Source organism: Ruditapes philippinarum, unplaced genomic scaffold (assembly GCF_026571515.1).
Source record: "Ruditapes philippinarum isolate M1 unplaced genomic scaffold, ASM2657151v2 ctg2914_1_1_1_1, whole genome shotgun sequence".
Taxonomy (NCBI): Eukaryota; Metazoa; Mollusca; class Bivalvia; order Venerida; family Veneridae; genus Ruditapes; species Ruditapes philippinarum.
Genome location: NW_026856295.1, coordinates 209,512 through 281,600, shown reverse-complemented (window position 1 = coordinate 281,600; position 72,089 = coordinate 209,512). Strand labels below are relative to the sequence as shown.

The window sequence follows — 72,089 nt, the reverse complement described above, 5'->3', positions numbered from 1 at the left end:
ATGGCAAGCAGACCTAATGCTCTGTCTACTGCTTGATGGTGATATAGGGACCCTGACACCATACAAACAACATGTTCATATTATACTCATGTATTTACATATATTTACATTATTTATAAAATTGTTCAAAAGACATCACGTGTTGCACATCTATCAAAACTCAAAATATCAATCAATCTGGCGCCATCGTTCTTCTTTACTTCAGTGAATACTTTGAAATAGAAAGGTTCATTTGTAATAGTTTCATGATTTAATTGACGAATTATGCATCATTCAATCAATGGAATGTGAAAATATCTTACTACATTTGTATATTGAGATGGCGTTGCCATCGTAACGTAAATCTATATACCTACATTTGTATATATAATATTGTAAAATTTAAACTTTTAAGAAAAAAAGAAAGGAAGTAAAATCTTGTACATGTATAAGTCTCTACAATATTTTTTTTTCTGAAACAATTATTCATATTAGGGTTTGCAGACGACAAAATCAGTAATCCTGATGGAAATATTGTCGTCTGCTGCAGAAATCTTAATTAATGGCCCATACAAAATTTGACTGAAGTTGCTTCAGTTCAGAATCATAAATAAGATATATGTAAATAAATCATGACTTGCACAGGCATTGCGAGACGTTGTTAAAAAAAAAGAAGAAAAAATGCTCGCTATTGTCAAATAATTAGCTTTCGGAGTTGAATTTCATTCTAGGCTTTTACAATTGATTATTGGGGAACGCTTATCATGGTAACAAAAAAAAAACAACATATAATTCTTGCTGCAGACGAAAATATTCTCGGAGGAAATTTTTTATCGTCTGCTGACACAGTTTATAAGGAAAACATTCTCGATATTTCTGTCCAGTCTGGATGATGTATCAATAATTACATATACATTTATATCTACATGTATATTGATTCGGTACAAGTTCCATTCTACAAATCATTTATAAATATCGAGTAAGTACAATAATGAAATGGATATATGGACAGGAAATATATTGGCAGACGATCAAGACCGGAGCGTGACTGGTTCCCTAGATGAACATTATTGGTGTTATAAAACACTGATGTACCAATAGAGAACCCGTCAATATGAAATGTCAGCCAATTTCCTAATTAATATGAGCTAGGCTGTCACAAATGGTAATGGATAGATAGCATTCAGTTCTTTGCGTTTCCCTACAATATTTCGATGCAAAATACAATTGAATGTATATATAGATTGTCGTAAAAGTACCCGGACCGTAAGTTGCAGTAAAACAACTTTGTATAAATATATGTGAAGAATCTGTTTTAACATGAAGGAAATTTCTAAAGTTGAGTTCAATAACATAGTGAATTAAAACGAGAAATAAAAAAAAAACAGAAAGTGAATATTCATGATTTCAATAGCATTTCCAGAAAATGCTCCTTTCTCATGAAATGTGTTCCTGTCGGAAGTTGTGACCGCGAGACTGTTTTTATTTATTCCATCTTTTAAGAAAAAAATGTGATTATGTGACATAAAAAGCATACTAAAAGATGAGTTAGTTGATATTATTTTGAATATCTGAATTTATGACAAATTATTTTTACGACTGCAATGAAATCCAATGATATTTAGCCACATACTTCACTTCCTTCTGTATCTACAGTTCAACTTCTGGCGAAACAAAATAGAAACACCCCAAATAAAATGTTTAACTGCTCTTTTAAAAGGCTCAGTAATGATTTTGGCGAGATATAAAATATTCTGTCTATAAGTGACAGCCCAAAGCAACTTGGTGCAATTTGTGAAAGTTATACACTGCGAACGTTTTTGTTTATTTGATAAATGCAAACCATTTACTTGAGATAATTTATTATGAAATGTTCAAATAGCTCTGATTTCATCAAGTTGAATTTAACTTTTACACATAAGATCTTTTAAATTGAATGATGACACTGCAAAACATGTTCAAGTTTTGTTGTTATACTGTTTTATGGCATCAATCAAAGAATTTTGTTTATTGTGAAGAGCCAATGGTTTCAGTTGTTAAGCTGGTATTTTGGAATTGTGATTGGGTTTTTTTTCTTCAAATTGTTGCGTGTTCTTTATATAAAGTGCCCACTAGATAAATTTAGGTTAGGAAATTTGAAAAAATATCATGATTGACATGATATAACCATTATATCAACATTATGTTTGTAAATATTATTGTATTATAGATGATGTACAATGTACAAATCTTAATAAATTATCTGTTATGTTCTATTCTGTTATATAATGATTATTATTAACCCAATTATCATAATCCAAATTATTTACTAGTATATTTATACGTTCTTTAACAAATAATTTTGCTATTTGGACCAACAAGAAACCTATGCACAGGGAGAGTTTACCACGGTTGTTTTGTCGTCTCATGTAATAACGTCACCATCATAGCTTCAAAAACACCATTTTCTATTGATATAAACATTATTTACGATACATTAGTCGTTAAAAATGTCTTTATATCTGGTGAATGAACTTTACTCCGCGGTTGTATATCGTGTCAATAACCTGTCAAATGGGCAGACGACACTTATATCCCATACCTAGCTACTTTCATTTCATACCCAGTAGCTTGACAACTATTTTCAAAATGTGTAGCAGAAGACATTCTGACAGCAGCTACTACAAAGCTGGCAGAACAAGCGTTTTTCAGCAATAGGGCAGACGAAATCTTGGCAGAAGGTACGAAAATGTAAGGTATAGTAAATGTCAGCATGGTCAGGCGATCTTGGATACTTTCCTCAGAAGACATTACTAGTAGTTTATTTATTTTAGTCCGATTGTGTAGCTTATAGACACACTCTAGTATTGTATCCGTTTTTGGAAACCAACCAGTACCAAACAATAAGTGAAATATTCTTGCTTAACGGAACAACGGCTTGCTCAACAACTTGTCCGTGAAGGTCGGTAAGCCTTATTAAACTACAAGTTAAACGACCACGACGCCGCGGACATGACCTTGAGACATGCCAAGTAAATCAGTATGGAGCAGACGACATTCAAGGAGTAGCAGACGACAAAACATGTAAGTTTCATCTCGAGTCAGACGGCATTCAGGCATCATCCTCCCCCAGACAAAACAGGGTCGAAATGTTACGCTTGATACTCGTTGGGTACCACCTGATTTGATCGGAGTGCGTCACAAGACTTCAAGGTCAAGGTCACATTGACATGGTGTACCACGGCGAGGAAAACGCAACCTGTCAGTTGTTTGCTTAATATATATAGTAACATTCTTGAGTTCGCTGCAATGGTTTAATATATGCATTTAAGGAAGCTAACGTGGCTAGATTCGATTTCAAACTAAGTAGGCGCACCTAATTAAAATGCAAAGTTAAAGCATTTCAACCAAAAATGTGTGACTCACTTTATTTAAAATTCAAGTTTCAGATGTGAAAATGATAAATGAAAGCCCCTGCTGTTTTGTGGCGAACGAAAGCAGGTAAACCAATATGGCGGACCGTCACGCAATCAAGCAATACTCTGTTTTCATCATTCAAACAGTTTATATTGCTACATTTAGTGGCGTATACATGTCAAGGCTAAAACATTTGCGTCTACTTGACTTTTACAGTAAGAAGATGTATCTCGTCAATTATAAAGTATTCGTCTCGATTCATTTATTTCTTTTAAAATCTCATTAGAATTTGAAAGTGACACGTATGTTAACATTAGAATGAATAAAGCAATCTTTAATAAGTATCAATTTACTAGCTCCTCGCCGCTGTGGGTTCAAATCCCGGCACGGACTTTTGAGGAAGCTATGCAACTAGCTTACGGAACGTCGACGGTTCTACTCTGCTCGCTCGTTTGCGCCTGAAATAATGCACAAAGTGGCACCTGAAAGTCGGTACTTTACTGTCCGTGTGACTAATAATAATAATTATTATTATAATGTTGATGATTGATGATGATGATAGTAAAGATAAAAAAAATCATAAGAAAATAAGTTATTCCTTGGAAATTGACTTAAACCCCTTTACCTGGAAAAAAAATATCCGTTACTACTACAGGTACATGTAATATAGAGCCAGGCCAGTCTGCACAACCTTGAAGTCTGACTTGATTCTATGTGCTGTTGCAATCGCAAATTTTGTGCTATGATATTAATATAAAACTCATCTATGAATTTAATGGACTGTTCCTAATTTAAAGACGTGCAAATCCATTAATATTCATCAGGTTACAAGGTAAGGAAATTGTTAATATTTCACGTAATTATTATCCCTATTCATTACAAGAAATTCCACAGTAGTCGTGTTGTTAATCCAGTGTTAAACATTTGCCGTTCTGGCAAGACGTCACAACAAGTCAGAACGACATGGTTAATGACGTCACAATAAGTATCGAACAACATGGAGCATGACGTCAAAATACGTCTGAACGATATTGAAAGGTTTGCCACAATACGCCAGAACGGCACGTAGCTTCACATCACAATACGTTAGAACAAGATCTTCCTATCATCTCATCATACGCAAGAGCTAGAACGACAATGAGCATTATGTCACAATGCACCAGAATGGCGAGGAGCGCAAACGTTACAATACGATCAGAACGACGAAAGGGCGTGTTACAATACGCCCCAGAACGACAAGGGGCACATCATATGTACGCTAGAGCTAGAACGACAAGGAGCGTGACGTCACAATGCGACAGAACGACGAGGAGCGTGACGTTACAATACGACAGAACGACATGGAGCGTGACGTTACAATACGACAGAACGACTAGGAGTACATCATCATACGCTAGAGATTGAACGACAAGGAGCGTGACGTTGCAATACGCACAACGACAAGGAACATGACGTCACAATATGCGAGAACGACATGGCATATATTAGCCACCATACTTTATGTCCGTTCCGAACTTGTTGTGCAGCGTGAGAAAATGTCAACAGATTCTTTTTTTACTTCATAGATAATAGCAAGAATTTCGGATTAGTTCATATTATTTTATTTGATCCATAGTTACGTTAAACGCGCGTGCTAAAGTATGCATGAATGTGGAACAATGCACGTTTATCATGACCTTGTGTTTCTGATTCATTTAGAAATATGTTTTTATTCACGCCACATCATTATGTCGTCAGTAAGTGACAAGCTTGTGTAAAACAAAGTCCATTTATTAAGATAATGTAAACACTGCTTCAAATACAAGAATAAACATTTGTATATACAAACGATACGATTCCTTTTGATCAACATGAAACGTGGCTTAATGCTATGAAATCTTTTAAAATATTTGATGATTATACGAAGGTTGAGAAAAGAACTGGAACCCATTTCAAAATTGTGAACTTTATGTGATGTTAAACTCTTGCCGATGTGCTGATAAAATGTATGTGTATTGGGAACGTTGATAGCACGTGCAACGGGCAGACGATAATTTTTTAAAAATATTTTATACATGTATTAGCACGCACAAAACCTTTATTTTCTTTAATTTTTAACAAGTATATTGATTTTTTGTTATTACTGACCTATTATTTCATATTGCATTATTGTTTTACATGTTTTTGTTCAACCTGCAATTAAAGTTTATTTTACGTGTTGCAGGGAGTACACTCTTAGAATACACTCTTTCTGTTCTATGGTGTACATATTGTTTCAAAATGTCACTACAAATGTTATACAAGAATATTACATTGTTTTTGACCTACCGTAAATAATACAAGAATATAACATTATTTGTCCTCCCGTATTACAACGTATTGCATGGTGCTTTTAAGATTGAACTTTCCGTTACGCTTATGACTACACGATACACGGAGATTACAATTTACGTTACGTGCTAATGTTTTATTAAACATAGCTATCGGCGATGTCTCATGGACGACCAGATATTACTTTTGACTTTAGATCTATTTGATAAAAATGAAACTGTTGATGTTGGATAAATAAATAATACATACACACAGCCGAGTGATGTTGTTATTAAGTTTTACGACATTAATTTTTACGACATTGACACTTGACTTTGAAGGTCAACTGTATCTTAAAAGGTGATCAGTCAGATTTTTTCTAATGTTATTTTAATCTCTGGAGTTGATCAAGTGTTTTCATTTGTAAATATTAAATGAAAGTAACGTATGTTTTCATAAACTTTTAAACTTATGACACTAAAGAACGTTTCATCCTTTCATATTAACCGTGCAGCGTTGTTTATCTTCTGCATTTTGGTACATATAGAAAGCAAAACTTTGTACTATTATTTGTTATCAAGAAAGCAACCTTGCATAAGTAATTTTCTTAAATATTTACTCGCCTATTATGACCGCTAGGCAGTAAAGCAATCCCGACGTTTGTTATCAAATCTATCATTGATTTTAAAACCCATTTACACCCATTATAAAACGGATTTTTTCCCTTTTTTCGACATTCCCCGTTTAATGATATACGTTTTATTGGTGATCGTTTTCTTATTTAATTTTCCCCTGGAAAAAAAAATGCAAAAGATATGGGTTTTTAATAAAAAAAAAAACACCAAAAAAAAACATGAGAATAATTCAGGCTTGACATTTTGTGGTTTTATACATGCATTATCAAATAAAAGAGCAAACCCTGATCACTCCTTTTTTTATCGCAAATAGACTCATCTATCTTTCAATATGAACAAAACCATATTGTTAATAAAGGGGAAAATGCGGACTGTGCACACCGTGATCAGAGGACACGGATGTACCGGCTGATTTTGGGCGGCACTGGTCGCATTGATAGATTCAGTAATCGTCTGCGTTTAAAACAATTAGATATCTGCATTTGTAAAGAAGTTTAAACATTTTAATATTTCGTTTTTAATTCTTTAAGACCATAATAATTATTTATATACAGGAAAAGTATACGAGGTATATACGTCCAAACAGTGGCAGCCCTCAATAGAGAGATCACCTCTTTACAACAACAGTAAAGGGTTTACTTTAATTACAGAGGTTGAACTTAATACGGTAAACCCGGTTTTACAAACCATCTTTGTATTTCGTCCATCTATTAAAAACCCGTTATTTAATGACAGTTTTTTTTCTTTTGCAATATTTCAATAATATATTAAATGAACAGATCATGCTTACTGAAGGAAGGTTACCGTAATCGCATATTTTCGGCCATTTCCGTCAAACTTCGAATAAGGGTTATCGTAAATTATGCGCGGAAGAGTAGCTGTGGTATCCCTTTACCAGTAAAGCTAGGAGAGTTGCCGTATGATTTTTATTCCAGTTTTCGCAGCTAAACCTGTAACAAAATAAACAAAAATATATATATTTAAATACAAGGCACTGTTCAACGTTTAGCTTAAGCTCTCTCTTAAAGTCAGTTGACTCATGATTAAGGTTCACAATGTGTGTTTGTTTTGCCGGGTGGTCGACAAAAGTTTCCTTGTAACAGTCAATTTATCCTGGGTTATGTGATCAATAATTGTTTGTTTGCTTACTTTATTTATTTGCCAATTAACCCTGAAATTCACATTTCAACATTTGTTTAATGCTGCTGAAAGAACAACAATGCGGTTTGTTAGACTTGCAAATAAGATCCCAAATGTGGTACAATCAAATACTTTGTAAAGTCAATTTATCTATAATTTACCACTGTTGATATTTTAAGTAAATGAACCGTCATATATTTACTTTTTGGTATTTATGAGTGAGATATTAAATTGAAATGGCATGATATGGATAGAGGTAAAACTGTGGACGAATATACACAATTAGATAGCTTGGAATTATTTATTAATCTATTAATCGCTTTCGGTTCGAGTCCCGCCAGGGACGACACATACTTAGATTGCTTGAAATGCTATCTGATTGGAGATCGGTTATTTTAGTAAAGCATCTACTTTTAATTGTAGGCATGTTGACTTATTTAATTTGATGCTGCTATCCGTGCTAAGGAATGTCATGTGTCCGAAAAATTTTACAGATGAAAAGCCATTCGCAATTTCTCGTTCCTTTCCGTCAAACTTCGGACGAGGGGAAACAACCCCGAATTTTTCATCACCAGCAAAGCTGAAAAGTCTCTTTATTATGAGAGCCGGTCTCTCTCGTGCCCAGTTGGACCTTGTGTAACTTGAAGCCCAACCAAATCAAACGACATATCAAAGGCGACAAATCATGAACGCTCTTTTATTTTTACTTTTCTATTTTGTTCAATTTGGAAACTTCAATGAGTATCAATAATTTGACCCCAGAGAAACTATTGTAATCCCTGCATGATAACTAGAGTCATAACGTAACATTGTTTCCTCTAGGTTATAGAACACTATATTTTGTTACCATCAGAAATTTAGAGGTATGCATCCTAAACATTTATCACAAATGCAAGTAAACGTACTAAATAAAGCGACCGGTTTAAGAAAAGTCAATTAAATTTTATAAATTGTTTTTCTAAACCTAAGATTTGATACTTTGTCACCTGGTAAAGATCTTTGACACTGATATATGTGTATTTTAAATATTTAAACAGACCTCGCATTACCGGATCAAATGTAAATGGTGCTTGCAATGAAGAAAATAAATTAGTTCCAATGAAGTGTGGGCATAATATTGATTTCATTTTGATTTAAATTTTTCGTTCAACTTCTGAACGCGTTTTAAAACTTTTGTTTGTATGTGAAAAGCTTAGGGTTGATATTCCCATTCAAAATGATATGCGAGATGAACGCTGTATCAGACGAGAGTTATAACATACCAGACGACAAAATGTTCAGTATCGGTGTCTTATCAAATATCGCCGACGTACACAGAAAATATTGCCAATAAAATGTCATAGTATTTTTACAATTTAAATATTGATACAAGGTCGCTGTATTTTCGTTGATTGAAAATCGATCTTACACCGATTGGCCTTTTGATATGGCTGCACGCGATGTTTTAAAACCGATTTTGTTTTTTCATGAGCGTTATAAAGTATTTTATGACGGTACTTGTACTGAACGTAACGTTAGTATTTAAACATGAATGGATATGTAGGGTTTCGGCAATATCCGACATTTCCCGTCAAACTTCGGTAATATCTGTTTGTTTGTTTGTTTGTTTCATTTTACGCCTTTTTCAACAGTATTTCAGTCATATAGGCGGGTAGTTACCTAACCATCGTTCCTGGAGAGTTACACCAGTACTATACTACCTTCCTCCGCGCTAAACTACCAAAGCATCTCCCGGGGATCGAACCCACGCCAGAGAGGTAACTGGTTTAGAAGTCATCGACTCTAACCCCTCGACCACGGAGGCGGTAATATCTGAAAGATACCGAAAAGGCGATGAGTCAATACACTGTCAGATCCCCAGCGAGGTCAAGGTCAGTATTGTACCAATACCTTTTCACTTGGTTTGGAACTGTTCTTGGATGAGGTATCGAATCAATGTGTTACCGCCTCACCCGCGTGCTTCAAGTTCTATTTTCTTCCTAAAAACTGACCTACAGTTGAGAGGTATCACATATATATATATACAATTGAATACTTTAGCCCCCTCTATAAATGAAGAAATATACATTGGTTCGCAAAAACAAACCAAAAGCAATCTAGACAAAAACCAGACGTGTTTCACATCTGCGGTTGAATTACATCGGATTAAAATATTAACATGTCATATTTACTATGCACCTTTAAATCAAACTGATGTAGGCGTTTTTTAAGTGTAAAAGATAAGTTTAGCCGAACGTGATGATTACAGGGATTATTTATTGGGCGTAATTTATAATGTTCAAGTCTTTCCTTATAAGAGCGTTATCTGCAACTGCAAATAGTAAACCCACGTACATGTCCGCAAATTTAAGAAATCTATCTATTCAAAGGCGCGTGATGGCATGTCGCGCGTAAGGAATTTTTTTTTGGCAGGTATTCACCGCATGTCTTTTACATCATTCATTCTTCTTCTAAAATGAAAGTAGAACTATCTGGCATTCAACTAATAATAATTCATCATAAATGTGGTATATGTTTTAACTTATCTATTCATTTGATTTAACCAAAGACATGAAAATAATGGCTTTAATAAATAGTTCCTATAAAAGCATGCGTGTTTTATATATACACATATGTATACATGTATATTTTACAAATCATATTCGAACGGAAAAAAGTCATATCGAGTTCTCCCTTAAGCCCTATTTAGCCAAGAAAATACTATATCAACCCTGTAACATACGAATGCGTTGTAAATAATTATGTCCTTTTTAAAGGCCCACTAAGCCCAGAAAATGTTATATTATCGATCCTGTACCGAACAAATTGCATAAGCAATGCATATACACTATGCTTCAGTAACACCCACTCAACCCAAATCTATTCAATGGTATTATTTTTGGTATTTTCCGTCTTCCTGGTTTTACCGCAACACTTTACGATTGCCTGTTTGATTGGTTATTTAAGATTGCCTGTTTGATTGGTTAATTCTTAAGTTATGCACGAATGATTCCGAAGGTTGCTATTATATCTTTGACCAGACCGTAAAGTCCTTTCGAGACCAGTTTAGATCTATATAATTTTACATATAAACACGTCTTGAATGGTTAAATTAACATTTTAACGGTGGGTGTTCCTAAACATCATTGACACATTTTCCACTCGGAGGTATGACATGCTGCGCATCAACTCCGGTCATTTTCACAGGACTACTTTTAAAATTATACTTAAATGTTATTAAGTCTACACAATTTATTTACTATACATTACTTAAATTATCGTCTACGACAATTTTCCCATGGTCAGTTTTTATCGCCAACCTATCAAGCTGTGACAGAGGAAAATTTTCTGCACTAATGAAACTTAAATTGCCATTTAATTGAAAGTTCGTTGTTCAATTTATTGGTTGGAGGCACAGAATTAAACCGACTAAAGTTTGGAGGTTTGATGTATTTTAGATATGTACTTTTAGTTATTTGGATTTAAGACGTTAACAAAAGACAACAAAACATATTACTGATGTAAATACATACAATTAAACGTGAAAAATGATTGTATCCAATTTTTATTTCATTTATGTTTTTATTTATTTATTCTTTATTTTATTTTATTTTTTTTATTAATATTTCATTATTATTGTTTTCACTTTTTTATTAATTTATTTTTTTGTTGGTGTGTGTGTATGTGCGCGCGTGCGTGCGTGTGGTGTGTATGTGTTTTTGGGGGTGGGGTGTGTGAATCTGGTGCTTAAGTACATTTTATTGACAGTTGCATATTTCTTCTTCTTCTTCTTTTTCACATATTAATCTTTTTATTTGTTGCTTCAAGAGCGCTTTTAAATAACGTTCCTATTATTGTATCTATCAATTATCAATGGACCTTTAATACACATAATCGCTTTTAATCATCGATTAAGCGAACATTTCATTATTTCTTATAAAATTTCTTTAGTAATTTATGTACATTGTTTGTTTGTTATCATACTTTTATCAATAAAATAACGTCTTTATTTATTGGATATGAATCAATATTACGTGTTAACATGCATTTATTTAAGCCGCTACATATATTTTACAAATAAAAGCTAATATAAATATATCGATGCCATGATTATGTTCGGCGGTCCGCCTCATACGGTATATTATCTTTGAGATACGACTACGGTCAAGCCACCAAATGAAACAGAATATTTAACTATATTTAACTTGCCGTATGTGTCCCTTGACCGCCACTTTTGTTTCTACGTACTTGCTAATCAAACAGCACTTCCAGCAAAATATGGCGGGCCGCCTCTTTGAGCTACGACTACAGTCAAAACAGAATATTACTATATTTGATTGTACTGCCGCCGCTACTTTTGTTTCTAGGAAATTTCTAATCAAACAGCACTTCCTGCAAAATATGGCGGGGGAAAAATATTTTTAAAGTAATGACATTTTTATAAAATTCATTAACAGTTGTTAATTGAATTCGAACTGACCGTTGTAAATTAAGTCCGAAACGGCTCGGGCGGATCGATTATTGTGTCTGATATATTAACGTTATTCTTCATTACGTAAAGCAATAACACTAGATATGCCAAATCCATCCTTTGGGATGTTTATTAGATCGTCTGCCATAGTTTACATGTATAGCAGTGTTTAAAGATAAGTAAACATGGTTTCCTCGAGGAAAAAAAGTACAGATCGATGTATCAATATAGGCCCCATTAATCTGAAGATTCCTGGTATATGGTCGTTATTTGTGGATGGACTTTAGCGTTATATTTAGCCAAGTAAATATTAACATGCTTGTCGACTTGTATATTGGGCGGGATATATTATAAAAACACTTTTGATATAAGGTAAGAAAAAGAAGAAAAAAATCCTTCAATTTATCCAACCTTCCATCCGTCAATGTTTCTGTACATCCTTTCACGCTTGCATTTATCCAAGCATCCATCTATCCACGCAGCTATCCGCCCGTCTATTATAAACCATCCATCCATTAATCCACGCATCCATCAACTCCATCCATCCATCCATCCATCCATCCACGCTTGCATCCATCCACGCTTGCATCCATCCAGCCTTCAATAAATACACGAAAAAAAAACACCACTTACTTTTAACAAACAAATGAATGATCAATTAAAACAAGCATATGTAGAGAAAAAGATATCACACTCAAATATGGCAACAGTTTATGGGGCATGCACTAGGACATTCACTTTTGTTTACAACGTGTTTACTTTTCATGTAACATTATTCACTTTAAAAAAAATATTAAACCCTTAGTCTTCTAGATATGTTAAATAGTCTATTTCATCAAAACCATTCATCATTTTCATGGAAAATTTCAAAATATGTACTGACCAGTAATCCATGTCACATGGATAGAATCTGTTGCAACCAATAAGATGCAATTTAGCAAACGCATAGAGTGTTAACTCTTAAAACATTCTTAACCTCATAGTTTCCGAGGCATGCAAAAACATGTATATATGGCATAATTAAAATTTTAGACTGTAATACTTGCAAGAGTGAACCTGCTTTTTGGACAATAAATACGTGAACGCGTGCGTTTTTCACCTACCCGACACGTCCACTTATTGCAGCACCCGACAGCTAGACTATTGTATATCTATTACACATAAAGCACTGGGCTAGCGTGTTATATCGCTGATATTTATATCTTAATATAATGATGTATTAAGGTTTTGATGGAATGCTAATCCGGTAGGGATTATCTGGGTGTATTACGGTAGATTAAAGTGGAAAAATATTGAAAAACTGTAAGCTTATAATGTGTTAAATTAGCAAGTTTATATATAAGTCTGTAACTCGAGTTTCTTTACAGGAGATGATATTTTTTAAATTATTATACTGAAATTATTATAGAAACTCAATCGAGTGATCATTCTGTACGTTGTAAGTCAAGATTATACCATGATACGACAAACCCAAGTAAAGATGTGATATAATGTATCAGTCTATCCCACAACTTCTTTACTTATAAATTAAATGACTAAAAAGCGTGTCAATAAATGACGCTAGTTCACAACAAATGCCAATGTTGCTTACTCTTTTCCCCCCTACTTGAACTAAAATAACGAGCCGACAGACGATAGTCTCATGTCGTAATAGTGCTTTACACCTTGTGTTTTTAAAGGACCATTTGTTCCTTCTGAAATAAGTAAATATGTATGAGTAACTTTTTTGTCGAACTATTTTCCAACGACTATATTACATAAATTACGGAAGGTCTTCTAAAATCGCAACTTTTGGCGCTTCCTGGCAAACTACGTATTATGAATAATCGACGAAGCGTTCCGACTTGTATGTCTACCGTATTGGTGTCCGGTTCCGAGAATATATAAGCGTATATCAGTCACTTGTGCGCTTTATTTTAGCGTCTCCTTATACGGAATCGTTAAGTTTGAAATGCGCCGATGTTTTTCTGTAACAACGAGTAAACTGCATTATCTTATTTAGTTCAGGCATGCTGAACCCCATACCTACAAATAAAACCCCGACAGTCGTATTATTCGGACGCCATAAATTTTAGCTCTAATTGTATCTTTTATAACATTTTTTATGTGAACAACTCGGATGAAGATCAAACCCGCGACTTTCTGCATAATATACGAGCATTATATATACCGATGTACTACCACTGTGATAACTCATGGGCTTATTATATGTATCTATATATGTCCTTATACTAACAGGCTCTCGTTAAAAAAAAACCCGAAGTATTCGACGCTTTTGGAACAGGATATTTCTTTAACCTTAATGATTAACTTGTGATACACCCTATACAAACATTATAAATACTGTGCCCAAGATAATTCTCCGAGCATTATCACAATTTCTACGTCTAGCCAAATCAATACGAACGTCTGGGACAAACAACATTGCGCACGAACACATTTTCAGGAATCCAAATAGCAACAGATTATCGATATAATTATAAAATACGGAGGGGAACCGCCCGTGTATAATAATGATTAAGATTTAACCATATGCGTAGGCGTTGTTCCGAATTCAAACCAAGGTACGACATACGAACAATTTTGGCAGCAATATTTGAATAATTATAACTTTTTTACATCTCAGATCAGTTTACCCGCAGACACGTTTGGTGTGAATGGACCTCCTGACCTTTAAACAGTTTTTTGAAAGGTGTTTTAATTCAGTAACCGGCACTTGCTTTGAAACAACTTCAGCCCAAACTACATACAAAACAAATTTATCTTTTCTTATTAAATTGTGTATAAACTAATTTCATACATTAAAGAAATACGAGCTTTTTTCTTCTTCTTCTTATTCTTCTTCGCGAACAATTGAGGTTTTAATGAGATTTTCTTCTTGTTGTTGTGTTGTTGTAGTTGTCGTCGTCGTTGTTGTTGTTGTTGTTCTTCTTCTTCTTCTACAGGAATTAAATTGTCAATCTCCGATGTTTCGAGTGGCTTTTTATTATCTTATGAATCACATATTAATCTTTACTGTGTCGATGTGACGTAAAACCCAAAACAAACAAACATATTAATCTTTTATTTATTGTTTCAATAACGTTCATTTTATTGTATCTAACAATTATCAAAGCTTTTTAAATACACATAATCGCTTTTAATTATCGATTGAGCGAATATTTCGTTAAATTTTCTTATTATTTTGATACACATCTGTATTTTGTTTGTTTGTTATCATACTTTTATCAATAAAATAACGTCTTCATTTATTGGATAAGGATATATATTACGTAATAAAATGCATTTATTAAAGCCGCTACATATATTTTACAAATGATAGCTAATATAAATGTATCGATGCCATATCTATTATTCGGTGGTCCGCCTCATACGGTATACGACTTCGGTCAATCCCCACAAGTGAAACAGAATATTATTATATTTTAACTTACTTACTGCCGTATGTATCCCTTGACCGCCACTTTTGTTTCTACGTACTTGCTAATCAAACAACACTTCCGGCAAAATATGGCGGGCCGCCTCTTTGAGCTACGACTACAGTCAAAACAGTATATTGTACTGCCGCCGCTATTTTTGTTTCTAGGAAATTTCTAATCAAACAGCACTTACTGGTTCGGTTGGGGAGGATTTTGGAATCACGATCCTCAACCAAGCGTTCGTGATATTACTCACAGTCTTTGTTAATTAAAATAAGATTGAAAATGGGTGTGTGGGCACTAATGCGGCGGTTAATGTGACTATGCCTCTTAACTCAGGAACCATAGGTTCGAGTCTTGGATCAAATGGCACCAACTCTGGTCTGACCGAGGAATGGAGGACGACGGTGATTTATATACATGTATTAGTAAAAGGTCTAATAAAACTGATTTTCACATTTTTGATAGATATGTTAAGTTACAACTTTAAGAGAATATAAATTGTTTGAAATTAAGCCACGCTGTTTTAGGTTTGGTTATTCTCAAAACACCTTGACAACAGACGAAACAACAGTTTTGTATAAGTTCTAATTGAAAGGTGTTTTAATTCATTAACCGGCAGTTGCATTGATACCACTTCAACCCAAACTATGCAATACAAAATTTATCTTTTCTTATTCAATTATGTATAAACTATTCTTAATTAATAAAAAAAGTTATATCCTTTAGAAAAAGCAACCACAGCCAGGTGTATGTAGTGGAACTCTGTAAATAAAATCAATAAACAAAATCAATTGAATGGAATGTCTGATTCCGTTAATTAATTACTTTTATTCTTTTTTATCTAATCAGAATTTAAACAGTTCAGATAAGACACAATTGTGATATAAAACCGATAATACTTTCATAAAAGTACGGCAGACACATTTACAAAATACAAAAATAAAATCCAAGATGGCGGCCACTGATAATGGCGGATTAGCAAGACCCTTCACTAATATTACAAAACGTTAAAACGTTTTAGAGATTTTCATATATAACATGTCTGCGCACATCCATTAATAAATCCGACTGTTTGCGTCTAAGATTAAAAAATACTTTTTTTGAACAGAAAAAAAAATATCCGGAGATAAGCATCTTAAATCAGGGGTTACGGTTTGTCCCCCTCTAGTAAAACACTTTATTTAGTAATGTTAGATTTTTATAGCCATTTATGAGCGTATTAGGGTACCTCTTAAAACCGGCTTAAGGTAATATTACAAACAAATAAGAATAAACAAAAAATGTGTATTGTTCTTTTATCTGTCATATCTCGGCGTGTATTTCTTTATCCCTCTACTATTGCTTTCAATTTATATGAAAAAATAATAATATAATAAGACTAGAAACTTGTAGAAATTTGAAGATGTTTTGAACTGCGTAAAAATCCAAACAATTGCAATTACACTTTTTTTATTGAATTTCCAGAGCTAAAGGCTATTCATTTTGCAGCATTGATACACATTCATTTTGCGGTACTTGTACATGTACATTACAAATACATATATTTTGCAGTACTGATATATATATATATATTTTGCAGTACTGATACATATATTTTGCAGTACTGATACATATATTTTGCAGTACTAATACATATATTTTGCAGTACTAATCCATATATTTTGCACTACTGATACATATATTTTGCAGTACTTATGCATATATTTTGCAGTACCGATTCATATATTTTGCAGTACAGATACATATATTTTGCGGGGCGTCCGTGCCCGAGTGGTTAAGGTCGTTGACTACAAACCACCTGCCCCTCACCGCTGAAGGTTCGAATCCCGACAGGGACTTTGGATTCTTTCATGTGAGGAAGCTATCCAGCTAGCTTACGGAACGTCGGTGGTTCTACTCAGGTTCCCGTTCGTGCCTGAAATAATGCTCGGAAGGGCACCTGAGGTCTTCCTCCACCAGTAAAGCTGGAACGTCGCGATATGACCTATACTGTGTCGATGTGACGTAAAACCCAAAAAACAAACAAACAAACATATATTTTGCAGTACTGATACATATATTTTGCAGTACTAATACATATATTTTGCAGTACTGATACATATATTATTCAGTACTGATACCTTGCAGTTCTGATTCTTTCATTTTGCAGTTCCATTGCATACATTTTCGGTACCAATTATACACTCATTTCGCAGTATTTACAACATAACTAAATAATAAAACGATGATGACCGATTATTTGACGATATTCGATTGTTTATTATTTCGTTTTAATTAATGCGGTTGTCATTCTCATTGATCTGTCAACTTGCTAATATCGAACCGATTATGCACACGAAATAAAATATTATTGAAACGGTGCGTAAGAATAGCGAAACATGAAGGTCAAGATGTCACGTGATTGATTAAGCGCGTGATACACAAATGTCAAAATGAATAAATATGAATAAAGCTCGATATTAATTTACTTATTGTCATAATAATGCATATGTATGTGTTGTGTTTTGTCATGATTAAATGACATCGAAGAACAAAATGTCACGTTAGAGGTTCAAATGCTAAAGGTTCCATTTTCCGTCTGTCGTGTATCGAACTTGGGTCACTGTTTTCCCAAATTTTGTCGCAGCTGCATTAGCTTAATGTAAAATGTTACTCTTAAAATTCGTATGCTTCAGTCTTTTTGTATCTGCTCTGTGTTTAAATCTCAGACAAACCTAGAATAACCTTAAAAACAAGTGTGCTACCTTTGTAGCTTCCCTCAAATGAAAGAATCCGGCCCAAGTCTATGGCAGGATTCAAAATGGCTCGAAGTCATCGACTCTTAACCACGCAGCCACTGACATCTAGGTAACTGGTGTGGTCACGTGATGAAGGTCAAGATAATACAATGTAAATCTTGAATATTGGAATGTTTGAGCTTTTTGCATTTTCGGGTTTTTCTTTATACTTTGTTACAATCATGTGCAGGCGAACGGAATACTATGAGGTCACATTGAATGTCAAACTAATAGTTGATGCTACAACCTTAAGATATCAATCTTACAACATTACTGGAAGGTGACAGGTCCTAACTTTTTGAGAAAGCGACACGACTGGCAAGAATTAATGCAGTATGTGAGCATATTTTTCATTAAGTTGAATCAGATGGGCAGCAAGTTTCATTTCCATAAAGTGGCAGGCAAAATCGAAACTGACTAAAGTGTGAATGTATTAGCATTTTCAGTAAATTTCAAACTAGGATGCTATCTTTGAAAAGTTTATCAAATCATTTTTAAACATCACTAATCTAAGTTTAAATGCAAGCTGTGTGAACATCGATGCGGTATTGAACTTTAAACGTTGGCGTATTTAAAAAAAAGAAAACCCGAAATTCATTCAATATATTTAAGTGGATTGTAAAGTTATATTCCACTGCAAAAATATTGATTTAATGTATTTTCACTTACGTTTCCCACAAGGTTTAAGTAATTTCATTGAAATGGCCGGGTTTTTTTTTCGAACTCTTTCAAGCGTGCGATACTTATATTATCACAGCATATCTATTGATTAAAGTGTTGGACCGTATATTTTGTTATATATACATTTGAAAAAAAAGTTTAAAACTTCAATAAACAAATACACATGATATTTTAAATCTTTCACCAAGGTATCGATCTTCGCTTAATTGTTGTTTATAGTAGGTACAAAGATACAAGTATAAGTAAAGATTATCAAATAGTGAAATTGTGTCCCAGATATTCAGTAAAGGTAAATTTTAAGCTCGTTAAACCCCTCTGATACTTTGAAATATTTTAATATATGACAAGAGATCTTGTGGATTTGTTTTTATACATATTTTAACGTATAAACACGTTTTGCAAGTTTGCATTCAACCACGCGCAAAGAAGTCCCAGCCAATCAAAATAAGGCGTTTGATACGCTGCCTTAAACATAGAAAAGTGATTTTACCTTTTACAGTAAAATACATACGCTAGAAGCTTCTGCTCTCACTGTCAAGTTAGCGAGCGTCTAGTGTTTGTCAGGTTGCCCCGTATTGATTGGAAAGCCTTCCGCGGAGTTCTGCACACACATCTGCACGGAACGTTGTAACAGAACGGACTCTTAAGAAATAATTTTGTTTTAAAAAATATTGGATATTATCCACAATAAACCTTGTTTTTTGTTTGGATTATCTTCACTGTCGTGAACGAGGTAAAATATTTTACTTTAATTCGATACACTCTTAAATCCATGATATAAAATAATTTTACTTTTGAAAAAAATATATAAATATAGATATATAAATGCATAAGAAAATGATTAATAAATTTGACAGTTGTGACAAATAAAGTGACATAGAAAGGTTTTTAATCCATAATAAAAAACAAATAAATGTCATTAGAAAAGAAGCACATATATTTTGTAGATAAAAAAACTCTGATACTTTAATTATTGGATATATCCGTCATGTTTTAAACGGACTTAGCAATTTAATTTACTTGTCTTAATTTAAGTAGAAAATTTAAAATAGTAAGATATGTGTGTATTAACCAGATTTGATTATTAAGCATTTCTATATCGATACATACAGTGTGTAACAGGGGGGTCTATGTAGCACCGATGATCAAGTCATTTAAGGGCGTGGTGGGTGCTCCACAACAGCGGCTCTTTTTCAATTTACTTTTATTGACACACAGCTTAATATAATAACCAGAAATTGCACACACCTTTTAGATTATAAGAATTAAAGACTATTAATTGTCGAACTTCGACAATTATCATTACATTTGATACGACCTCCCTCCAAAAATATTTTATACACACCAAATTTATTAAAGGCGCACACAGATAGGAACATTACCCTTATACAGATGGGTTAAAGAACACCATTATTTCTAATACATTTGACACGACCTCCCTTTAAAACACGATTATTTCTAGTATATTTGATACGACCTCCCTTTAAAACACGTTTATTTCTAGTATATTTGATATGACCTTCCTCCAAAAAATCCGATACACAGAGATCGAAATGAAATTGTGAAATGTCCTTGAAGGTTGTATAGACTCACAAATCGATCAAGCTATATAGTTATCAGTTATCGATATATCAGTGTAGAAGATAGAAGGATATGTTATATATATTTTGCGAGCTCATCATTTTTTCTCCTGTTTTTGGTATGTTATCTGTTGAATGAAAGAAATCTTTTGTCAACTTGACTTCTAAACAAAACCTTAAATGGACGTTTATTGGCATTCTGACACCATTGCTATAAAAAGCATTATTGTAATTTGATGCGTGATATACGAATTTAACATGCAGAAAATAGAAAAAAATGAACCAAAATTGCCTCTGATACGTTTTATTTTGCGGCAATTTAATGGCATTGTTTTCAATGTGTATAAAAAGGAAATTGCTTGTTTGACAAGTTTTGCCTCAAATATCGTTACTGCAAGTATCCCGAATATCGGGCATACATTTCCAAAAATGTACTTTACTATTTTACACAACCCTTTTTATCCTACTATGCGGTCATACATTCCCCTAAGGTGCAAACCCCCATGCCGCCCTACCCGCTCAAATTCGCTTCTAAGTAACTAAGGTCCGTTCTCCACTTCAATCCATCCAATTGGGGTACAATGTCAGTTATACCTTCCTACCAACCACCCATTTAATATTTGACATAGTTCAGAAAGTTCCTTTCCCTCTTTCATCCACCCGCATGGACACACATTGTCCAGGTCACTTCCTCTATTCGTTCAGGCCTTAAGAGGTATTTTATACATAAAATGCCTATTTTTTAAGAGTTAGGCCATACCGTGTTTTCCTTTAGTTTATTGAGAAATACCGGAGGGGTACCGGGTTTTTTTTTTACCTCGCCCCTCAAATAATAAAAAAGTTTGAAAACAGAATAGCGTAGAATCTATTGCAATCTTTGTCGAAAACCTAGTCTAAGTTTATTTTATAAAGTGTTATCAAAAGGTTTTATTTTTCTGCATATAAATTAAACCAACGTGGCGCTTCTGGAAATGAAAATAACCAACGTACAGCATTATTTTGTCCAAGAATGTGCTCTAGGGCACGTTCCCTTTTTGCATAAGCACGATGCATGTGTGAAATGGACCAAGTTATATTTTAGAGATTTATCGTGCATATTTTACGAGCTCGTCTTACTGTATTATACCATTCGTTGAACATACTAGTATGTCAGGGGAGGCAACTAGAGTTTCAATTTGTGACTATCGTATTCAGCGTTACTTCCCTTTACTTTCAATTCATCGTGACAAGGAAGAGTAACTTGATTGATTAATTATCAAACTATATCACAGTTTGTTGGTGTAAAGATATTTATATGATATCAAGAAGGTGAATAATGACAGACAGTACCAAGATTGACAGTATCGTCAACCAGTACCAATACAATTTGATAGATATTTCATGACCAATTCAAAGATAGTTTAACAGTATATACCAAGTTAGCTGAATTTTATATCGTATAGTTGTGATACCATTTGATTTGTTTTATACCATTTCGAGGGTATTGATTTATGTATGGTATTAGCTAGTACCAAGACAAATAATGGTATTAACTGGGGTTTGGTATACCGGTTAACGGCGGTTGGTGATGATGTTATATGTCGGTGCTTAGACAGTTAAATTTACCTTACCAGTTCTGATTTGATGTTTTGAACCAATTCAAATGCGAATTGTTAGATACAAGATCTTATGTACTAGACTGAGTACCAATTAGGTCGACAATAGTATCACCAAGTACCAATTAAATTAGATCGTTACAATAGTATCACCAAGTACCAATTAAATTAGATCGTTACAATAGTATCACCAAGTACCAATTAAATTAGATCGTTACAAAAGTATCACCAAGTACCAATTAAATTAAGTCGTTACAATAGTATCAGCCAGTGCCAATATAATTTGGTAAAGTAAATTTGTTATATCAGTACCAAGACAATTTAAATGGCATCAGCCAGTTCCAATCGAGTTTATGGTATCATAGACCATCATAGATATTTTTATATACCAGTACCAAGCCGATGTAATTGTATCAACCAGTACATTTATGCTTGGTTATGAGATGCGTTCTCATCAGTACCAATTCTCATACCCACTGAGTTTGAAACTGATAACCGTGGCCTTACCATCATTATGTTTTTTATTGTTTTAATTCCATCCATATTTGGGAAGGAAAAATGGTGGACCTTTTATAAAGAACCTCCCGTGGGCGTAGGCGTGGGCGTTGATATTAAAGATATTCACTTCAATCTTGTTTCAATATCAACATTTGAGTGCTTTTCAAAAGGGCATGGCACCTTTATATACATTTCTGGATAATTCTTGACTGCATTTGTAGATTATTTGGTTAACCCTCTTGAGTCGAAAAAAAGTGATTCACTTTAAACCTGGACTACTTGTTCACTATCAAAATTAGAATGCAAAATGTAAAATGACAGATAATCATGTAAGTCATTTTGCTTAACTTATTCACGGTCTGTTTTTGAGTCGCCTTAAAAAAGGGGGGGTTACTTGCGTCGGCGGCGTCGTTGTCGTCGTCCCCTTAAGCTTGTCCGGAACATGTCAGTCATTATAAGTCAGATTGACTTCAAACTCGGTATGCATGCTTCTTATAATGACCCGAGGTGCAGTGCACAAGAACCGGTACTCTGCACTTCTTAATTTTTGAGTTATTGCCCTTTGTTAATAATTTTCATACTGTATTTTTTTCCTGGCCATTTCTCTTAATGAATAAAAGCTATGGACTTAAAACTTCATAGGATGATAGATCTCATTAGGAAGAAGTGCAGTGCACAAGAACCGGTACTCTGCATTTCTTTATTTTTTGAGTTATTGCCCTTTGTTAATTTTCATACTTTGTTTTTGTCCAGGACATTTCTCCTATAGTATAAAAGCTATGGACATGAAACTTCATAGGATGATAGATCTCATTAAGAAAAAGTGCAGTGTGCATGCAAGAACTGGTACTCTGCACTTCTTATTTTTGAGTTATTATCCTTTATTAATTTTCATATTTCATTTTTGTTCTGGCCATTTCTCCTAAACTATATTGTTCACAAGGCGCGGGGTTCTAGTTTTAAAAGTATTATTTTCTCAAATACCATGAACGATAGTGGGGCTTGCTGTTAACGAACAGTTACTTTTTTGTTGTTATTTTCTATGTATGTCCTTTTAGGTTTTGCTCTTTTCTGGTCAGATGGTGTGTTATATTTAACTATTTAAATCATAACTTGAAACTGTACTATAAAGCTGGGGTTATTTGCACTGATTTTACATTCTCCAGTTGAAAGCATACCTGATTTCCATTTGATTTTCCCCCAGAACTATGCCTGGTTGTCTATTTGTTTAAAACTCCCAGATGATGTCAGAGCAGTTTAGATTTGTTCTATTTATAAATCTCCATATAGATATAAATGTAAATTGTACTTGTAGATACGGTGCTAACCCTCTCAGTTTTATCACTATAGTATTACGTTCTTTGTTTACCAGTACCAATTAAGATACATTGCTTTGTGAGACTATAGCATCCAGTACCATCCAAACGCTGTTTCATTCCAGTACCAATATTAAAAACTGTTGTTAATGCAATAAAGTCAGTATCGTGATTAGATGTTGCATTTGTTAACGTAACACTTGCCTGTTCCATACAAAAATGTTCCGTTTGATATATTTAATATTTGCATGTACCAAGCTAGTTTACTGTTATCAGTTGCAGTGCAGTAACCTCTTACCACTGGTTTCCTGTTGCATGTAATTATACTGCAACCGTTGCTTCTTTTGGTTGGGATTTGCATTAACACAGTATAAGTCATATGGCGACTTTCCAGCTTTACTGGTGGAGTATCAGTACAAATGAAATTTGGTTTGAACAGTACCACGCAATCGCAGTATAAAAACAATTCTACTTCTGTTATCGCAAGTAAGGTACAAGTTAAATATATAGGCTCCCAAGTAGGGTACAGAGATTGGAAGTAACATGAGCTTTTACTTGCAATACAGGGTATATATTGAATTATATAGGCTCACAAGACAGGGTACAGTGATTTTGTTTATATACTATGACAACACTGCTGCGTTCAAGACATTTTAATATATAGACTATTGAACTTACCAGCACCATATAATTCCGGTGTAAATACTTATATTTGCCACTGTCAAGATTGTCGTTTTGTCTGACAGTTAGGCTACCAGTATCGTGGGGTGTTACGTTGTATGCTTTTCCCCGTACCAGGCAAGTCCGGTGTATTGGTTAGCCATGCTATTTGCTATGCCTTTTTCTATCAAGAAGTCTGGATTGTCGGTCAATTAAACTATACAAAGTATAGTATGAACGGTTCTTTTTGGCATCGTAATTGCACGAAGAAATTAATTGTCAGAGTTTCGTCTTTGACGTTAATTTCCTTTACCAAGACGAAAATACTTTGCCAGGGTTTTGTGTTAACGTGTAATGTCGCGTTCGTGTTAACGTAATATCCCGCTTACAAGACGAAATAACTGTTTAGGGTCTTGTGTTCAATGCAATATCCCGCTTACAAGACGAAAGTAACTTTTCAAGGTTATGTTTTAAGTATCCACCTGTTATTAATTTTATTGTTTTTTCTTATTAATTTCATATTTATTTATCTGGGGTTTCGTTGTTGACTGATTGATTGACTGATTCATTGACTGATATTTCATGTTCTACATTTCTGCTTGTCGTCTGAAAAATGTCGCTCACAATAAAAAATTCATACGTTTGCCAGGGGAAAAGGGGAAACTAGTTCCTAGAATCAGATGATTCCTAAATGAGTGTATGTTACCAGCTTGTATGGTACCAGCTTGTCACTTGACACTTGGTTGTCAGCACATGATTTAGCCACCCTTTCTGACTTGCACTTTCTTACGGAATAAATTTCAAAATATTTTTTAAGGGAATCCGTGTGTACTTCAACTGCTGTTTTCTCTTCAAAGATAGTGTGTTTTGTTTGGAAAATGATGAAAAAAGTTCTCTAATCGTTTAATGTAGATCTATTGGATATATGTCCATTTGTGTTTGTTGTACGAGCAAGTGTCGAATTACTTGCTTATTATAAAGAACTTTGAACATTTACCCTGTAATGACTTTGTTATGTGTTCCGCATGTTTTGTGGAAATTGAATTCAGACCTTCCTTTGCTCTTTTACTGGACAATATTTAATGGAGAAAAACAACATAGTTTCATTTTATAGCGTATAACTTAGCAACATCTGAAGTTTCCCGTGTTATATCTTAAATGAAATAGCCCAGAATTGAAATGAATATTGTCAACTTCCGCCATATACTCGTACACAGAATTTACCACCAATATTGTCATTCCAATAATTGCTACCGAAACTACCCTCATTCAAGTGCACATTGTCTATAGCACCATGCATTGTGAATTTATACAAATTCAAATGCATATATCAATATGTATTAAAAAATTACCCACATTCAAATGCACATCGTCTATTCCACTATGTATTTAAAAAAATACTAACATTCAAATTCATATCGTGTATATCAAATTGCTTTCTGAATGCACCTACATTCTAATGCATATTGCCTATTACCATCATATTGTCCAGAATTAAACACTAAATGAATATTGAATTTCATAAATCCTGAAACTACCCACATTCACATCATATATTTCCGTTTAAAGCTGCACGCCTCCAGATGAGCAAAAATATTTCGATAAAATCAAACCTGAGAAAATGGGGAAAGGTATACAGATTCAAAATTCTAGTAAAAATTTGCATGTTATGTGCGCTTAATGACCGAATTTTTCAGTATGTATAACTACACTTCTACTGCGTTACTAACGCATTAAGGGCTATTTTTGCATATTTTGACCTCTTTATAGTGATTTTACATAGGCTGTAAGTGCCATTGATAATGTTTAAATTGCATTCTTTTGGCAACTTTACAATATTATACTGTTAAATACATTTTCAAATTTTCATGAAAATTAGCATGAATCTGGAGGTGTGCTGCTTTAAAATCCTGAAATTACCAACAGTCACATCATCTATTTCCGTTAAAATCCTGATACTACCCACACTCACATAATCTATTTCTAAGATATAGAGCTTTATACACAGGAAATTCTGTTCCAACTCAAAATTCCTCGGTATCCTTAAAATTCCATTAGTTTTTTAAGCTGTTTCATAAAGTCAACTATCTTTGACAATTTAGGATTAAAAAAAAATCTTAATCTCAATATTGACTATGTTAAACACTATTGTTTTTTCTTCCAGATTAACATATAAAAATGGCTTCTGAAATCAGGAAAGAAAAGAAAAAGATGTCCATGAGGAAAGGTGACATTGTTATCCAGAACACCCCACGAGGAAGTATGGGTGGTGTTGGAACTATGACAATGTCTTCGACATCCAGACGAAGCAATGTGATGGGTGGTGGTTACGGTGGTGGTATGATGCTACCAACAGGTGAAGCATCAAACCTCAGCAAACAGGCCGTGCAGACTGTGAAAGGTGTGAGGGGCAAAGAGAAAAGGGAAATGTGCGATCTTAACGGTAGGCTCGCTTCGTACCTGGAAAAAGTAAAGTTCTTAGAAGCAACCAATAAGGCACTTTCCGAGGAATGTGAAAAGTTAAGGAAGATTAAAGGTATCACTGGCGAGAGAATACGAGAAGAATACGAAGAAGAACTGAAAGAATGCAGGGAGGCACTAGAGGAGGCAAACAAAGAAGTAGCTCCATTGCAATCTAAAATTCTCTCACTTGAAGACAAAGTGGAATCATTGGTCGAGGAGTAAGAATACATTTTTAAGGAATAATTTCTACTTTTCGTGTTTCCAATATCGTTAAGACCATTTGTTTTTGGCTCATTTGTTTTTGCTTTAGACCATACGACAACTTTTTAATGGCGACATTTCTATTTCTGATTTCTGCCAGCTTCTTTTGTTGTATTGATAGGATCGGGATAATTCGCACTTGTGAATATTTGTTCGTCGATTATAATGTTTGTTCCCGAGCAAAGCGATTTACATGCCTTGGTACTTGGTGTTTCTATCCCTTCCGTGTGTTATTTTCTAATTTGTACGGAAAATCCCGAAAGGTAATAAAAATCCCATTCCAAAATAGTTTTTAATATTGTCTCTTTAAGTACTCGGCTGTATTTTAAATTATTATTATCATAAATGAAAACAAAATATTACCACTTTCTTTGCAGAAATGATGGTTTAAGGAAAAATATTGAAGATCTCCAAGGTCAGATCGAGAAGCTAAACGCGTTGCTAGGCGAGCACGAGGCTGAGACGCTAACTCTCAGACGACAATGCGAAAGTCTGGCGAAGGAACGCGATAACTGGAAGAAAGAGGCTCTCGGTCTCCGTGATGACAATAACAGACTCAGAAGTGTAAGTTTTATGTCATTTTATTTATAGGATTTATCTCCCTTTACCAGGGTATGTACAACGCAGGTTATATTTGATATAAAATGCAGTTTTTCATAATGTTAAGTTTACTTTCGTTAAGTTAATATGTAGATGTATTTTTACATGTTTTTTTTTTCTAATCTAATAAAGTTGGTATGCGGGTATATCTCGTACAAAAAAAGAAAATTAAATTAATTTAATATGTATCGAGTACAAAAAGAATGTGTATTTTGTTTAAAAGGGGGCGTGTATCTTTTACAAAATAGGTATATCTCTTTGAAAAAAAGATAAACATTTACTAAAAAGGTGTTTAATTAGCGGTATCATACTTGTACAATAGTTACACTGTTGCTTTTTAGCTCGACTTTTCTATGAAAAGGGGAGCTATCCTACTCGCCCCGGCGTCGGCGTCGGCGTCGGCGTTAGCGTTGGCGTCACACCTTGGTTAAGTTTTTCGTACCACCCCACTTTATTTCAGAAGTATTACAAGTATGGCTTTGAAACTTACCATACTTGTTCACCATCATAACCTCCATCTACAGACAAGAGTACATAACTCTGTCAAGGTTTTTGACAGAATTATGGCCCTTTTTTGACTTAGAAAGTGTATTGAGCTTGGTTAAGTTTTTTGTACCACCTCACTTTATTTCAAAACCATTGGAGGTATTGCTTTGAAACTGACCATACTTGTTTACCATCACGACCTTCATCAACAGACAAGAGGACATAACTCTGTCAAGGTTTTTGACAGAATTATGCCCCTTTTTGACTTAGAAAATACATTGAATATGGGTAAAATCCACTTATTGCCTTAACCCTTTGAGATATTGCTTTGAAACTTTTAATGCTATTTCACATCATTACCCCATCTGTACGCAAGAGAAGGTAACTCTGTCAAGGATTTGTTTTAAAAATTAAGGCCTTTTATCGACTTAGAATCTTGGTTAAGTTTTTAGTACCAGTCCACTTTTTGACTGAACTGTTTGAGATATTAATTTGAAAGTTGGAATACTTGTTTACAATCATGATTCCCAAACATGTCCAGGAGAAGGTAATTCTGTCAAAGATTTTATTTGAATTATGGCCCTTAACTGTCAATGTTTTGTATTATAGGCAAGCACTAAAAAACTTAAAAAATCTAAAAAAATTCATTCCTATCCACTTGTTCACTTTACCATAAATTATGTCATATAAACATTGCTGTAATATTCAAGGGTATCAAACAACTAGTTCACTTTAAAAATACAGAGATTCTTGTATTGCCTTTTACTGCAAAAACTTTTTTTATTGGCAAGCAATAAAAAAGTCGAGCGCGCTGTCTTACGGACAGCTCTTGTTTATTTTGTTTGATCTAGTTTTATATTTACCTAGACAATATTTATTATCAGATCAATCCTTTGATAATTTATAAAACAATTTGCTAATTCTAGTTGTACTGTAACACCGGAAGTGATAAGGACGGTGCAATCTGACGTAGAAAACTTATTTAACAATCAAGGGAAGTAATACCTGCCAAACCGGAAGCAGTCTTGATTATTTTTTATTTTTGGTGTTTTTTAGGACTTGGAAGCTGCTAGAACTAGACAAATCAATGCTGAGAATGAAAGAGACAGATATATGGAAGAATGTGATTTCATTAAAACCACCACTGATATAGTAAGTCTCCTTTTTGTTTCTGAAAATATCGACTAATTTTCGGACAATACCGTAATAAACCGGAAATGGCTATCGCGTTTATTTATATTTTTTTAAAAGAACTTCCTTGACATAATAAATTGAAATTATGGTTTCTTTAATAGACTTTTTAGTTGTTTTATGAATACAAATTGTTCAATGATATCAGTATGACTAAGGCAAAGGGTTTTCACTGGGTCTTTAAATTTCAAAATGTGACTGTCTGATATTTTCAAATTGGAGATTCTAAGAACCTTAATCTTTCTATATAACATCTAACATAAAATATAAGTTGTGTAATTGTTGTGCAAGAAAAGTTAAAACAACATATTTGTAAGGGGAACCAGATATATAGAACTTTGAACCTTTTGAAAATAGTTTTTTTAATTACAACAAAGGTGGCCCCCTACTAATGTAGTCATACGGACTAAATCTCAGTCTGTTCCGTTCCTATCCGGAACAAACGGACTCTTCAATTATCGCTCGCGACAATGAAAAAAAGTATTTATCTAATTATATATTTATTGTTTGTGTTTTACAGGAAATTAATGAGCTCAGAGACTTGCTCAGCAAACTTCAAGGTATCCAGCCACAAATTGAGCAGATGTGGAAATCTGAATTCCAGTCGACACTTCTTGACTTACAGGCACACTTCGACACGCAGCTAGAGGAGATGCAGAATGAGCAGAGAATGAGATATGAAGATAAAGTAAGCATTATATTTTAACATGACGCGAACATTTCACGACATTATATGCCTTTAAAGGTGGTAAACATTCGGCCAACTTCGCCACCATTCGTATGTGATTCGCACATCGACCCATGGTCAATACTCAAAAAATGACGAATTTCACCAATTATTAATGGTCATTGGGCGCTTTTACATTGATAAAGATTGTTTTATTTTATAGTACTAGCTTATAGATCAGTTGTTGATCTTTTTATTTCACTATTGAAATGAATGGTTCAATGACAACGTGTAACGGTTTAACGAGTAGCCTCCCTTGATTAGGAACTTCATTAGTTTTGACCAGCATTATTTTTTCAGAAAAGTTCATTTTCAATAAAAAACGGTTTCGGCAGTTTTTTCACTGTTGCATAACTGAATCAAACCTACATTCTTTTTTTGATATTGGAGTGTACTTATGAACCCTGTCCGTACAGGGAACCTTTTTCCGTGCAGAGATCTTTTTTCCGTATAGAGAACCTTTTTCGTACAAAGAACCTTATTCCGTACAGATAACCTAATTTCGTATAGCGTTACATATGAACCCTTTCCTTACAGAGAACCCTTTTCCGTATAGTGTTACGTATGAACCCTTTCCTTACAGAGAACCTTTTCCGTACAGAGGATCTTTTTCCGTACATAAAACCTTTTTTTCATCGGTACTTTTACAGTCAAATAATTGCTTTTCATAATAACTCAGGCGTATGGATTTCATTAATTCCTCTGGACAAAACTTACTTTGTCACGAACAAATCTGAAATAAATTTTTGGTGGTCCAGCTTTTTCCGTCAATATGTAGAAAAAATGATCTAGGATTAAGTGGATTTCCATCTTGTATAAAATATGAGTGATTAGGTGTTGGCAATTTTAAATGATATCAAATTTGACATTTTACTATCATAAATTAATTTTGTAAATTTCTTTCTTTCAATAGGATAAAGCTGATATTCAAGACATCGGGGCTCATATATAAACCCATTATGTTTTATATATACTCGAAAAAAGTCCTCAGTGACCGAGTGGTAACAGTCGATGACTTAAAACCACTTGTCCCTTTCAGTTATGGCAACGATTTTGTCAGCAATGTTTATTTATATTATATGATACAGTTATCTAGGTTGATAGTGAATGCTTGAACTTAACACCCAGATGTTCGTCTGTCCGTTTCCAGGGAATTCCAAGGATGGGCAACATTCCCCTCATCTGTAAATTTGGAGAGTCTCCAGTATAAATACGAATTCAGGGATAACAATTTTCTAATGTACATTTCTCAATTCAAATAGCTAACAGTTTTATTGCATCGTTAGTTTTTTTGTTACCCGTTCATAATCAATTTTGCTGTGACACGAGACAACTTCGGTGAACCACATGCTTCTAAATAACTCAATATAAAACTTATTGGCATTCACCTTTGATCTTGAATTATTTTCAGCTCGCAAGTATGCAACAAAACTTACGTAGGGACAATACGGATTCAACAAATACGAAAATAGAAAATAAACAGCTGAAGGACCAAAATAAAGCCCTAAAAGACCGATTGAATGATCTCGAAAGGGAGGTAATCATGCGTTTAGTTTTGTTTTGTTGTTGTTACTAACTTTACAATAATTTTGCAGTTACGAATGCTAGAGGCAAACTCACGTCGGGATAACACGGACTCTGTGTCAAGTACCGAAGTTAAGAATTTGAGATCAGTCATCAACGACCTCAAGCGGCAATTAGATGACATGCGAGGGGAGGTACAAAAAAAGCACCCATAAACGCATGCATATATTGCCTGTATACTCCATTTAAAATGCTGTAAATGCTTGAAAAAAAACCGCTTGATATATGAATAGAATATTATATTTTTGCTATAGAACATACCAAGTAGAGTAGAGATGCATAATTCTTATTATCCACCTTCATATTTATTTATATAAAGAATGCCTAAGAAGAGAGGTGTTCTTAAAGGGAGATAATTCAAAATCGATATATTTAATAACAAAAAGAAAGAAAGAAGAAAAAGGAAGAAAAAACTACTTTTTTATTTTGCTTAAATTCTTTTTAATAGTTAAAAATAAATATTTGTGATTTGTAAATTTCAAGTAATCATAACTGATAGAATAGTTCGCTTAATTAATCAGATGAGTACTTAAAGTATTTCTGTCTATGATAGGACTTTATACAATGTAGTTCTTAAACAACGCAGCATTTTAAATAGAATGCCCTGCTTAATGGTATTTATTCTATTCAAATCTGCATGCACTTTCAAACTTCTTTTACTATACGTTTATATTATTAGATATAAGAATTTTTATCTATTTAAACTGTTATTTGGCATCTATCTGCAATATTTCTACAATATTAGTATTTTTACCCTAAGATGAGCATAGCATATATTTAACTCTTTTTTAATTCTCAACATTTTTTCCATTTCTTTCAAAGAAATATAGGTTATAAAATTAATGTACTTTAACTAATTAATAAGAATTAATTATCAATCTAATTTAATTTGAATAATAAACCGGTAAACTGTTACCAAATATTTATTAAGAAATTAAATCTTGTCATTTGATTGGTCGAAGTGGTGTTTGATTGACAGGTGTCACATCTTAACAGTTGCGGGTCAACAAAACAGCCACATAGCGCCGCCCGGTAAACTCTATTGGTAGAGCGATGACCTGGAGCCATGTAACCCGGGTTCGATTCCCGAATGGTGCAAGTCATTTTCTTTGTGATTATGAAATCCTTTCTATGGTCACTCGCGCTGTACCACGGCTCTCTGGGCAAGTACAAAAGTAACTAGCAGTTCCTTGCGAACATAAAGGCTACAAGTACTGGTAAAAAGCTTGGCATCTTGCCCAGGAACGGTGCGATAGCTGAGCTGTTCTCTGGTGAATTCTATGTGGCTCGTTGCCGTGAACTGCAGGGTAGACAGCAAACACCACCGCCCCTAATCACAAACACTCATAAAATCTGATGAAATCTGCATTATTTTTAAGATTATGCTCTGCACAGATGTTATGTTTTCCTGAATAGGGAAACTATACATATTGATACTTAAACATAAAATCAGTTATAAAATTTTCATTCCTCATTTACTTTTAAACCAAAAACTAACTATATGATATTATGTCCAGGTTTTTTTCTTAATTTTCATACTTAGGGGAAAATCAGTTAATGAAAAAAAGTATTTAAAAAATCAAACTTGATGTTTAGCGGATGGCACGATAATAAGCTACGTGTAATTTTAAAACCGCCCACAAAATAAAATGACATTTTCGATAGTAACAAATTAGGAAATTTAAGAAAACAGCATGTCAAATAAATGCTGCATTATTCGGAACATTTAATAATTGACACAATATTCTTGCACGGTTCTTATTTTATTCCGCCTTGCTATTTGTTTTCATATCTTTACAGAGAAGCTATTGTATAACCCAGAATTTCGTACATAGACCAATTTATACAAATTATTATTATTACTGCAAAGAGGGTTTGGTGCGAGCTTTTGTAATTTAATCGATAGGACAGATTTTATAATGTACATTACTATGACTTCCGGTGGGGAAGCGATCCTAAAGACGTCACTGTCGTCATTGACTCTACAACACAACAAATATTATCCTTATAAAATCTTATAATATAATATCTTTGCACCGAATCCTAACTATATTATTGTTCTTCTAGAGCTTGTTGAACTAAAGTTTTATTATTCTAGAATGCTTGAAATTATTATAAATGAATTAAAAAGCGTATTGGGTCGAAATGTTATAAGTACGAAAATATGTCAAAACGGCGTTTTATCGGCCTTTTACCATTACGCCCCACAGAGGTGGGACATTAATTTCAATTGGATGTAAATACGGAACATGCATTTTAAATCTAAAGACGATAAGTTTTTAATTTGTTATTAAACGTACATGCTTTTGCTGATTTTAATATTTCAGTAAAATATGGTTAGTTTTATAAATGCATCTATTTAAGCCATACTTTTCTTTTAATTCTTCTCTTTCATGATCAGACATTGCTCTTCAACGCGTTACTGATGTTACATGTTTATTTATATCATTGATATACCATAAAAAAGATATAGACAAGACGTCATTTGAATACTTCTCTAAATAATGTTTTTGAATTATCACTAGAAGCATGTAATATTCAATAATATTGACAAATTATTATTTGAAATATTCGTTATGAGAAAAACAATTTTGATTCATAATGCAAAAAGTAAGTTGTTGCAAGTAATATTAATTTATTGTTATGATTAGGCATCAAATGTTAATGGTTAAACATCATATGTTTACAAAAAAAACAACAATCTTCATCATTTACAGGTAACAACCATTCTTAGATCGTAAAAATTCGGCAAATTCCGTTATTTTCCGTACCGTACAAATATCAGATAGGCATTCAATGACATGGAGCAATACCCTAAACTAAAAGCTTACTAAATTAATATCCGATACGGGAAATGACGAAGTATGTCGAACTTAAACGAGCAGTACTAGAATGGGATTTGACAATACATGATATGGGGTATTTTTATTATTAGAACGAGTCCCTGAGAAGGCAGCTTGCAAGCTTAAAGGCACAGCACGAGAGGGATTGCGAGGATTGTGAGAAAGAAAAGAACGATTTGAGACAGAAAATCATGGGCTTGGAAGCAGAAATTGCAGATATTAGCGCCGACTTGGAAGATTTACAGTCCAGCAAGTTGGACCTTGACCTTGAGATCGCCTGCTACAAGAAACTTATGGAAGGAGAAGAAAACAAGTAAACTTCAGCATACAAGAATATTCAATGACAATTTCAGTTTTTTTTATTGTAAAGAACAGCGTCAGTTTTATGGCAGAGTTTTCCCTGTTTTTTCCCTATTTGTTGTTATACTAATAAATTCAAAGTAACTAACAATTAAGTAAGATAGAGGCTATGTGTGTGTTTTATTTTTATCTTTTTTTCTGCTAAAGAAATAGTGTAAATTTGATCAAGCAGATGCACAAAATAATAATAATAGAAAAAACTTTTAAAAACTTTGGGAACGTCTTTCATATATTTGAGGCGGTCCAAATGTTAATTTTTATCTGAAATTTCAGGATTAGAAGAACTTTGGAGGACACACAGAATATGCAAAGTTCTGGTGGAGCAAGTTTGTCTAGTATAATTTCCAAGGGAGTTAGTGGCGGCGGTGGCCAAAGTTCACAATCGTCCAGTTAGTAACATTAAAACACGATTTTATTACTCAGAAATGTGAGGGTGGACGAGTGCACATTTATTTTACATGTGTGAACTCGCTCCGAACGAAGGCATTCGGCAAAGTAAACTTAGTTCCATTACCAACATTTTGGCCCATTTTAAACCGGTTTTTTTAAAGCGTAGAATCGTATAACTTTATATAAAACAAACTTCTGAAAAAAAAGATAAAAAGCTATTTTTAACTAATTAAACTTGTATTCTTTTAATATGTTACTGGAACAAAATAAAGTTTTTGATGTCACCAAATTTTAAGTACCTGTCCTTGACAAGAAATGGAACAAAGTTAACTTTGTCTAAATAGCGAAACAAAGAAAGTATCATATATCGGAAACAGGACAATTTGCTTGCTTTAGTCGAAAGAAACATACATATTTACATATTATTTTTCACGATGAATTTTTTTTCACACATATATTAAATTAGTACAGTAATTGACATGTATAAATTTGCTGACGGTGATTTGCTACATCAATATATCTGCTTTTGCTATGGATTAGTCGTAGAAAGTGTTTTACAAATAATAATGTATATATACTATACATGTATACAGTAATTAGCAAAGTTTTCTAGGAAGAATGTTCCAGAAATAAGTACACTAGGTGAAACATTTTGCACTGCCCCTGTAAACACGCCGCATCTAGCTTTATTTGTTATAAAAAAGGGTGTAATATATTTTTAAAGCTTTCATTTTATCCCAGCAATGTCTGTGAATCTGTAGTTTACTCATTCATTATAAATTTCCAATTTTTTTTACGCATTAATTAATTGATTAATGGTTCAATTAAATAATTAGTGAATGGACTGATTACATAATTGATCAATTAATTGATGAAAAAAATCATTCCGCCAGTCTAATTTTAGCAAGTCAGATGGCTAGGTTGTTTATGTAGGTGTCCGTTAACGTTGCTGGAACCGAAAAAAAAAAGAGAAATGAGCCTTGGCCGCCAGTTTAGAGCCAGGCTGGTTCTCATCTTCGTGCTGTCTGACCAGGCTCTATACTGTTAGCTGACAATAAATTTTCATCTTTTTTACCTAAGCATTTACAAGTACATTTCAAATAATGGAATCTGATTAATGCCTTTTTAGAAAATCAATCAGGATGTAAATATATCCGCTACGATAATGAATTATAATTAACTCCCGTTAGTAACAACAACAACAAGAAAGTGTAGGAATTTAGTCGGGAAGCGGGAGGGGGTCTGTAAAGTTGGAGGTTGACACCATGACATTTTTACAAAATTATTTTGAATCTTGAAATTGAAATAGGTGATTAATTACCAGCGTTTTTGAGTCATTGCGTAGGTTTTTTCTAGTAGTTCTATTCTGACCCTTTAACTCTTGCGTATTTGCCGTGCTAGCGCACAGTTGGGAATCCTTTTTCATGACTTTCCTTTACCCGTGTGAAAATATGTAGTTTGCTGCAGATATACGGTTAACAGAATATGGGCTTCTCTGATTTAGATTTTAGAAAAGTTTAAATTAAATGCTCTTTTGCTAGGATTTTAAACATTATATCAATAAAATACAAGATTTCCTTACAATTCTTGTGGGGAAAATTTTGTGCCACTTAGGATTCGATTGGCATTTGAGTAATACGACCATAATGATGTGTTCTGAAGTTATGTTTACACGGCTTAATTTGCGAATGAATAATGGAATTTAATGATTGTTATTAATGGCATTATACAATATACATACACCACCAGCACGTATGCATGTGTAGGAAGGAACAACTGTTTATTTTAGTATTTTGAATTATCATCTTTTGCTGATATCGGCTCCGAAGTCTTCCGGATTGTGATAAAACTTATCTCGCAGTGATCTCCCCTTATCAGTACAATCTGCCAAGGGAGGTAATCACTGTGAGGAGTTTGAAAACTTATTTTATACAAAAAGCCTATATTCCGTTTACCCTTCTTGCCTCGTCAAATTTTGTCTTTCCTAAGTAAATATAAATTAAAAAAGGGCTTATTGTTTTGTAAAAAAAACAAGGAGCATATATGTTTTTTTTTTTTCGGAAATATTTGTGACTTTTTAAATGTTACTAGACTTACATATATGTATTTTATTTACAATTTGTCTGTTTGTTACTTGTGATGTATTTGTTAAAGAATAACATACATGATTACTAATGTAAAGCTTTTTTTTAATTTATATTTGCTTCCACTATTACCTTCCACTGATGTTCATACTAAGTCAAGAGGCATTCTTCACTTTGGTCTGGCCTTAAAATGTGATTTATATGCTCAAAATAAATTCTTTTAAATTTTTTAAATCTGTTTTTAAAGTGTGATTCCGAACTAATTTCTTTTTCACATTACTCGTTTATACATAAAACTGCGATATAATACGTTTATATGCTAAACTTAGAATATATGTTAATATTAAAAAATTATTTGAATAAATGTTTTTATCAACTATTGCCTTGTTTCATTGTATGAAGTATATGGGTCTTTGAACATTTTTATTATTAATATTTTTGTATTTATACATGTACATATGTTATATTCTCAACAAAAAGGAAATATCGTAGACAAAAAAATGAAGACAATTTTTGATTTAAAAATTATATTTTTTTATGCTAAACATATAACAACATAACGACTGAAAATGTTAAACATATATACACAAATATATTTTTTTAAATGAAAAAAAAATAAAATAAAGAAAACCGTATAGTTTCATTACACGTTTACCTGAAGAACTAACAACATTTTGGTTACACGTTTACAAGTAAACGTTAAATGCTTAACTTGTTACACGTTTATGAGAAGAGTAGTTAATCGAGAGTTTTCTTACACGTTTCCTATTTGACTTAATACACGTTTACGAATAAAAGTAATAATTATGTCATTTGTAGCATGTTAACACATAACATATGTAACATTTTTATCGTTAACATACTATGATTAATATTAACATGGTTTCTTGGATTTTGATATTTGTGTATATCTTAGGATAATATTTTCAGTCACGTGGTTTTTGGTAAAGGATTAATATGGCTTCAACATAATTGCATGATTGAATAAATAGTCTTGAACACAAGTAATAACGCCTTAATGTTTTGCTTTGTCAGTACTGTCTATTTCAACTGGTGTTTCATTATATAAAACATTTGTTGATTGCTTTTTTCCAAGATTTCTAAATTTTTTCATACCTGACAAATGAGTGTTTATTGTTAGCATAACTGACAAATCATCAAGCATTTTGTTCACATAATATGCCATGTGCAATCCATAACACTGAATTTGTTTAACATATTTTTTTTTCAATAATTCTGTTATTACACGTAATTTAACTAATTACAAATGAGAGCCATATTTTGTACTAATAGAAATTAGGAAACCAGTTTGAACAAAACTTAATAGTTCATAAACTATGCATGCTAGATCTATGTGTTACTGAATATATGTTGCACTCCTATAAAATAGTGCTTTATGTAACAAGACAGTGGTAGAAGATGAATTCCATTTTTATGTTCTGTTTGTTACGGGCTTATTTTTTTTGGGTTCATTTTTTTATTTATTTTTTTTTATTTACTTTTTTTATAGACCCCGTTGTTAGTAAGTATATCGAAAACATTATGTTTGTTTTGTTGACGTTTCGCCGCAAAGGATTACGTAACCATTATATGACTTTGATTCGTTCTGTAATACTGTTTTTACACGTTGTTCCTTCACCGTATCTAGTCCATCTATCCAGTACACGTTTTTATTATTTTAATTTTATTATCATTTCACAAATTTTATTACCCATGTTTTGATTAACAATGCCCCTCTTCCCTTTTCCCTTTGTCGTTAATATGTACTCTCTATGTTTGAAACCGATAAACAGAAAAAAGTACTGTTTTACTCATATTATCACGTGTGTCACAGGCAACAAATTTTTTCCCCAAACTACCAGTGCAGACCAGAATCAGGCGGCACATCTGCTGTATGATCATCGTCTGCACTTTTTGCTATGTAGTCAGTTCATATTTTAAGTTTTCCCCTAAAAACGATTAATGGCTTTGTCCAGATTAAAAGATGGTCATGTCTATTTACAATATTTTAGCGTGATAATGGGTTAAAACAGGTACTTTTTTCATGTTTGTAAAGCATGCTAACTAATTTAAGGTAAGGAATCAAAGTCATACTGCATGTGATCTAATTAACACCGCCATAAATGCGGTATCTTAAAACTTCGTCTGAAATTTTGTGTGTACTCAGGAATATTTATATAGACATTACTCTACCAATATCTTACACGTTTAACACAAGTGGGTACATTATTAAAGCGTAGCTCTTTTTGTCCTATAAAAGAACTCGAGGAATTTCATGTACATGTATATTTATGTGATATATATATATTAGTTACTAACCTTAAAAAAGCTCATTGAAATTGTCTGGAAAAATCAAGACATTCCATTGGTCAGTGCACAAAAGTCAATATATCCATGCTTTGTACATGGCCGATTGTGCAATTACATCATACGAAAATGATGTTTTCAATTACGTCATACTTCATTCAAAGACAGTAAAGATAGCCGAAAGCTGGCTTTTATCTCATGTCCATCGTTTGTTTCGCTCAAAAGAAGAATGAAACGGTGAATAAAAACGAAAGAGTAAGTATTTGTAATTCGTTGTACCTAACCTAACATGTAGTTGTTTTGTCTTCATCTGTAAAGGTAACGTATTCTGTTGACGTCAATCTACCATTGAGTTCCAGGTCGTTTTCAAACTTTGTTATTTCCGGTTTATCCGATTGTAGACTGTAGTAGTACAATGTATTCGGATACTTATTTATTCGGATAAGCAGAAATCACAAATTAGATAGCGATTTCACATGGGAGTATTTGATAGTCAATTTGAATACGGTGCCTTAGTAAATTACTACTCAGTATTGAAAATTCGTAGCTCTCTATACTATAAAGAAACCGACTAACACTTATTTAAATATATCCCAGTACGCTGGCACTTTTCCTCATTCTCCTTTTGGGTTTGTAACATATAGATTAGTCTTTCATTATTTTATTTTTTTAAAATAGCACTTAACGGGTGATGGCGGAATGATATTGTATTGTTGTTATTACAAGCCTGAATGCTCGCAAATTTAATGTTCGCTTTAGCCAAATGTTTTCTGCAACTAAATACACTGTTTTAACCTCTCCTCTTTCAAAACATGAAATACATGCCTCAAAATATTGCTTCTTTCTCTACAGGTATGAGTCAGTCACATGGCAAAGTACAAGTGTCTAGAAACTCACAATGCGATATCCAAATCCAGGAGTGTTCCCAGGGCGGAAGTTACATTGTCTTAGCTAACTCTTCCAGTAAGGTGAGTGTCTCGGGCGAAAAATAAAATAATAGAAGAAACTTTATTCAAACTGGGACATGATAAAAAAATTTGGTTTCTTGTTTTCCTTTTTTAATTTTCGGTGTTTTATTTTAGGACTTCAACTTGAAAGACTGGACCCTGGTCCGAGAATTCAAAAAACGTGGTGAGGACAGGAAGGGATCGTATAAATTCAGCAATCTTGTCTTGAAACCAGGAAAATCCGTGAAGGTAACTATAAAACTTTCTTGTACAAAATGAAATCTTCAGGCATATTTTAAACCAATCCCTATTTAGTATGTCAAAGCATAATTCTTTTAAAGCTGTGATTTCTTTATCTCTCTTTGTAAGTGTACTCGTACAGAGATAAAGCGTTCAAAGTTGAAATGTTACTTGACATCTACAATATTAAGTGACATTATTCCCATCAAATTGAGCATACTGTCACTTAATGTGTAATATATTGAATCGTTTAAAAACTGGACTATTTGTTTATAGATCCCTGCAAAATGTACGTATATATATTTAGTGAAGGGTACACATCTGTTATTTGTACACATAAACAATAAAGAATAAATATTTTAGTTAAAGTTTTAAAATTTTTATCTTTGTAAGGTGAACACATAAAAAGTGAAGATTATATCTTTTTTAAGTTGAAATAATCTTTGTTAAGTGTACTCTTATAAATTGAAGAATAAATCTTAAAAGTTGTAACATTTTTTTTAATTTTTTTAGATGAACACATACGATCGTGGCGAGGCGTCCGTGGCCGAGTGGTTAAGGTCGTTGACTTCAAACCACTTGCCCCTCACCGCTGTGGGTTCGAATCCCGACAGGGACTTTCGATTCTTTCATGTGAGGAAGCTATCCAGCTAGCTTACGGAACGTCGGTGGTTCTACTCAGGTGCCCGTTCGTGCCTGAAATAATGCACGGAAGGGCACCTGAGGTCTTCCTCCACCAGTAAAGTTGGAACGTCTCGATATGACCTATACTGTGTCGATGTGACTTAAAACCCAAAACAAACAAACATACGATCGTAGAGATCTATATAAAAGCTGAAGAATAAATCTCTTAAAGTTGTAATTCATTTTTTTTTTATCAATTTTACACAATTTACGTAAATGATTAGATTCTAATTATTATTTAGATCTACATTCACATATGAAGTGAAGAAAGGTCTTGTTTTTATCTTTTTTAAGTGTATTCCTAAAAAGTGAAGGATAAATCTTTTAAGTTGTAATTTTTATTATTTTATATTTATAATTTTCATACCACAAGATGAAAATATATAAATCCTTCATTTGTAGAAAAAACTTGAATTTTCTGTTCATTATATACATTTTCTCTTATTTGACATCAGAATTTGAATGACTTTCCCTCAATTTTTGTATATTGGCTGTACATAGCAGAAAGTAGTCCGGCAAACACCAATGAAAATACGAAAAATATTTTTAACTGCAGTGAAAACTAATTTTTTAGAATCTACAGTGGAAAAAAACTGAAAATTAAAAAAAACGTATTTAATTTCATCAATAGTTCTGATTATTTCATTTTTAGGTGTATTCATTCAATGACAGAGATGATTACGAGGCTGATAAGGCGGACAAGAGTATCAACTACGAGGTTTGTGTCGGAGATGAAATTAACTGCAGAACATTTGGCTCTGGTAATGGAACAGCCAGGCTTCTAAATCCTTCCGGAGCAGTAAGAACATTTTTTTTAATATTGTTTATTCAATATTTTTGTACAAATAAGTTTTTAGTGCTTGGCATATGGCTAGATCAATCAGTAGACTATATTTCTACTATGAAACTTGTTTTTATTCACTTAAAACCATAAATTAAACGTTGTTATTGAAATGGTACACGCTGTGGCGCATATGACATCAATTATGACGTCATCTTGTTTTCAGTTAATTCGTTACTGGGAGTACCCTTCATAATATTATTATATCCATATTCATTTTTTAATTGTGTAAACCAATTGTTGACTTATTTATTTTTTTTTCATTTCTTTCAGCAAAAGGCCTCCTCCACCATGACGTACCTGAATAATTAAATCAAACATAGCATCATCTGACGTCATATGTATATTATCTAAATGAACATTTTCATGGCGTCATTGATTTCGTCATCAGTGAAATGAAAATACAGCCATCATGAAATCTAGCAACAAATTTGAATGCCAGGCTAATGGAAAATAAAACAGCACGAAGATTTCTTAATTGATACATGTATATGCATACCATCTTAAGATTATTGTACATGTATAAATGTTATTTTGACTGATAATTTAAATCTGTTTGGGAGTATACGAAGCACGTGGACATTGCTTAGAAACAGATGTTTTATAACAACATCTTGTTTAATTTCTTATTGCATTTCATATGTTTTTGAGATTTTTCTATATTTATGCAAGCTTGTATATAATGGTAGTTTTTTTTTTTCTCAGAGAAAGTTATTTTTATATCTATTTCATGCGGTTACCATATTGTTGACCTTCTTATCTACGAACTATAACTTAAAAAAAAAAGAAGTTGTAGACCTATATAAAGTATGATTGACTTAGTTATGTAACTCTTCTTATTACAAATCGATTCATTGGTGCTAATTTCAGCGGAAACGCACGAAGTAGACCGAAATATGTTTAATTTTTGTGTAGATACACTAAAATGCATAATTATGACATTTGTTCAGAACGTCTGTTGTTATTTTTATTAAGTGAACAAAAATTTGATTTATTTCGTCCTATAATGCGTGGATTCGTGTATAAGTAAAAAACGATATATACTCTTTCTGTATAAAGCGATGTATGTGAGGTCGGTAAATGTACATGTGTAACTGTGCTTGACAAGAACTATTTTAGCATTTACATCTACATGGTTATATATATAAAAAAATTAAACCAAATATAAGAAACTAACACCAACTTTTTTGGGTGTGTTTTAACGTAACAAAAAACATGGTGAAAACAAAAAACATAAAATATCAATTGTGTACATGTTTATTAATTTCGAACATTTTTATTAATTTTGAACATGTTTATTAATTTTGAACATGTTTATTATTTTTGAACATATTTATCAATTTTGAACATGTTTATTTATTTTGAACATGTTTATTTCAATAAATTTTGAACATGTTTATCAATTTCGAAAATCCTATCAGTACGCCAATATAAATTGTGATCTTGCACGATTTTTCAGATTCTCGAGATTGCGTGTTTTGGTGTTGAATATGTAGATTTTACATGTACATGTATGTTTGATTATTGACAATAACATTTAAATATTGATACTTATAAAGAAAGGGAGAGAAAAACATCATACAACTTTTTTTAAGAAAAGAAAAGGCTTATGTGTAGATCTATATTCATAATTGTGCATGAATTATTATTATCTTATAAAAGGTTTTATTCTGTAGATAGGTTTATATATTTTTTGTTAGAAGTTTCTATAGTTTAAAAGAAAAAAATAGTTCGTTTAATTTTATGCGGAGTCATTTCCCAGGGTACTTTGCCTTTCGGTGTACTATGTTAATTTTAGTTTTGTTTCTAAAATCTACCACATGTATCTTTCTTAGGAAGGTACGATACGGACCAAGAGGTTTGAGTCTCTTTAGCTAAATTCAAGGTTTCTCAGACCACCCGATGGTTTTTATTTACTTCTAAACTGGTCATATATTCAATATTGACTTCACTAGCATTTATCAAAGTTTGTTTCAAAAGATATTCTTAAATTCGTAGAGCTTATGCTTTTACACACTAGATATATTTTAAATGCGTTAAAGCAAATAAAATTAAATATCTTATATATACCGCTCTTTCTTGTCTTTTTTCCTTGTAACACAGTTGATTCAAATTCAAGGCAGAATTATTTTGCCTTAAGGACGTTTTAGGGAGTTTTCATTAAAACATATAGGCAAAATTAAAACTGTTCTATAAAATTTCTTTAAACTTAGCATGTTGTTAAAATATGATAACAGAAACATTTTAAGCGAAAAAAAAATTGGGGTAAACGTTCTCGTTTTTTAATTATCTGCCCCTGAATCAGACTTTTCTACTTATTTGAACATTTCAAGGGCAGATAACTTATACATACTTAAATGAATTCTTATTTTTACTTATGGATTATGTTTTTCTTTTTATTGTTGAGTACAATACAGAATAACATGCAATTCCTTACATCGTTTCTGTTATTTTTTTTCAATGAAAATAAAGGTACTTTAAATTCTTTAAAAAGGCCATTTTTTAAGAAAAAATGCACAGGTTAAATGAAGAAGTGGGAATAAAAACTACCCACTCGAAATTTGTTCTTGAAATTTTGCATATCGACTAAAACGAAGGTAAGCTTCATGAAAATAAGAAAAAAATTGTATTCTTACCCTTCATTGTTAATTATCTGCCCTTGAATTTAACAAAAAAGTCCAATTTAAGGGCAGATAACTCAAAAACGAGGACGGTGACCCCAATTTATTTTTCGCTTAAAATGTTTCTGTTATCATATTCTAACAACATGCCAAGTTTAAAGAAATTCTATTGAACAGTTTTAGTTTTGCCTCTATGTCTATATGAAAACTTCCGAAAACGTTTTTAAGTGTAAAGCAAGTTTGAAGATTTTATGCAAAAATCTTGAATAAGGGTGATCCATCAGAAGTAAAAATTTTCATATAGAAAGAGATAAAAGACATTCTGCTTATGAAAGGCATTGAAAATACGTAGATATGGATGGAAGGCCTTGCTTATTTTTACTTATTGACGTCGTGTGTACTGCAATCATTCCCTTTTATGCCATCATGCGTTAATTAATTATTATTTATCCGCTCGACTGCACTGTCTGCGTAATAGGGGAGTAACGTGAAGCGTGTTTGAATTTGGTATGATGCTGTAAGAAAGTTAGTGATACTATTTGAAAAAGATCAAAGAATTTTTGCATATTTATTTACCACATCAAGGCACGTTCACTTCTTGTATAATATCTATATGGTTCACTTCATGCCCATAGTCGCAATTATGGGTCAATGCCTATTTGACTTATATAATACCTGCTCTGTAACTCTTTGAAAGGTTTTAAAGAATTTTTAACAAATCTAAACCGCATTGAGCGGGCATGCGTCCTTTTTTTCCTAAATGTTATTTTGCGCTAGGATGCACTGTCTCTATTAATCTTTTCATGAATAGCATTACTTGCAATATTATCCATTTCAAGTCCCTGAGAAAATAGCAATAACCGTTAATAATCGACTTGTTGATAAAAACTATTCCCTTCGGCCCATATTCGGTAAAGAAAAACCTTCGATGTCGCACCAGGCCATGATATTTCCACATAACAGTCTCGTCGCTATCACTATAACTTGTGGAATCTTAAAGTAAATGTAAACATTATTATAGAAACATACCGGTTTCATATGACACGAAAGTTCAATACTTACAGTTTGGATTGTCCAAGTTTTATATCCTTTATTAGTGAATCATACGTCAACATTTTCATATAGTCGGGCCTTTTAATATTTCTTATGCTAGCATAAGCTAGTAAGCCCTGTCATTGTGGTGATCAAACACACTTATGTTACTATTGAACTTTCAGTCAAAGGAACGATACCTTAATTGTTCCTTTACATTGACTATTATGAAAGTGGTACTTAGTTTTGTAGATGGTTTCTACATCACTTATGGAACTCTTCAGCACATATGGTTTGTTATCTTACGCCAGTTGCAATTTTCAGGGGTGGTTACTCTATCTGACTTAATAATGAAAGGATAGAGTGATTTCCCGTTGGTTTCTTCAGGAGAGGTTACTCTATCAAACTAAATGATTAGAGGTAAGATCCAAATGCCATTTGTAATTTTCAGGGGAGGTTACTCTATCTGACTTATGTATATGAAAGGTTAGATTGATTTCCCTTTGTTTTTTCTTCAGGGAGGTTACTCTTTCTGGATTAATAATTTAAAGGTAGAGTGTTTTCCCTTTGTTTTGTTCAGGGGAGGTTACTCTTTCTGGATTATAAAGAAAGGTAAGACATATTTCCCTTTTTTCTACAGGGAGGTGACTCTGCCTGACTTAATACAGAAAACGTGAGAGTGATTTCCCTTTGTTTTGTTCAGGGGAGGTGACTCTGCCTGACTTAATGAAATGTAAGTGATTTCCCTTTGTTTTCTTCAGGGGAGGTTACTCTATCTCGCTTTTTAATTAAATGTTAGAGTGATTTCCCTTTGTTTTCTTCAGGGGAGGTTACTCTTTCTGGCTTACAAGAAACGGTAAGAGTGATTTCCCTTTGTTCAGGGGAGGTTACTCTATTTGACTTAATAAGGAAAGGTAAGAGTTATTTCCCTTTCTTTTGTTCAGGGGAGGTTAAAAGAGTGATTTCCCTTTCTTTTGATCAGGGGAGGTTACTCTATCTGACTTCAAAATGAAAGGTAAGAGTGATTTCCCTTTGTTTTTTTCAGGGGAGGTTACTCTTTCTGGCTTCAAAATGAAAGGTAAGAGTGATTTCCCTTTCTTTTGTTCAGGGGAGGTTACTCTATCTGGCTTAATAAGGAAAGGTAAGAGTGATTTCCCTTTGTTTTCTTCAGGGGAGGTAACTTTTTCTGGCTTAATAAGGAAAGGTAAGAGTGATTTCCCTTTGTTTTGTTCAGGGGGGTTTACTCTATCTCGCTTTTTAATTAAATGTTAGAGTGATTTCCCTTTGTTTTCTTCAGGGGAGGTTACTCTTTCTGACTTAATAAGGAAAGGTAAGAGTGATTTCCCTTTGTTTTGTTCAGGGGAGGTTACTCTTTCTGGCTTAATACAGAAATCTTAAGAGTGATTTCCCTTTCTTTTGATCAGGGGAGGTTACTCTATCTGACTTCAAAATGAAAGGTAAGAGTGATTTCCCTTTGTTTTGTTCAGGGGAGGTTACTCTTTCTGGCTTACAAGGAACGGTAAGAGTGATTTCCCTTTGTTCAGGGGAGGTTACTCTATTTGACTTAATAAGGAAAGGTAAGAGTGATTTCCCTTTGTTTTGTTCAGGGGAGGTTACTCTTTCTGGCTTAATAAAGAAAGGTAAGAGTGATTTCCCTTTGTTTTCTTCAGGGGAGGTTACTCTTTCTGGCTAATACAGAAATCTTAAGAGTGATTTCCCTTTCTTTTAATCAGGGGAGGTTACTCTATCTGGATTGATAATTAAAGGTTAGCGTTATTTCCCTTTTCTACAGGGGAGGTGACTCTGTCTGACTTAATATAAGGTAAGAGTGATTTCCCTTTGTTTTCTTTAGGGGAGGTTAATCTATCTGGCTTAATAATGAATTGTAAGAGTGATTTCCCTTTGCTTTCTTTTTCCATTTGCAATTTTCAGTGGAGGTTACACTATCAGAAAGACTTAATGATAATGGATGTGTTTACCAGTTTCCGGGGGAGGTTACTCTAAAAAATATATAATAAGTATCTTATTAATAAAGATTGGGGAAAGATAACTTAACACGTTCAGAAAAGTCCTTTTTAATTCCAGTACTATTTCATCGTTTTTCAAAATAATTTGCATACAGAAATACAAGTAAATGTTTTTGTTTACAACATCAATGATATCAATCAACTGCATAAAAGACAAAACTGTTGCATGATACAATATTTAATATGAATTAAGGTGCTATCTATGGCGCGGAAAGCTCTTAATACGTAAATAGTAAGATTACTTAGCTCAAACTGAGTTCCGGTTGTGTTTATTGTTCAAAACTTAAAATTAATTTATTAAATGTCAAGTTTTCGTTAACGACTCAACTGACGTTTATTTTTAAACCTCAGCATTTAAGATGAATTTACTTTAACTTAAAGTATACAGGACGCAAATCAAGTAAAGTTCTTTTTGAGAACTATTCATGACTCATTGCAATTTCAAATTATGAATCTATTTCAGTTCATAGTTAATCAGAGTTTAAAAAAAAAAGAATTTAAAGTACTGTTGATAAAATACATCTCATATAATCACTGAAACCAAAATATGTAAAACTATTTGAGCCGCGTCACGACAAAACCAACATAATGGGTTTGCGACCAGCATGGATCCAGACCAGCCTGCGCATCCGCGCAGTCTGATCAGGATCCATGCTGTTCGCTTACAAACTCTATAACATTTAGAGAAACTGATAGCGAACAGCATAGATCCTGATCAGACTGCGCGGAGGCGCAGGCTGGTCTGGATCCATGCTGGTCGCAAACCCACTATGTTGGTTTTGTCGTGACGCGGCTCAAATATGTTAAAATATTTGTTTTCGGTCAATACTTTGATATCAAATATATAACTCAATATAGTTCAAATAAGACTGTTAACAAAACTATTTATAACTAAACTTTCCAATAATATAAAGACTCAAACTAAGTTATTTTTATTATTGTTCCTTTCAAAATCAAACTAAGTAAAGTTATGATATTTCAAGTATTCTTCAAGACTCAAGATGTTTCAAGTATTGTTCCAGACTCAAACTAAGTTATGATATTTCAATTATTGTTCCAGACTCAAACTAAGTTATGATATTTCAATTATTGTTCCAGACTCAAACTAAGTTAAGATATTTCAAATATTGTTCCAGACTCAAACTAAGATATGTAAATTATTGTTCAAAAAATCAAACTAAGTAAAGTTATGATATTTCAAGTATTCTCTAACACTCAAACTAAGTAAAGATGTTTCAAGTTTTCTTCAAGACTCAAACCAACTTAAGATATTTCAAGTGTTGTTCCAGACTCAAACAAGGGTAAGATATTTCAAGTATTGTTCCAGATGCAAACTAAGTTAAACTGTTTTAAGTATTGATCCAGACTTAAACTTAGTAATTTGAATTATTGTTCGAGACTTAAATTTAGATAAGAAATTTCTTCTACACTGAAACTAAGTTAAGATGTAACAAGAATTCTTCAGGACTCAAACTAAGTTAAGATATTATAAGTATGGTTTCAGACTCAAACTAATTTAAAATATTTCAAGTACTGTTCAAGACTCAAACTTAGCTAATATATTTCAAGCGTTGTTCAAGACTCAAACTAAGTTAAGATATTTCATGTATTGTTCCAGACTCAAACTAAGTTAAGGTATTTCAAGTGTTGTTCAAGACTCAAACTAAGTTAAGATATTTCATGTTTTGTTCAAGACTCAAACTAAGTTAAGATATTTCAAGTACTGCTCAAGACTCAAACTAAGTTAAGATATTTCAAGTTCTGTTCCAGACTCAAACTAAGTGAAGATATTTCAAGTGTTGTTAAAGACTTTAACTAAGTTAAGATTTTTAAAGTATTGTTCAAGACTCAAACTAAGTTAAGATATTTCAAGTACTGCTCAAGACTCAAACTAAGTTAAGATATTTCAAGTACTGTTCCAGACTCAAACTAAGTAAAGATATTTCAAGTGTTGTTAAAGACTTTAACTAAGTTAAGATATTTAAAGTACTGTTCAAGACTCAAACTAAGTTAAGATATTTCATGTTTTGTTCAAGACTCAAACTAAGTTAAGATATTTCATGTATTGTTCAAGACTCAAACTAAGTTAAAATATTTCAAGGACTGTTCAAGACTCAAACTGAGTTAAGATATTTCAAATATAGCTCCAGACTCAAACTAAGTTAAGATATTTCAAGTGTTGTTCAAGACTCAAACTAAGTTAAGATATTTCAAGTACTGTTCAAGACTCAAACTAAGTTAAGATATTTCATGTATTGTTCCAGACTCAAACTAAGTAACGATATTTTTTAAGTGTTGTTCAATACTATAACTAAGTTAAGATATTTCATGTATTGTTCCAGACTCAAACTAAGTAAAGATATTTTAAGTGTTGTTCAAGACTCAAACTAAGTTAATATATTTCATGTATTGTTCCAGACTCAAACTAAGTAAAGATATTTTAAGTGTTGTTCAATACTCAAACTAAGTTAAGATATTTCATGTATTGTTTCAGACTCAAACTAAGTAAAGATATTTTAAGTGTTGTTCAAGACTTTAACTAAGTTAAGATATTTCATGTATTGTTCCAGACTCAAACTAAGTAAAGATATTTTTAGTGTTGTTCAAGACTTTAACTAAGTTAAGATATTTCATGTATTGTTCCAGACTCAAACTAAGTTAAGATATTTCAAGTGTTGTTCAAGACTCAAACTAAGTTAAGATATTTCAAGTATTTTTCCAGACTTTAGCTCATAATAGATATTTCAATTATTGTTCCAGACTCTAACTAAGTTAATATTACTGTAAGTCGTCATATTATTGTTCAAAACATCAAACTTGTTAGAAATTATTTAATTATTGTTCGAGACACAAGTTAAGTTAAGATATTTCAATTATTCTCATAACTTCAACATTATGTAGATACTTCAGTATTGTCTCTGGACTCAATACTAAATATAAATTTGTGCTAGTGATATTACCAGACACAAAAGTTAATCTTTTCAGTGTTTATGTGGTCTTCATTAAATACTAGTTTACCTTTTTCTACTATTCTGAAATTTATATACTGTTTAACTTTGTAGGTATGCTGGAAAAATCACTTCAACATCCCTAACAACTATAAGTATCTTTTGGTCTTCTCTTCCGAAAATATTACCAAATATATTAATGTTTCAAACTATGAAAGGACATCGTTAGAATTATTTAGAATTCTAAGGATGTTGAGATATTTTTAATAGTGTCCAGAACTGAACTCGATTTTTAAAATCTGTTTAAAGAAATATTTACAAACGCAAAAAAGTTTCCAAGATACAAGATATATTTAAAATGTCAAATGTTGTTCTTAAAAATACTCCAGATATGTATAAACTGGTATACAAAATTTTAATGGTTTTTAAAAATCGTGATTCTATAAGTAAAGATACTAGGTCTATAGTATTTTTATATGTACTAAGTGAAAAGATTCTAATCAAAGCATTAATCATTAAATCTATCTATTCGTTGAAATATTTCAAGTTCTGTATACTTGTAAAAAAGGAAGTATCCCAATTTGACTATAGTGTGTTCCTTTAAATTGTTTTTGATGGTAAATTTTAATATTGCAGAATAATTTGTAAAAGCAAAACGGTGTTACCTCCCCTGAAAAGACCAAAGGGCGACTACTCTCCCTATTGGTAATTAAACATTATGCCTTTTGCCAAATGTTATTACTTTTGATTGATATTTGTTGGAAGTTTTACAGTAGCATTTGAAGTCATTTCTCCCAAGTTAATGTTTAGTACCGAGATGTGTGAGATTATCGTTAAAAAATTAACAAGTGAGCTGATGGCAGTGCTTATATGACGAAAATGCTTTTTATTCATTTTATTACTTTTTTAATGAGAGAGTCTCCTTTTGCGTCCGTATCTGTATTTCAAAACAAATAGCCTTCCTTTTTTGGCTTGATGTTATTTGCAAAACAATAAATAAATAAATGATGCTAGCCCCCATCCCCGTTTTTACCTTTTTGTCAGATCATATGAAAATTGAAAACAACAACAACAATAAAAAAAAACAAAAAAAAGCATAAACGCATGCATCGTCGAATACCCACGGTTGTAATCAAGATAAATGTTAATGTTTAGGCAGTGAGTATCAGTGGCTATCCGGCGATGAAACGCACGAGGATATGCTAGGAAATGAAAATGAGCCGCGTCACGATAAAATCAACATAATGGGTTTACGACTGTTCGCTATCAGTTTCTTTACTTGTTATAGGGTCTGTAAGCGAACAGCATGGATCCTGATCAGACTGCGCGGATGCGCAGGCTGGTCTGGATCCATGCTGGTCGCAAACCCATTATGTTGGTTTTGTCGTGACACGGTTCAAATGATAAAGTAACCCTTTAATTGTGACTCCTTATTTAAAGCATTTAAAAGCATAAAATAAAACAAATGATACTTCAAAATATAAAGGAACACATTATATCATGTAAATAGTTGATAATATTATCGGAAGCGGACTTGTCCAGCTTCCGTTTCTAAATACATTCATTATTAATTTAGGGAATATAACTTGAATAAAATCAAATTTGAAATTGGTCAGCCAACGGTTTATAGCCTGGTTGATCTGAACGGACGTGCATGTTGGCCTGGCTGCATACTGGTGGCAAAGGCTGGTCAATTTAAGGTCAGGCATGTTAACTAAATGGTCACTTGTGACAAAATTTTCATTTCATTTCTTGTTACCTTATTTCAATTTGTTTTTATTTTCATTTTTTTTTTCTTATTATTTTATTGTTTTCATTTTATCGTATTTCATTCATTATTTTGTTTTCATTTTATTTCATTTTTGTTTATTTCATTTCATTTTTATTTATTTTATTTTATTTCATTCATATTGTTATTTCATTCTTTTATTTCATTATTGTTCTTCTGGTCGTTAATACAATTATTTTAATATTTTATTTCATTTTTTCATCATTGCATGTTTTTGAATGATGAAATATTTCATCGTTGGAGTTTTCATTATGTTTCATTAATGTTGTTTTGGTAGTAGTGGTGATATTATTATATAAATCTTAAAAAAATAGATGATTTATCATGACGTTTTTAATTGTCATTATTTCTCATTGTACGGCCTAGTACGTCTTTATTAACTATTTAATGTTACTTATTACACTTCTTGAAATAAACATTGTAAAAAATGCGCATCATTCATTTCTGCAATTTTACTATTGCCATTATGTTAACGGTACATTATCTTATATTAAGTCTTAATATATGTATATTCCTGATCAAATTTTACTTATTACACCACTTGAAATATACATTGCAAAAAAGTGCATTATTCATTATTGCAATTATACTCATTTTTGTCATTACAATACATTGACGGTACAGTATGTTGGTAAATAGAAGATGTACAATGTAAAAAGCAAATAAAATGTTCACTGTTCACATCACGGCATTAATGGTAATATAAAAACAGCATTCAGAAGTTGAACATAACATTTTCAGAAAGATACCAAATCGTATCAGGTGGATTAAAATCTCTTTGTCACATATGTTGTAACGGCATGCAGTAGTTCCAAACCGGAAGCATAGTTATTTTGCTGACTGTAAAGAGGGTGGTGGTTTCTCTGTTCCTTCACCTGCTCAATTTACCATGTTCTATCTTCTGAAATGTAAAGATCACAGCATTGTAAAAATTATATTCAACTTAGAATCAACTGTTTTTCCTTAAAGGCACATTTTGCCTCAGAAATTAATATTTTTTTCATACATTAGGCAGTGCAAACATGAGTATTATAACGTTCAAATAATGCTTTAAAGCATGTTAGATGCTTATTAGCAAAATAAAGTATGGCTGAATGTGAAAATATTTGTTTTAAAGGTCGCAAAATGTAAACACAGTAGTATTTTAACTTCCACAAAAAATACTACATCACTAAAACTGTTTTCAAAAAGCAAAAGATTATTCAGATAAATGACCAATGAATATCCGTTTTGAAACTATAATAGGACACCAAAAATAAAAAGCTTTTCAGATATAAAAATAAAAACTTTTTTTTTGGGTCATAATGGGCCTTTAAAGCTGCACACCTTAATACCAGCAAACAAACCGTTAAAGAAATAACTCTTCAGAAAAAATGAACAAAGATTTATTTTGCTTTAACCAGACGCTTTCGCAACAGACAAACATTTCAGAATTTCAGACATTACCTTGTGAATTTATGCATTAGGTTCTACTTTTTCACAAAAATATGCAACTTATTTATCAAACAACGAGCACATACCAAGAACATGGAGAAAACATTGATTTGTGCTTCGGATATTCAACTGTAATAGAGAACGATTTTCAATGCTGATTGACTGTTCACATAATTTGGCGGCGTCTTTGATGTGCAGCATCAACATTTAACTTGTATAATGTATAAAACATTCATATCACTTGTAACACTTTACGTTTCACTTGCAAAAGACAGCAGACGCACGGGTTGAACCACCAAATAAAAATAAAACAATGTTATCCTTACTCTTATTCAAAAATGCACATAATAGAATTCAGGAATACAACAAATGAATAATAACGTCTTACTCAAATAGTGGTCATAAAGCTTTTATTCACTTGATGTCTTTAAACGATTCTCTTATTATTTCTGGTATATTCTTTTCTGCAATGGTTCAATTATTCTGGTTGGGTTTAACCCTTTACCTATTGGTCCGTGCACTCCGTGCCCAGGCTATATACTATCGTCTGCTCAAATTTGTATTTTGTTATTGAAATCCCATAAACTTCAAATGGGCTGTTCCAAATTCAATGCAGGGTAGATCCATTACACTAATTTAGTGGGTGAATGGTTACTGTCTCGACAGTACAATACTAATTTTTCAGCTTTACTGGCGGAAGAAGGTCCAAAATAGCCCTCTATAAATTATTTTAGACACGGTTGGGCACTCGAGTAGAACCACAAATTTTCTCTGCCAATTAAGCTAGCTGTGGATCACATCTGTGGATCATCTTCGACATGAAACTACTCATGAATTCAAAATCGCTGCCCATAATAGTGAAAGAAATGGGGGGGGGGGGGGTGAAAATGATTTGAAGTAACCATTCGGTAACGGACGCCCTTTTTTATAATTAAAACTTACAAAAGTGTTATCAATTTGAAAAATGAAGACAAATGTTCGATACAAGTGTAGGTGTATATGTATTAACTTAGCCACAGCAATTCATGACTGAATAACAACAACAACGGATTTTTTTTATCAAACCCGAACATGAAACAATTTTCACAATGCTGTACTGTTACAAACCAAATGAATACACGTCTCATTCAAGAGCTATAAACAAGCCTTAAAGCTGCACGCCTCCAGATGAACAAACAATATTTCAAGAAAAACAAACTTAAGAAAAATGTACTCATATTTTAAGAGAAGTAGAAAGATTTAAGATTCAAGTAATTATTTATGTGCAAAATGTCTTTAACGACCGAAGTCGCAGTTCTCATTACCATATTTTACTGCGTGACTAACGCAGTAATGGCTACTAGTGTATATTTTGGCCTTTTTTGGTAATCTAAATAGACTGTAAATGCTGTTTGTAATGTGTAAATTACTTTCCTTGTTCACTACACTATGTTTTTCTTTTTTCGATACATTTTCAAAATTTACATGAAGAATGGGCATGAATCTGGAGGCATGCTGCTTTAACCTGCGGAAATTATTAAATGGACTTTTCAACATTTTATTTAAGGAACAGTCCATTACAAATTATTATAACTTATTATCACATGAAAATGAAAATTAGAAGTTAGCAAACAGTAAAGAGGCTAGTCAAACTTCACAAATGTGCAGGCTGGCCGGGCTCTATTCTGAAGGCAAAGACTAATGACTTTCGCTTTCAGCAGGCTAAGAAACAAATCTATACATATATTCATAAAATATAAGTTATTACCTCATCATAATCAGTAGTTTCCGGTTCTGTGATAAGGTTTAACATGCCAAGATCAGTTTGCCGTTTTTCGTTCTTTCTTAATCTGAAATATAGGTTGAAAAAATTATCTATTTATAGATTGAAAAGATTAAGATGTTATCGGAGTGCCACAATCAAAGTCACCAACTCATTACAAAATGCACATTATGCATTAGAAATAATTATGATATTTTAAAGCATAATTTTAATAAGAGATATTTTTATCTCCCTTATTTGTAATATATTCATTATTATCTCCCTTCCTTCGGCACAATCACTAATGTAGTGCCGATATCTTTTACCTATTCGTTAATTTAGTTATTGAATGTATATTTTTTTGTATTTAGATTGTAATACTTTAAGGAAGCGAGTGATCTCGGAAAGAATAGTTCTTTATATTATGTTCAGTTCATTTTTTTCTAGTAGAGTAACAATAATTACATAAAGTCATGTTCCCTCTGAAATTAACATGCTTTCAAAATACAAACATATATATGTACCAAATTAAAAGTTGTTTTTATTAATGAACTGTAATCAGTACTTTCTGATTATTTTGTGTCGCACAATATGTTGATTAACTCTCAGCCTTCTAGCGCCAACATAATATACATGTACCCGTGCGACCAGTGCAGACCAAAATCAGTCGGCATATCCTTGACATCTGCTCATGATCTGCAGTCAGCACATATTTTGAAATTTTCCCTTAAAATGAGTAATGGTTTTGTCCAGATTTGAAGATGGACAAGTCCATTTAAACACAGTTTTTTACACAGTTAAAGGTGTAATCAGCGACTCACAAACCCTTATCTGTAAAATGTATTGTTCTGTGTTTAGCTAAATTTTGTATTTCTTCAAAATATCTTACCTCGACCCTCATTTCATAGACTGAACGTCAGGGGAAGTAGCTGAGATCACAACATCGAGTAGCAGACACACCGGAAGTCACAAATTTCCACTTTAAAATCTATTGTCGTCTGCTACCTGTGGATACACGATTGGTAACATGGTCGAACAAATGTTACATTTTTTAGCATTTTAAAAAATAATTGTAAGTTATTTGTTTAAATTACTGAAAAGTTCTTAATGACCCATAACTCAGCATTATTATGCTCATTTGATAAGAATATATTGTAAACTTAAATTATTATTTTAAACATGACTGCTTTAAATCAAGTTGACTAAGTGGCATACATGTAATTAGATAAATCAAAATCTAGTTCAAATTTAAAGGTGTTTAGATTATGTTCCCCGTAACACAATCATAATAAATTCTGACATATGCAAAACGAAGTGTTTTACGAGAACAGACGACAAAGTGACTAAAATAGCCCTTACTCGTTTTTCAAACAGTTTGGCTAAAAATGGTTCATTATGAAACATTAGACAATAATGATATGTCAACATAATTATTACATTGACACGAAAGTTTATTTTTCAAAAAGTAAACAAGACATACGTTACAAAGTTATGATTTCCTTTATCATACCCTAAGCTGCTGCAGGCGAGTCCAGTATAGAGCTGGGCCTGAGTCTGATATGGTGCATGATTGCATCTGCGCGACAACTGTCGTCTGCTAGGATTCTTCCCGCCATTTCCTGCTTTACGTTTGCTAAATGATCAATACACATTTTTATTTACCATCAATCGAACAATAGTCTGAATTATATAGTGGTAATATTTAGAAATATATAATTTTATCTAGTTTTGTCTTTCAAAAGTTATCCAGTGATGTTTTCTTACGTCATCTGAAAACAAACAAAAAACCAAAGAACAATTATATTATACTAGTCTAAAATGTCGCATTCTGCATCAAAAATAATCAGTATATATAATTGTTAAAAGTGTCGCATTCAACAACCAAATATCATTATTAGAAATGTCACGTTCTAAATCTAAAAGAATCAATGTTATCTTTAATATACTGTCGCATTCTCCACCTATTTATAAATATAATTATCAAAAATTTTACATAACTCATATTAAACATCAATATTATTATACAAAATTGGGAATTGTACAGCTAGAAATTCTATGTAACTATAAATGTGTCTCCGATTTCTAATGAAATTGATATAACTATTTGAAATGATGAATAATAATAATTCGACAAGTACATGATACAAAATCCGAAATCCAGAATTTTCAAATCGATCACAATGTATCAGCAAAGAATCATCTGTCTTATCGACCACCAATTCCCAAACTATTCAGAAATAAGGCCTGAATTTTTGTCAAAGAAAAACAACCATAACACACAAATGACATTAACAACTCCATAAAAGACAAAGAAAAACTACCATAACACACATAAACAACCCTCACAAAGAGACAAACTAAAACACCGGACCCAAATCGAATAACCCCAATCACACACCAACTCCAAAAATTTAAGAAAGAAACCAAAACAACCAAAATCGATATAAACAATACACACAAAATATCGTCAATACACATAAACATAAAACATAGTTTTCAATTTTGACAAAAAAATCTTAATTTCTAAAATAAAATTTTGTAATTCTACGCAATTTCAGTTACTGACATTAAACCATTTACATGTATATATGTATATCAAATTTCTTATAATGTCAAATTTTCCAAATGTAAATTGAATTTAATAAGTAAGCTGTTTTTAACGTTGCATAATGTGTGCTGTCCTTGTTCCACAAGCATGGCCCGATACAGTATGATTACTTGCAAGTTCATTGGTTCCTTTTGAAATTTCATCTTCTGAAACTGATAAAACTTAAGAAAAAAAGTTAAAACTCATTTGTCTAAAAATAACTAGTTTCTAAAACAAGAGCTGTCGGTAGGACAGCAACGCTCGACTATTCTTAGTGCTTGATAGTAAATAAAATGCTTGATACAGTTACCTCCTCCTGTTTACAGGTTGGGGTCATGATGGTGAACAAGTGTGCAAAGTTACAAAGCCATATGTCAATGGACTTTGAAAATATTTGAACTATTACAAAAACTTTAACGTAAATTCTAAGTCGAAAAAGGGGCATAATTCTGTCAAAATGCTTGATAGAGTTACCTCCTCCTATTTACAGGTTGGGGTCATGATGTTGAACAAGTGTGCAAAGTTTCAAAGCCATATGTTAATGGACTTGGAAAATATTTGAACTATTACAAAAACTTTAACGTAAATTCTAAGTCGAAAAAGGGGCATAATTCTGTCAAAATGCTTGATAGAGTTTCCTCCTCTTGTCTACAGGTTGGGGTCATGATGGTGAACAAGTGTGCAAAGTTTCAAAGCCATATGTTAATGGACTTGGAAAATATTTGAACTATTACAAAAACTTTAACGTAAATTCTAAGTCGAAAAAGGGGCATAATTCTGTCAAAATGCTTGATAGAGTTTCCTCCTCTTGTCTACAGGTTGGGGTCATGATGGTGAACAAGTGTGCAAAGTTTCAAAGCCATATGTCAATGGACTTTGAAAATATTTGAACTATTACAAAAACTTTAACGTAAATTCTAAGTCGAAAAAGGGGCATAATTCTGTCAAAATGCTTGATAGAGTTACCTCCTCCTGTCTACAGGTTGGGGTTATGATGGTGAACAAGTGTGCAAAGTTTCAAAGCCATATGTCAATGGACTTTGAAAATATTTGAACTATTACAAAAACTTTAACGTAAATTCTAAGTCGAAAAAGGGGCATAATTCTGTCAAAATGCTTGATAGAGTTACCTCCTCCTGTCTACAGGTTGGGGTTATGATGGTGAACAAGTGTGCAGAGTTTCAAAGCCATATGTCTATGGACTTTGAAAAAATTTGAACTATTACAAAAACTTTAACATAAGTGGTTACGCCGACGCCGACGCTCGGGTGACTGCAATAGCTCTACTTATTCTTATCGAATAGTCGAGCTAAAAAGCTAGTTTCTATAAATAACTAGATTTACCTGATGCTCACTTGATGCTCACTGGTGTCGCACATGGGGGACAGGTTTTTAGCCCACGTTTTATGGAGCACATTTCACATCACCACTCGTCGCTGATGTCTGCACAGCGGATTTACAGACGAGTTCATCATAGAAGTAGAAGTAGAAGAACAGCGTCATTTCATCATCATTGTAACAGCAATGGACGTCCTCACCAAACCAACATTGTCATCAACATGGCCATCATTTTTACATATCACACGTCAATCATCCGTGTCAATACTTTGTTAGATGCCAACTATCAATTATTCATATCTATATTTTGTTTTATATCATAAGCCAATTATCATAATGGTCAAAAATACTGTTAACTATGATCGAAACGTCACATGAAAAATAAAAAGTTTAACATGTATAATCCTTATGATTAATGCTAATTCATATTTAAAGTCCTTATTCATGGAAAATTTAACTTTGTCTCAAACAAATTGTACCTACGAAAAATATTTGATAATTTACAAATTTTATGTGATACAATAACATTTCCCGGATTTTCTGTGAAATATTTACATTTTTTTCCTTAAAAAAAAAACAGTAATGCTTTCCGATTTCCATGCGTAATAATATTACGTTTCGGCTATATATAAAATAACTTACATTTTTGATTGATACTAAGTTCTTTGACGTCCAAAAATAAAAGAAACAATTCCAAACCTCCCATAATTTTGTTTCCGTCACATCCCTCTCACAAACTTCACGCGAATGTAGCTAACTGTAAAGTGCATGGAAAATCACTCGACCATGAATCTTGAGCGCTCGGGGACAATCTTGTATGTTTAACCACTGATTGATTCTCACCAAAAAACTTTACTAAACAAATCCGTTAAATACACCAGCAAAACATTTCCCGATCTCTTTTCAGTCACATGATTTAATTTGCTATTGTTCCCCGCCTAGACAAAAAAGTTAACGTGGTCGGCACACTATCACGTGACATGCGCGAAACAGTTTTTATTCGTCATGCCAGACAATTTGAATTGGTATCAAAATGAAATATTGAAAGAAGCTGGGACCTTAAAGTTAAAAACGGTTTATAATACATAAGTTTGTTAAGGTATTTAATTAAAGGAGCTTCACTGTGGTCCTAAACACATAAAAAATACATTCTTACATAGATAAACTGCATGGACATTTAAAACGGACAAATATGCAAAATACGTTAAAAGAGATTATAGAGGATATTCAAGTTTTTTTTCTGTAAATACATGTATGTGATATGATAATAAATATTTCATGGGTGGCGGTAGCCACGAGTGAAATGTGATAATTTTCATGCCACAAGATGAAAGTAAATCATGTATTTATAGAAAAAATTTGAATTATTTTTAAATTACAATTTAGAAGACTATTCCTTAAATTTTGTGTACTAAAGAAAAAAGTCCGGCAAGACACCAGTGTAAACTCGGAAAATATGTTTCACTTAAATACTTTTTTACAGTGAAAGTAAGAAAAATGAAAATAAGCGTTTTATTTCATCAATATTTCATTTATAGGTATATAACAAATATATATATACTCAGATTTGATTTAGATATAAATTCTATTTTGTCAAGGATCTTAATTACAATGTAATATATAAATCCGCGATTTTGTGTTATTCTTGTCCGATTTGGGTTAAAAGCGTTTAACCACTTTTCATTTTTGGGTCATTTTGCACTTATACTGGAAAAATGGAGTGAGCGAATAATCTGAAATCTTGTATATGGTTCAGAGTGCATCAAATAGTATATTAATCTCGAAAAAGATATTACCAGTTTCGTCATAGCAATAACGTTTATCAGCGATGTAGATTTATCTATATCTCTGCGTTAGTTTACCTGGAACAATAATATATTTTTTGGTCCCAGATTTTAATTAGAATAGGAAACACATTCGTGACATTGTAACAAATGTAAACAAAAAAGTTAATTAAATGAACACTGACTTATTTTTTAAAAAAAATCAGCATCAGGCTAAAATAACAAAATTGAAAAAAAAAAAAAAAACAGATTGCAAAAGTAGAAAATAAAAAATATTCGAAAGTCCGAGCGAGGCCGAAGGCCCCGGAGGCTTGTAGCGCTTTTAGATAACATGTATGACTTGTAATATGAAATTAGGCAAAGCCTATGAACGGAGAAGTCGGTTAAAAAAATCGTTTCATTTTTCCGTTTTAAAGGTGTCATTCTGTATTATATGTACCCTCGGAATACACGACGATTATTATTAATCAGAAAAGTTGAGATTTGTTCCGTTATCGGAATACACCGCCTTTTATCATTGAGTTACATTGTAAATGGCGGCGCCTAACTAGAACTGACACTGAAAATTTCATTGATAGGCATAGAATTCTAAATATTAAGAGGATATTTTTTTCGTTTGAGTGGAATATGGAATATATTTTCACGAAACATGAATAAAATGGCACATATTTTCACGAGCCGGGACGGCGAGTGAAAATATGTGGCATTTTATCATGTTGAGTGAAAATATACACCAAATTTCACGAAAAACGAAAAAATAACATTTTTATTTAATTTCAATATCAAAGAAAAAATGGTTACGAACCCCCCTTGCTTGCTACGCAACTGCAATTGTACAGCGCGCAGTAATATAATTATTGTCTTGTTTTTGCACGCGATATTTAGCGCTACATTGTGACCTCACGTAAAACAACTCTTTAAACGTCTGTACAGCGTTAATGACTAATTCTAAGACGACCCGCATTTTCCCTATTGAACATAGAAGAACCGAAAGTGTGTATTATTATTCTATAAAATCACTATTTGACGTTCTATATTTAGATATGTGACGTAATCATTATACACGTGACGTAACCACTTAAAAATATGACGCGCGGACAATAAGTACGGAAACAAATCAGCATTTATTTGTTGATGTCGTGTTAGAATCGAAATAATATATCCAAATCGGTGATTTTATTGCTTGATAACATCACAGTTTGTCGTTCGGATGCGCATCATTATATCACCCGGGCTACGCCCTCGTGATATAATTCCTCGCATCCGAACTCCAAACAGTGATGTTATTGAACAATAAAATCACAGTTTGGGATATATTATTTCTTAAATTAAAGATATTGGTGTAAGGATTTATTTTCTTAGTTAGACAATTTTCTATCATTTTAGATAGTTTTTAAAACACAATTCGACAAAAATTTGTTTTGAATTTTCAGATTTTACAAACAAAATGGAGAAAGAAGTCCCGTAAAATAAATATGAGTTTTGACTCCGCCCACTATATTCATATTTATATTTCATATTTATTTTTAAAAAATATGAAATATATTTGACTGATATAGCAACATATTTCACGGGTAAAATTAAATAATTTTAAATTGTTTTTTATTTGATTTTCACGTGTAGTCTAAATGCGGGCAATCCAAAGCCCGGGCTCGCATAATATGAATTTATTCAACTCGTGCAATTAATTTAGTATTAAAGCTACATCTTCTATTTAATAAAAAGGATAGTACACTATAGTGTATTCTAACACGACCCGCATTTTTCCCTATTGAACAAAGAAGAACAGAAAGTGTGTGTTATTATGCAACAGATGCACAGTTTGACGTTCTATATTTAGACATGTGACGTAATCATTATACACGTGACGTAACCACTAAAAATCCGACGCACGGAAAATAAGTACGGAAACAAATCAGGCGCAATTTTGCTTATCTATCAAGTACGGCAACATTTATTTGTTGATGTCGTGTTAGAATCGAAATAATATATCCAAATCGGTGATTTTATCGCTTGATAACATCACTGTTTGTCGTTCGGATGCGCATCTTTATATCACTCGGGCTACGCCCTCGTGATATAATTCCTCGCATCCGAACTCCAAACAGTGATGTTATTGAGCGATAAAATCACTGTTTGGGATATATTATTTCTTAAATAACACTTTGACGCGACGTCATTTGCGTTAAACATAGCGTTAAAGCGCGCTAATGTTAGCGCGTCAATAGAGGCTCGCATACTAGTTATTGTTTTATCACATAAACCGCAGCGCAGGAGTGTAATAAAGCCATTTAATAAAAACAATATTACACTAGTGTATTAGTGTAATAACACTTTGACGTGACGTCATTTGCGCTATATAGAAACATAGCGTTAAAGCGCGCTAATGTTAGCGTTACACTATGGGCGCGTCATTGAAAAATTACTCATTTTAAACAAAAAATTTACTTTTTCTTATTTTAATGTTTTCAAATGTTCAATAAAAATTGAATATTTAAATCACTCATTTAATTTTCCTCTATTTTTCAAAAAGAAGTTTAAAAAAATTTAGTATTACACTTAAAACTCGTTCAAAATCCCTACTTTACGATTGTTTTGTCTAAAGACTTAAAATCTTTTTCCATTTTTACATTTTAAAATATCCATTTATAAGGAAAGGGTTAAACATATTTACATTTACATAAAACATCCACTTTCGTTTTAAAACAAAATGAAAACGCTTTATTTTAGACATTTGTGCTTACTTTAAAAGGCGGGGCTTGTATGGGTTTAAATGGGTTTTATCCCCTGGATAAAAATTTTTAGTAGATTTTAAAAAAATAAATATTTTTAAAAATTTTAAAATTTTTAAGAACATACCATTTGAGATATCGAAAATTATCGCCACAAATATTTTTTATGAAGAACAAATATTCAGCAGGATCGTATGAATACATATTATGGTAAAGAATATAAATTAGAGTTATACAATATAAATATTGGATATAGAACAAAAATTTAATTTATTGAATATTGCAACGTTTAATATGCCATAGTCAGCCACCAGAACTTAGTCTGAACTAAGTCTTGTTTATAAGGCACACTTTTTATTTACTCATTATTAGATAAATATGAAACGATATAAGATGGAAAGATGCGAATTTATTAGAAAAATAATTATGTTCCTTATTGTCATTCGTATCTTAGGAACGTACTTTACCCTACATTATTGATGATTTAGGGTTACGATAAAGAATCCATAGGTTACAAGTCCCCACAAACCGACAAGTTTTACGTCTAATTTTGGATATGTTACGTTTACACTGTGTCCCCGACAACTATACGACAGTCCCGTTTGCCAGAAGCGTATTGCGCGGCGCCGTCTTATGTCTTCGTGTAGTGGGTCCAAGCCAGTAAATTGGCGACCGAGTCATGAAGACTTATAATACCAACTCGCATTTTCTGAGGCTTTGCTTGTTATTTTGAATATTTTATGTATGTCCATTCATTAATGCAATGTACATGACACACTCGGCTTTAGGTTGCTCTGGATTTGACGAAGTTGTTAAAATATATGCTGGCCATGTAAATGTACATACAAAAGTAACTACTAAAAGTATTCTGTTCGACTTTTCCACTCATGTTCACACATTTATTCATATAAATAGTTCACCAAACACGACAAATACTACAAAGATAGGGGTTTTTTTGCATGCTAAATACATGTACACACAAATAACTTGTTCAAGCACATAATTGGTTGAATACTTGATCTTCAAGCGTTTTGTGTTGCAGAGTTATGCGTCAATATCATTACTTAGATCAATAGAAATAATATATTGCTATGCTCCTCCAATTGTAACACAGTTATAATAGTACTTATTTAATATATATATATTCACAGCAGCCGTGTATATAGTTTATAACGGTTATCCAATGAAAAACGACGTTACATACGTGCAATATTATTCATCACTGTTATCCAATGAAAAGCGACGTTACTAAAGCTAGTATAACCTTGCTTTTCAACAAACGTAGACTATATATTTTAAGTGACATAAGGAATTCAAACTAATTTTTCCACCGGTTGACACTATATATTTGGTAATTTGTCATTCCTGTGTTGTCACGACATCAAACTCTTCGCTCAAAGTTATCCAATGCAATTTTAAGTTTCGAACACATTACTCCACATCAATGAGCCTTGAAACGACCAAACTTATATGAATACATTTGTTTGTGATTTCTTTGCTTTTTTCTCAAAATTGTAGCAATTTCTTTGTCGCTCTGTCCACTTTTCTCCGTCTTGTATTCATGAGACCGTACTGTTTTGTAATAAATTCCGTCTTTATTTAAAGGCACCTGAAATGTTTTGTGCTTCTTATAATGTTACATTATACCAATATAATGAAGAAATATACTCCATCTTAAATGTAATGTAATTCTAACCAAGGAATCACGGATTCGAACCTTATTAGGCGTACGGCTACATTTCCTCATTAGCCCAAATTTAAGTCTTTTCTCAATCAATATAAAGTAAACATATTTAAATTAATACAAAAAAACTATTCTACATTTATTTTCGCCATAATGTATGTCTGCCTAACTCCATAAGTTGAGATTTTATATCAAATCGATTATCTATCTAAAATAGAGAAAAAATTCGGTCAAGACCCACAATCCTTAGCGCGAGATTTATTGGTCTTGTTTTAATATGGCAAAGTTATAGCAGATTTTACGTTTTCGAATATGTTTAAATTTTTATCCATAACTTGGTGGCTGATTAGATACACTGCGACAACACAACCTATCATCGCCTTTTCGTTTTGTCGCTAGCGAGGCACGCCAAACGGCGCGTTGTCGTGATGTTGCCCTGTCGCTTGGCTTATGAGCCAATTTTCGATTTGAACCGAGCGACAATGTGACATCGCGACAACACGCCGCACGACAACGTGACGTTTGGCATGCATCGTTAGCGACAGGACGACGCTAGCACCAACACGACGCACAAAGGCATTCCAAATCAGCCACAATACATTACCGATAATTATTTACAACTATCTAATCTTATTCTTTGCAAATTCAAGATGGCGGAACACGTACGGTGTCTAAAAATTTTACGAAAATGTGAACTTCCGGGATTATGTTATCGATGAAACAGATTTTAAATGTTTGAGGTCATAGTTTCTTATTCGTGTTTTATTAAGCTCCATGTCATCAGCAACTTTCTTAAATAGTTTGATTAGATTCGCTTATTAAAATGAAGGTAAAAACTGTTGTCGCGTTATCATTAATTTCGTCGTGAAAAAGTACGTACACATTTTATTTAACACCTAATAAAATGTAACTAATAAACGTCCAATATTTGTATTGTGTAATGTTCCAATATCAGTCATTATCGGAGCTTATCAATTAAGCCTCGTTTTCATTTCCATATTAGTATCCGTATTAACTCTATCTTGAACTCCAAAAATTCTTTATCTACTTTAGTTTTCGTTGTGCGAAAAAAGGTACCATATAAAATCCATATTGTATTGTATCTAGCCTTTAATTTCGAGTCGAAAAATTGTATATCATTTGATTAACTGTACATGTACATCTTTAATGAAATACAAAAACTAGTTTTTATTGTTTTCTTTTAGCCAATGTTGGTGCTTTGAAATAAAAAGTTCACTATAAAATGTTGAGTACCATACTGATTATATTGGACTCGAACACAGCTGCAAGTCCTATACACTGTGTATTTGACTCATCCAATACAGGTTTGACAGCTCCGGTAGAATTCAATATTGTAAACAACAATTTATAATAACCTTAAAATATCACAAAAGTAAATAGATTTAGAACACCGCTTTTATACATATATATTTTACCATGCATTAAATTATACTCACAGAAATATTTTGATGATCCATTGTTCAAACTATCTATCTTACCATATTATAGTAAGCATCAAAATACCCCAAGCACCTTATGTATCTTAAGAAGTACTTTTATGACACCGCCCTTATATACTATGTCTAATAAAGACCCCCAAAATCCCATATTTATAACAAAGAGAGAAAAATATCTAAACATATCGATTACATATTCATATTAGATCATATTTAAATGCGTTATCAAATGTATTGCGCAGATAAGGGCGTGTAATAATATTTTGAAACTTTATTTTGAAACTTTATTTATTGATTACTACTTACCATCTATTGTTTCCGTACACTACGACGCTATATTTGGACGATTACACAACAGGAAAACCCATATTGGACGCGTTGATTTAGTAAATGATTAGTGTAGAATGATAATACATGTATAACATATTACATTTAAAATTAAATCTAGCATAACAACATATAGAATTTTTTCTTAGATCAACTGGGACACATGCAACGTAAAAAAAAAACAAAAAAAAACAAAAAAAAAAAAAAAAAAAAATAAAAAAATAAAAATAAATAAATAAATAAATAAATAAATAAATAAATAAATAAATAAATAAAATGTAAGCAATAATTAAATTGAAATCGTATCGCATCGATAGCTCGCAAAAACCGGTATTTCTGAAAGGCATCAGGGTAGTATTCAATTCACGTGGTTTCAGTCACGCGATTCATTACTTTCAAAATGGCGACACAGACACTGGTTAAAATTGTGGTAATTAATCTTTGATGTAGAGTGCGGCCAGAGTAAGATCAATAAATTGACATTTGTCAAATCAAGAACTTTCTGAAAGATAATGACATTATTTTTATTGTTTCGTTCAGGCATGTTGTAAGTGACTTACTAAAGGTTAGTTAAACAAAGTGACATATCTATGAGAGAAGAAATGTTTATAATTCAGAGCAATGGACAATACTGTTGAAATGGCTATCTGACTTCTGTACGTTTATACATATTTTCTTCATGTGTATTTTATTTTTCACTACATCAACTTGTTTGTATAAATAATAATTTCATGTGTGCGAAAGTTAATGCATAAGATATATACGATTATACAGAATTGTGAGAAATGGCTTTGAAATTTGGTTGGAACCTGTCGGGTTTAGGCCGGAGTTTTCTTATATGCCAATTATGCTAATTATATGTTAACTCTTAAGACGTTCTCACAAAATGATCAATATAAATTGAGAGAACAATGCAATTTGCACAAAAAACCATTCATTATTTTTACGGAAATTTCAAATCTTAAATATTTTGTGACTTAACAGCGAACAGTGCAGATTCTGACCAGAAAGCACAGAATCAGTTGTCGTTGGGTACGGTAAGGGTTATTATTATTAATAAGTAGATTTTCATAACTCTTCTAAAATTATATCATCGTTATCTAACGAAGTCAGTTAATAAAAATAGAAACATACATGTAATAAGATTATATTTAGAAACTTACATCATCAGTATCAGTGTGATAATGTAAAACAATAAGGTCAAACACACCAATGAATCTCATCTTAAAATAAATATGAGAATGGTGTGTATATACCTGATTAATAAGTACATTACAAAAGTTACCTTTGTTAAGATACCACCTGTCAACAAATTACTTTACAACCAATTAGGAGGACGTTAAGCCAAGAACTGGCCAAACATCTATCTATGAATATAATAACAACCTATTTTACTGTGGTCTGGTTTAGTTTGGATTGGTTGGTTGTTTTTGGTTGATTGGTTGGTACGTTGTTTTTTACGACAATTTTAAACACACTTTGGTCGTTATCCACCTAACCGGATTCCCAAGATAACTAACAAGTAATTACTATTTACTCTGCAAGTCATGGTCTCGGTTTAAACGAAAATATAAAAAACAAGGTGAAAAAGTCCTAACAAAATATTTCATTACTAGTTTTAGTAGTTTTAGTGATGATTTTTCGCATGCATTAGGAATTTATGAACATCATTTTCTTCAACTTACTAATTGGTACTTTTTGATATATTTTGATATATTTTTATCAAGCTACTAATAATGTTTTTACCCTTTATCAAGGGATATTATATGCACAATGTATATATAATTATTATATGTGTAATATCATATACAATGCACAATTTACAAATACAGATAGACATGTAGGTGAACTCAGTCTATTTATATATATGTGACATTTTTTTAGACATGTATATTATAGGTATGGTCATTTAAGAAACAAATACGTATAACCATGTGACTGAATATTTAAATACGTATGATTTCATGTCAACAATAAAAGAAGATAAACCTGTATATTATAAATATTAGAAATAAGTTTATCACCTAAACATACAGTCGTTGACCTTCAGAACAATCGATTATCGTAAGTGGATAAATATGTTTGATATTGTGAAGAATAAATCAAATAAAATGTCCATTAATCACCTTGCAATTTTTACTGTTATAGTCGGTTGGTTGTTTCTATTTTTTAAAGGCACATTTTGCTCCAGAACTGCTTTTACTTTTATTTCTAAAAAAAGTTTTTTCTTTATTTCGTATGTCCTGCTTTAGCTTCCAAATTTTTTTTTTAAAAAGTAAATGATCATATATCTGACAATCTTTTACGTTTGTTGCTATCTGGCGATTAGCACCGTTATAGTGATTAAGTATTTTATATGGAAGTCAAAATACTGTTTTGTTACATTTTGTTACTTTTTTACGCAAGCAATTTCACATTCAGCACTGCTTTCCTAAGGTGATGCTATAAGTTATTGTTTAAAATGTTATAAAACTTATGTTTGTCCTTTTCCAACAAAAAATTATTTCTAATTTCTAAGGGATAATGTGCCTTTTATACGTTTATACTGTACGTTTTATTTTTTCGCGTGGTATGAATATACACGAATTTAAATCGTTTGATTATTTTGTTGTATGTATCGTTCATTTACATTAATATATGAGTACTATTTGCATGTAATTAAAGAAGTTAAACATTCGATTGATGCATTAAAGTTTGCTTACAGTTATTTGATACTTCTATCATGAAAAATGGGCGATAATGGCCGCCACATAACACTGAATTGTAGTGTCGTAAATTTTCCAGTAACACACCTTATTCTTAAATTTTCACAGATTGATTATATTTTATTATGTGAAATTTAATAAGTTCTAAATCAGCACAGGTTTTTTGTAGTAAATATGTCGATTATCATACTATAACCAAAGTACCTTTAACTAGAAAAGTGGTATATTTAAGGTAGAACGCGACACTTTGCGAACTTTCGAATAGCGTTTTGAAAACTGGCATGCAGAAAGTTGACCATATTTCTGATTTGATTTCGTTGATTTTATTCCAATAGTTTCAACCAATTTTTGTACACATGACGTCAAAGTTGACCATCAAAGCCCGTTTTTGAACAAGACGTCGTTGCGTATCCTTGGCAACTATTACGGGTATCACATCGCCATTGGCGGACAAAATACCTTAAATCCTACAGCATCTGACGGAAATTATTTTTTCCTTTAAGTTGATATAAAACGCCGAAAAATGTTTGAAAAATGGAAAGAAAACTATCAATTTTGTGTAAAATTTGACGTTCAGTTTAGCCGCAATTTTCGGCTTTAAAGCGGCTTATTTAAAAATTCCTGAAATATTTTTTTGATTTTTTTTCTTTAAACGTTTTTTAAAATGTATACTTAATCAAAATGACTAAAAAAATAGGGGGTCACGGACTCAATTTTTTCGGTACACGTTATTTTATTTCCCTCACCCCTTAACCCATTACGCGATATACATGCCTTTTAACGCCTTTTTCACAAACCCCTCTTTTTTTTGTCTCAAATGGTGAAAAAATGCCTTATTTAGGCCCCCAACACTTGTCTTGGTTTGAGAAATGTTGTTTAAAAAAGTGACCACTTTTTCGGCGCGGCCCCCAACCAAAAGATACTTCAGGGGGTTGCCAGAAGGGGGATGTGCCCCATTCTGTTTGGGGGGGGGGGTTTGAAGGGGGCGGTAGTCCCCCTCATCGCCAAGAAAATTTTGGACTTGTGAGAGGCTGAAAATGACCCCAGATAGATCATAAGGTAACGTGTAACCAACGCTAAAAAGCATTTGACTCTATCTCAATCGATTGAGAAGTTGCAGCACTTTGAAATCAATTTTGATGGAAAAAATCAACGTAAAATAGTGATTTTTGGCAATTTTGAGATGTGTCCTCGTTGCCATGGTAACAGGAAATTTAAGCCTGTGCATGTTGTTGCAAAGGCAATGGTCAACATTCGTGCCAAGTTTGATTAGTATTGAAGCAGTTTTTATAGTTTTATAGCAATTTGAACTTGTAACGGGAGACTTTTCAATGAAAACAGCCATTTTTCACAAAATGCTCATGAAGTAATGGGTTAAGTAATTTTGTAACGAAATTCGACTTATGCACTACAACTTGCGGCAATAATGTCAGGAGAATTGTTCTAGAGTTTTACAT

The 72,089-nt window shown here is 32.5% G+C and overlaps 1 protein-coding gene and 1 long non-coding RNA gene across 5 annotated transcripts; one reads left to right on the top strand and one right to left on the bottom strand.

Moving 5' to 3' along the window:
• Positions 1 to 19,282: 19,282 nt before the first annotated feature.
• LOC132746127 (non-neuronal cytoplasmic intermediate filament protein B-like) lies at positions 19,283 to 44,493 on the top strand. Of its 3 annotated transcripts, none has more exons than XM_060735203.1 (13): positions 19,283 to 19,502; positions 26,583 to 27,099; positions 27,520 to 27,706; positions 29,285 to 29,380; positions 29,940 to 30,107; positions 31,558 to 31,683; positions 34,666 to 34,886; positions 35,207 to 35,322; positions 38,918 to 38,929; positions 40,567 to 40,682; positions 40,797 to 40,910; positions 42,238 to 42,384; positions 42,700 to 44,493. In XM_060735203.1, the coding sequence occupies exons 2-13, from the start codon at positions 26,597 to 26,599 to the stop codon at positions 42,736 to 42,738; spliced, it is 1,845 nt and encodes a 614-aa protein (XP_060591186.1). In that variant the 5' UTR covers positions 19,283 to 19,502; positions 26,583 to 26,596; the 3' UTR covers positions 42,739 to 44,493. The 3 variants fall into 3 exon arrangements, with proteins under 3 accessions (XP_060591186.1, XP_060591187.1, XP_060591188.1); XM_060735204.1 differs by lacking the exon at positions 31,558 to 31,683 and adding an exon at positions 31,742 to 31,864 and having other exon boundaries at positions 19,284 to 19,502; XM_060735205.1 differs by lacking the exon at positions 38,918 to 38,929 and having other exon boundaries at positions 19,284 to 19,502.
• Positions 44,494 to 55,948: 11,455 nt separating this feature from the next.
• On the bottom strand, positions 55,949 to 60,500 carry LOC132746113 (uncharacterized). 2 transcript variants are annotated; one of them, XR_009627947.1, is made up of 4 exons: positions 59,950 to 60,500; positions 57,499 to 57,651; positions 56,908 to 57,023; positions 55,949 to 56,106 (listed from the first exon to the last, which is right to left on the bottom strand). It is a non-coding gene; the product is annotated as an uncharacterized LOC132746113 (long non-coding RNA). The 2 variants fall into 2 exon arrangements; XR_009627946.1 differs by having other exon boundaries at positions 56,908 to 57,651.
• Positions 60,501 to 72,089: the final 11,589 nt, after the last annotated feature.

Excerpts from the sequence above, each read along its gene's own strand:
- LOC132746127 (XM_060735203.1), top strand. The coding sequence starts at position 26,597 with ATGGCTTCTGAAATCAGGAAAGAAAAGAAAAAGATGTCCATGAGGAAA. Across the intron at positions 29,381-29,939 it reads TTAAAACCACCACTGATATA|GAAATTAATGAGCTCAGAGA; the intron begins GTAAGTCTCCTT and ends TGTGTTTTACAG. Across the intron at positions 30,108-31,557 it reads GAATGAGATATGAAGATAAA|CTCGCAAGTATGCAACAAAA; the intron begins GTAAGCATTATA and ends AATTATTTTCAG.